The 59,525-nt window shown below is 57.0% G+C and overlaps 1 protein-coding gene across 1 annotated transcript; it reads left to right on the forward strand.

The window, feature by feature from the left end:
- The first annotated feature begins 564 nt into the window (after nucleotides 1–564).
- Nucleotides 565–47,738, forward strand: NCS1 (neuronal calcium sensor 1). The gene is made up of 8 exons (XM_058524292.1): nucleotides 565–1,111; nucleotides 24,204–24,228; nucleotides 35,678–35,816; nucleotides 37,112–37,190; nucleotides 38,375–38,463; nucleotides 38,817–38,894; nucleotides 40,907–41,024; nucleotides 47,085–47,738. The coding sequence occupies exons 1-7, from the start codon at nucleotides 1,048–1,050 to the stop codon at nucleotides 41,003–41,005; spliced, it is 573 nt and encodes a 190-aa protein (XP_058380275.1). The 5' UTR covers nucleotides 565–1,047; the 3' UTR covers nucleotides 41,006–41,024; nucleotides 47,085–47,738.
- Nucleotides 47,739–59,525: the final 11,787 nt, after the last annotated feature.

Genomic DNA, 59,525 nt, shown 5'->3' on the forward strand with positions numbered 1-59,525 from the left:
TCTCTGGCCTCGGATCACAGAGGCCCTGCGCCTGGAGCCCTGTGCAAGGAAAGGAGCCGTCCCTCCGGGTTCAGGCCTCCTTGCCTCCTCCGGGTTTTCTGGGCCTTGAACACGTTCCCACCCCCATCCCTTCCTCTCCCTGGGCTTGGAGGTCACTTTCCCCCGGGCGGCGGTAGGTGACCCCCACCAAACATGTGACACCGTGCGGAACAGTGCCCCCCGCCCCCGCCCCGTGAGGGCTGGGGCCCCGCCTGTCCTGTGCAGCGGCGCGTCCCCAGCGCCCGACAAATCCGTGTCGAATGAATGAATTTCGCCGGGCAGAGACTTGGCCTCGTTCACGTCAGATCTCCAGGGCCCGCCCCCGCCGTGGGGGTGCTGGGGCGCCGGGGATCGACTCCAGGGCGGGTGGCGGGGTGACCTCCCCCCTCCCCTCCCGCCCCGGACGCGGCGAGGCCGGGGGAGCCCCTCTGCGCCCGGGGGAGCCCCTCTGCGCCCGGCTCCCGGCTCGCGGGGCCGCCGTTCCGCGGGCGCAGGCCCGGCCGCGCGGGTGCGGGGCGGGAGGTGGCGCCGGGCGCTGAGTGGCGGCTCCGGGTCCACCCCTGGCGCGCCGGTGCGGGGGGAGCGGGAGGCGGGGAGCGCAGGGGCGGCGGCGCGAGGGAGCGCAGCAGCGAGCATGTGCCGCCGAGCCCAGTAACCAGGGACGACCGCGGCCACACGGCGGCCCGTCGGCGCCCAGCCCAGCGCAGCTCCGCGCCGCGGCGCCCGGAGAGGGCGGCGGCCGGACGGCCCGGGCCTGCCCAGCGGCTGCCCCGCGCCCCGGGCCCCGCGCCGCGCCCAGGGCGGCCGAGGCGCCGCCAGCCGTGCAGCGCAGCGCGCCGGAGCCCCGCGCCCGGGCCGCGCGGGCACGGCGCAGACAAAGGCGCGGCCCCGGCCCGCCGGCCCTCCGCGCGCCCCGCCCCGGCCCGCCCCGGCCCGCGCCGGCCGAGCCGCTCCCGCTGGGCGCCCCGCCGGGGTCCGGCCCGGGGGGCGGGGGCCGCGGCGACGAGGATGGGGAAGTCCAACAGCAAGTTGAAGCCCGAAGTTGTGGAGGAGCTGACCAGGAAAACCTACTGTGAGTGCGCGCGCCCGGACCCCTGCCCCGCGCTCCCCGGAGCTCCTTCCGCCCCCTCGCGCCCCTCCCCCAACGCGCGGTCACCCCCCCAAACCCCTCCTCCCCGCTCCGGGCCCGCTCGCCACCCCCCTCAACGCCGCCACCCTCCCTCGGTCGCTCACTGCCCCGCCCCCGCCCCGGGCCTCTCAGAAGCCCACGGCCGCGCCCCCAGCCCCACACCTGGCCCTATTGTTCTCAGGCACCCCCCACACCAGGGACGTGTGCCGCCCGTCAGCGTGCGCGGGGCCACCCCCAGGCCGGGAGGGAAGCCCCAGCCCACCCGCGGCCCCCTCTCTGCAGAGCTGTCGGGAAGGGCACGGGTGTGCAGGGGCGAGGGGCAGGGGTCCGGGGAGGGGGTGCCCGCTGGCGAGGTGGCTCCGGCTGCGCGGAGCCTACTGGCACGAGCGCAGCGGGGTGGGTGATTCATGCATCACGATGCCGCTTCTGCTGCCGCGAGGTTGGCCTGTCGCCCCCTCCCTGGCCCCGATCGTGTGTGGGGGGTGGCGAGACTTGTCAGAGAGCTCGTGGCAGCCGTGGTGGGTAAGGGTCCTGGGCGCCCTGTTGGCTGCAGGATTTACAGGCTGAGTTCTCCTCTGGCCCTGATCTCACCTCTGCCCTTCTGTCGCTATCTGCCAAACTGGGAAATGGGTTTATAGAGCCTGTGGGTGATCTGGCCGATCTCGTCGTTTAACTATCTGGGGCTCCCCTAGGGGGAGGATCTGTCCATTTTGGACTTCTCTAGATCCGTCCCAGTGTGTGTCCCTCCACTTGCCCAACTTCACAACTCTCCAGGCCCCTTGCATCCCCAATTTTTCCATGCCAGACTCCTCCCTTCCCTGCAGCCTCTGGGGAGATGCCCCAGCATGCCAGGGGTTAATGGCACTGGGTCCTGACCGCACAGTCTTTCTTTTGGGGGATGGGGTGAAGGATGGCATGGTGTGGAAGGTCTTCTGACTGGGTGTCTGACCTGGAAGGGGGCAGTGCCCCTGGGTTTGGGCTGGAATTCAGAACCCACACCTGGGCAGCTGCGTGGGTCCAGCCCCTCTGCACCCTCCCTGGAGGCAGCAGATTGACTGCCAGCCTCATGCGCTGATGGAGCCTGGGGAGGCAGCTTCTCGTGGTGCATTGCACAACCTCTGCTCCCCCTCCCCCCCAACTCCATCGGTCTTCTGGGCACGTTTGCAGGTCTGTCCAGGCCCACGCTTCAGCTCCGCGCCCCTCGCCCCCATGTGCTTGGAACAAAGAGGGCTTTCCTGAGTGGGTGCTAGTCTGCTGGGAGGTACTGGCCCTTCTCCAGTGGAATTCTGCAGCAAGGAGCTCATATCCCAGGAGCTGCTCCTGGAAGGGGTGAGGCTGCGAGAACCCGGGACTCTGTCCTTGCTGTTCTTACCCCGTTTCCGAGGTGGCTGGGTGGCCCTTCCCAGTCTGGCCGTCGTTTTGTGAGATTTGCTGGGCCTTCCTTCAGGCTCCGTCCAGAAGTGGCCCCTAGCTGTCTGCCAGCAGGCTGCAGGTGGGACTTCCCGGGCCCCTGTGCTCGGGGAGGCAGAGGGCGCCATGGGCGTCGGCGGGAGTGGTGGGCATGGGCTGCGCTGGGGTGTTTCCATCATGGTGGAGCAGGGGAGCCACCTGTGAGCCGAATGGAGCAGGTTTCCTGCTTGTCAAGCATGTCACACACCGAGCTCTTTGCATCATTAGCACATTGAATCCTCGCAACGGCCCTGCGCTTAGTGGGCGCTGTTACTCTCCCCATTTACAGATGAGGAAACTAAGGCTCAGAGGGGCCAAGCGGTGTGCCCAGCATCCAGGACTTGAACTCAGGTCTGTCTGTGTCCAAAGTGATGCCCCTTGACCTCAGAGCTCACGCCGAGAAGTCAGGAGGGGCTTTTCTTCTGTGCGTCCCTTTCTGGTTTCTGCTAGAAGCCCGTTATGGTGGCTTCTGGATGGGAAGGGGCCTGGAGTGGTCATTGTGTCCACTCCCCTCCCTCCAGGCAGATCTGTCAACTTTGGGAGAAGTGGAGTCCACAGGCTTTGTTGGGAATTGGCCCCGTGGTGCCGAGCTGGGCTGGGCTGTTTTTAAAGGCCTTTGGAGACCTGGAAGACCTTCCATCAGGGAGCTAGTTAGCCCGGTACGTTTCCTCTGTGGAGCCCTTATTAGGGGCGGGCTGGTGGAGGTGCTGCTGGGTTCATTTGCCTCCTGTCTGTCTCCCTGGCTGATGCCGGCTCCCTCAGTGCACGCCCTTGTCTGTTTGGTTGTGTGGGCACATAGGAGGTCCACAGGTATTTGTTGAATGGAAAGTCTCCCAGCAGGAAAAGCAGAGAAAGCCTCCAGCTTGTTCTGAGGCCCCGGATGGGCTTCCTTCTGACGAGGAGTGGAGCCATCTGCTCTTCGTTCCGGGGATCTGTGTCTGGGGTCAAGAGAAGAGCGCTTAGGGAGGACTCTCAAATGTCAGAATCTCCGGGAGAGCCTGTTACATGCCACGGCGCCGGGGTCCGGTCCCCCTCCCAGATTTCCGATTCTTAAGGTCTGGGCAGGCCCAGGAATGTGTGCCCTTGACAAGTGTTTGTCCTACAGATCTTGGCTCCGAGGAGCCCCAGCTGAAGACCCACAACTGGTTCTGGGGGTCCTGGCATATGTCAGCACCACCTGGTGTCCTCGGCCACCTCGGGCAGAGCACAGCTGGCTAAGGCGCCCAGAGGGGAGCCCCAGATGTGCATGCCCGGGTCAGTGCTGGCTGCCACCCTTGGTGGTGATTGCTGCTCCCTGGAAAAGACTGTCTTGGTGGTCTGCGTGTGTGTGAGGAGGAAGGAGAAAGTCTAAAAGCTCCAGCTATGTGGCCCTCGCTGGACGCACCTGCATTCAGCCTGGCTAAAACCTTCCGTCTTTCAGGCTTAACACCGCAGAGCAGACTTTCTTCCTCCTCTGCAGATAAGATTTTGTAAATCATCGGTGCCCCGTAACCCCATCCTCGCCCTTCCTGGCACAACTCTATCCAGGAGCAGCAGAGGCTCGAGAGAGGTGGAGGAGGCCCCCGCCTAGCCGGGACTCATAGGCAGTGGTCAGTGAGGCCATCAGCCCAGTCTCTTTGAGGTCTGCCCACTTTCTTCTAGCTTGTTGCGAGGCTGTTGTCATCCCTGTGTGCCCAGGCTGTGGGACAGGCCAGCCCCTCACCTAACGGAGCCTCAGTTTCTTTACCTGCAAAATGGGTGTGCTCATAGTACCTGAGCAGTCAGCAGGATGATTCACATACCCTAGTACGTGGTCTGTGGCGAGGGGCCATCCTTGATCTGCATGACAAACACTTGTCAAGGATGCAAGGATGCATGTTAGGGATTGTTATTAATATTGTTTTCACGACACAATTCAGCTTCATCTTGAACTGGTCTTAAATAAATCTTGTGGGCGAAGTTCATCTCTCCACAGAGGAACCTTCCTACGGCCCTGGTCTTTGTGCCTGGCACACAGGAGGCATAGAAAGGTGGGATCTCTGGTTTGCTCAAATCTTGGCTGGTTCTTCTTTTCCCTGCAGCCATCTCCCCGACCCTCACTTGTTAATTTTGAGGCTGCCCTGACCTGCTGTTTGGCGAATGCTCACCCTGTGCTGGGCACGGAGTTAGAGATGTGAACCAGAGAGAGAGATTCCTGGCCCCAGGTGGAAACCAGCCAGGTCGTCCAAAAAACGAGCCCTGTGTCGTGGTCTGAGCTGCATCAGTGTAAAGACTTCTGGGCCCAGGACAGCGGCCCCAGGAGGCAGGAACTCCCCCTCCCACCTTATCGTCTCCGCATGGTGCTCACGGCACTCCCCAGGCACCCTCCATCAGGACTCGGAGGAGGTCACCTCCTCCTTGTCGCTCTTGGTCAGCCCAGGCTCTGCCTTGACCTTGCTTGCCAACCTTGGGTCTCTTCGGCCTTTTTCCTGATGCCCAGAATGGTGCCCACTGCTCGGCAGCTTGTGGAGGGGAGGAGCTGCTGGGGGGTCTGGGGAGCCCCACTCGGGGTCAGGAGTCTGGGGTCGAGAGATGCTGAGTGTCACCAGTTGGGCTCTCGTGTCTTTCTAGCTTTGAGAAGGGTCCCTTCCTGCAGGATAAGGAATATTCTCTGAGCATCGCTCCCCTCACTCAGCGCTGTTTGACCAGAGTGGGCAAGACATTGCCTTGGGGGGAGGCACCCATCTTGGGACAAATGAGGGAATTGGGGTGTGGAGGGCCCCACAGCCAGGCAGGGGATAAGCCACCTGGGAGAGGGAAGGCCTGGAGGAAGGAGGTGGCTCCTGCGATCCCTATGCATTCTGTATGCATAGAGGTAAGACCAGGGAGGCCTGCTCCGTTTCCAATGAAGGCGAAACGGCAGCAGCAAGAAGAATCGAGGTTAGACTCAACACTAGGTGGGCATCTGGGCAAGAAACATCGAGTCTGTTGTTAGGAAAGAACTCAATATCCCGGAGAATGGGGCTGGGTGCTCACTTGGGCTCTGTGACCTTGGGCAAGTCGCTTACCCCCTCTGAGCAGCAGTGTGCTCGCCTGTGATACCTGCCCATGCGACTCCCTGGGTCCAAATGGGAGAGTGCTTTGAGGTCCAGAGCGTGGGCTAGAAGGGGAGTGGGGGCCGTTTGGCAGCAGAGTCTCAGGGAGGGAGGTAGGGCTGGGGCTGGCTGTGCCGGGGTTCCAGCCCTGTCCTGGGGCAAGCCCCATCTCACGGAGCTTCACTTTCCTCCTCTGGGAAATGGGCGTCACGGGGGCCCCAGAGCTGGTGAGGATTCGGGGCACGTGGAGAGGTGAGCCCGGTGCCTCGTCCTGAGGGATCCTCCATACCTCTCGTCCTCTGTTCTCCAGGGCAGGACGGGCCGGGTGGGTCTATGGCCTGCCCCCTTTGTTGGGCACAGAGAGAAGTAGAGGAGGCCGGAGAGGGGCGGGACTTGAGGGGTCACAGAGCCCAGGCCCCTTCCTCAAGCCTGTTCCGCCTCTTTCTGTCCCTCCCATCTCCATAGATATGACCCGCTCCTCCTGTGCCGCCCCTGCCCCCGAGGGCCCTGGCATCTTGCGTCTCGCAGTGTCAGGTGGAAGCCCTTTCTCCCGGCGGCGGCCGTGGGATTGGACCCAGCTCCCCCTGCTCCAGGGCCAGCCTGAGCCCCTCTGGGGCAGGCCGTGGGCAGTGGGTGACACAGGTGGCCAGTGGGCTGGGCTCACATCACCCCTCACCAAGGGCCCCGAAGGCCATGGGGAGGAATTTGGACATTTTCCAAAATGGGTGGGGAGCCAGGGAAGGAGGTGGTGGGGACATGTTAGATTTGGGTTTGGAGGTTGTTCTTGCCTGTAATCAGTCCAAAGAGTGAATTGGAGGAGGGGGCGGTGCTCAAAGCTAGGGGTGATCATGGTGATGGACGGGGAGCATCACTGGGGATGACGTGACAGGCAGATTCTAGATTTATTTAGGACTTGGTGCAGTAGGACTTGGTACAAATTACCTTGTAAATTTGGGATTATATGCTTTTCGTTTTCTAACTATAAAACCTGACAATTGTGAATGTTTGCCCACGTCATTAACTATTCTCCTAAAACATGATTTTTTAATGGTGCATCATATGAATGCAACACATTTTATTTAATCCCCTGCCACTGGACAGTTAGGTTGCTTTTTTTTTGCCGATATAAACAGTGCTATGACAAACATCTTTGTACTAAACCTTTGCACACATCTCTTCTTTAAGATGAATAAATTCCCCAAAATGAGGTTATAGAGTTAAAGGCTGAAGATATCTTAAAAAGCTTTTGATTGAAAAACTGTTAAATTGCTCTCCAGAAAATATACTCCCGTTTATATTTTCCACAGAAGTGGATGAGAGAATGCCTGTTTCCCTGCACTCTTCTCAGCACTGAGTGTTATTGTTTTTCTTAATAATTACCAACTTTATGGGAAAGAAAATAGCTCACTGTTTCAATATTCATTTCTTTGATTACTATGAAATAGCATCCTAGAATCTGTGAGCTAGAGGAGACTTTGGGGTCATATAGTCCAAGGCCCTCATTTTATAAATAGACAAAGTGAGCTCAGAGAGGTGAATTTCTCTCCCAAGTTCTCGTGGCAAATATTGGGCAGGAACCTAGGACTGCTGACTCCTGTTGGGACACATCCCACTGGGCCATGATGGGTTGGTCTTTGGGGTCGAGATGGGGATGTCTTGTTTTCTTCATGGAAGTTTCTTTTGATATGGTTCATCGTGTCCTGAATATCTCTTGCTCTCAGGTAAGGAAAAAACCAGTATAAATTAAAAAGAGCATTCTTCTGTCTTCTCATTACAAGATGAAACACTGCACGTCCCGGGTGTGGTCTCTTTACCAGGACAGAGAACATCATAAGTGAACGTGCCCAGTTTCCAGGTAACTTGAAATTGGGGTCAGAGTCCCGGCTGAGGGTAGGAGAGCAGAGTGGTGTGGGCTTGTAGGCCAGCTTGCTGTCTCTGGCTGTGGGACCCTGGCGAGCCCGTCCCTCTGGGTGTCTCATGTGTGAGATGGGACGATGATAGTGCTTTTCCTGCAGGTGGACACGGCCCCATGTGCACTAAGTGCACAGTAAACACTCCCACAGGAAGAAGGCTGCTTGGCCATCGGAGTCAGGGGACAGCGGTTCTCGGCCACGCCCCCAGGCAGTCACAGGGTGAGCCGTCACAGGCCTGCGGCTAAATTAGGAGTGAGTGGCAAATGTGGGCGGCCTCTGTGTTTGGCCTGGATGTGGGTGGCCAGATCGTTCTGCATTGGGCTCCCCGCTCAGTGAGTCGAGAGGGAGGGCCCGCCCTGGGATGCCAGGTCTTAGGATCCTATGCGGATGTAGCCTCGGAGAACCAGAGAGATGCCTGCCTGGGCTTCAGTCCAGAACACGGCAGCCTGGACAGTGACTTTGGAGTCACTCGTCCCCTCTAGGACTCAGTTTCCCTTTCTGTACAATGTTCAGGTTGCCAGATGGTGAGACTTCTGAGGGGAGGCTACCCCTGGGCCCCAGGGATGGAGCCTGCTTGGGCCCTGGTGTCTGAGGACCTGGGTCCCTGGGCTGTCTCAGCCACAGGCACAGTTCTTCGTCTCTTGATGCCTTGGTTTTCTCATCTGCGAGGTGGGGACAATAATACCTCCATAACACAGGACAGTGGTGTGTGAGGTTAGAAATAGTAGAGATCCTGAATTAGATGCTCCCTTTAGCTCATCAGTGGTGATGGAGAATCTGTAATCAACAACGCGTGAGCAGCAGAGGCTGTCGCAGTGGTGAGAGCCTGGCGGTAAGCACGTTTGCGTGATCCAGGCCCAGCTCAGTGCTCACATGCGTTCATCACCGACTCCTCCCAGGAGCCCTGCGTGGTCCCCCTTTCTCAGATGAAGAAACTGAGGCTCAGAGAGGACCAAAGCTGGCCCAAGGCCACACATCTGGTGAGTGGCGCAGCCGGAGTTTGACCCTGGGCGGTGGGGAGGGCCCCGTGCAGGTGGGGGGTGGAGGTGTGTGGGTGAGCGTGAGTGAGCGTGGGCGCCTGGTGTGGGTGTGCGGGTGGGGTGAGTGCTGCGGATCACATGTGTGAGCCCTGGTTCACGTGGGCATGCTCCGAGTGAGTGACGAGGTCGCGGCGTGTGTCAGGAGTGGGTGAGCTGGCACGTCTGTGCACATGCGTGCGCACGCTGGTGTGTGTGAGGGCAGGTCTGTGCGGGTTGTAAGTGTAGATATGCACGGGGGTGGGGGTGGGGCGCTCGGTGGGAGGCACACACGGGCCAGGAACCCAAGTCAGAAGCTGATTGCTCGGTGATGTGGCTACCACTTCTCTGTCCCCTTCTGCCCTGGCCACAGGAGCCCATCTGCCTTCGGGCAGTGGGGGAATGTCATGGTGAGGAGTGACAGTAATGATGATTGCTGTTTGCCAAGTGGGTACCCGGTGCCAGGAGTCCTGAGTACAGATCGTCCCCCTGCAGTCTCACTGCAACCCTGGGAGTAGGGACTGTGATGCCCATTTTGCAGATGAGGGAAGGGAGGCCCAGGCAGGTTCGGGGACACGCCCACGGCCTCCCAGCCAGTCAGTGGCCAAGCTGGGGCTCGGGCTCAGATCTTTGTCCTGCCAAAGACGTGCCCTTCCCACCTCTTGCCTGCGTCCCATGATCTCCATGAGCCGTGTAACCTTAGAGCTGCTGCATAGGGCAGCGAGCGCCCCGTCGCTGGAGGCGTTCAGGCAGCTGCTGGAGCGTCAGACACTGGCCAGGCATCCTGGATTCCTGGGCCGGAGGTGGGGTTGGACGGTGGGTAGGATCCTTCCAGTTGTGAGCACACAGCCTTGCTGGTTCCAGATGTTCTGATTTCCGCAGGGGTTTGGGGCAGCCTCAGCTTGGCTTCCTCTGGGGAGGAGGCAGAAGCGAGGCCTGTGGAAGGCGGCAGGAGAAGGGTTGCGAGAAGTTCAGGGGGCGTTGTTAGGAGTGTGCGGCGGACGGCTGCCCCATAACCAGGCCTCGGGGTCTTTCTCAGCCTCTGCCCCATCCTGGCAGAGACTTGACCGTGTGCCGCGCTGAGCTGACCTCACGGCATCCCCCCGACCTGTGAGCTCAGGAGCAGTGTGGCCCATCACAATGGTGCTGGCATGTCCCTGCTCTCGGGAGCCTGCAGGGGGCAGCCCCAGGGTGAGGCCGTGGGGACCGAGAGCGCCCTGGCCCTCCTGCCTTGCCCGTGTCTGGCGTGGCCCAGGTGCCTCAAGAAGTGTCTGTCGGATGAAGGAAGAGGCCAAGTCCTCACAGGTGCACTGTGGGGCTCAGGGGCACAGGGACAGAGGGGACCTCGGGCTTTGGTGGCAGCGCCCTGGGCGACTCTGAGCTCCTTGGGGGTTGGCACACGTCTGGTGGATTTTGGTTTCTGTGCAGTGCCTGGCCTGGGGCTGCGCACGGGGCAGCTGTGAACGCCTCTGTGGAAGGCTCTGGGCTTTCCATGGTGCCTGTGCACATGCCGCTTTATCTGGCTCCTCCGCTGACCAGCGAGGGACCCACCTGTGCCCCTGACCTGCAGTCTGATGGGGGTGGGGGACTGCCAGGGAGTCGGAATCTGGGTCCTGGTTCCAGCCCAGCTCGCTGTGACCTTTGGCTGCCCCTCTCAGGATCTTGGTTCTCCATCTGTCCCCCTCTCTGTGACAGGGGATGTCACCTTTTCTCAGCCCCAGGGAGCTCTGACGATGCCACCTAGGAGCCGCTGCTCCCCACCTAGTGAGCCTAGGTTGGGGTGCCCCGGATGGGGTGCAGGGCAGCTGCTGGCTCTGGCACGCCTGGTCTCACGAGGTGGCCCCAGGGAGCTGGCGGGGCGTCCAGGCCACCGCGCTCGGGATTCCCTGGTGGGGGAGAGGAGGAGCGCGGGAGGAATGTGGCTTTGAGGAATGTTTAACCCAAGGCAGAAATAGCCCTCTGCTTTTTATTTCGGGCTGGGGTTTTCAGCTGGGAGGTGGGCTCAGAGCGCATTCTCTCTCTCTCTCCAGCCTCCCCCGGCTCTCCCAGTGCTCTGGCCTTTTAGGGACAGAAAGTGACCCCTTTTTGTTTTGAAACTAAGCGGTTGCTGTGGGAGCCAGGAAGGGCCCTGGATTTGCAGGCAGACAGAGCTGGGTTCAAATCCCCCGTCCTCCACTTCCCAGCCTGTGACCACGTCCTACCCTGAACCTCTGCTCTCTATGGAATTGGGGGCGGGGGACATGAGCTGAGACCACTTGCCGGGCGGTGCAGTGTGAGGAGCTCAGGGGACCACGGGGCCTGAGTGCAAATCGCAGCTCCCCTCCTTAGCTCTGGGGCCTTGGGCCAAGTCTCCTCACCTCATCTGTAAAATGGGCGGATGATAATAATCCCGCCTCCCAGGATTGTGGATAGCCTGAGTGTGAAAATAACTGGCGAAGGGCCTGGCACCTCCCAGGCTCTCGAATCTTCCCCCCGGTCCTGGTGGCTTCACACATAAAGTGGGAAAAGCTCAGAGGCAGCTTTCCATCTGACCCTGGACGGCGCACCCTCGCCCACGCTCAGCTTGTGCCAATGCCCAGTGGTCCCTTCCGCGGGAGTTGCCCTGGGCCCAGCCGGACAGTGACCTCCCCAGGCCTGGTGGTGAGAACACGCTTAAGTGGCCGTCTCTGCGTGCGGCTGTGAGCGCTGTGAGGAGGGACCGCGTCTCGCTGCGTGCTTCACCGCCGTATCCGCTCCTAGAACAGAGCCTGCTGCACATTCTGTGGAATAAATGGAAAAGCAAATGCGTCAGCGAACAAGCTGACGGACGAGGGAAGTTGCTTCTCATCCATCCTGGGTCTTGGCTTTCTGTTCCTGTCTGGCCTCCCCTACCACCCCGGCCGCGTGCTGGAGGGTTTGCCGTGGCTGGGGGTCCTGAGAAGTCAGGCGCTGGGAGCCTGGGCCTCTGCGGGTCAGCCCCAGCCGGGACCCCAGGCCCCTCGCACCTTCGGGGGCTGGGGGACAGGAGGAGGCCAGCCCGCCAGCACGGCCCCTCCTTCCAGGCCCCGCCTGCTCCGTGTCTTTGTAGGAACCAAGATTCCTGTTCAAAGGCAGGAGATGGGGCTATTTTTGGCACCATGGGGGAAAAGCGAAAGCTTCCCTTCTGTTCAAAAATATATGGTGTATGTGCCGGGCAGACGGGAGCTCCGCAGAGCTCAGAGCCCGCGCTGGCTGCGCTCCTGCCCCTCGGCCCGGGGTGCCGCCTCCCCTCCGGGGCTCAGTAGCCCCCCGGCCTCACTGGGCCGTCCTTGTTTCCGACTGCCTGTGATGGGGCCCTTGCTGGGCCCGAGCGGAACATGGTCTTCATTAAAACGAATGGCAGCCGTCAAAATAAAGGAGCAGAGCCTGCCGGCCGCCCCGCCCTGATTCCTGTTCCTTCTGCTCCGGCTCTGTGGGCTGAGGGCGGCCGCGAGAAGTGTTCCAGGTGCCTCTCGGGAAGGAGGCCTGGCCAGCTGTGGGAGCACGGCTGGAGGCCCTGGGTGCCCGTGTGGGGTGAGTCTGGCCGAGGGCGTCCCTGGGCCACCTTGCCACCCCTCACTCCCTGATGCAGAAAGTGTTGGAGGAACAGCTGTCTCGTCCCAGGTCCTGTGGGCACCGGGACACAGGGCAGATTGAACAGGTGGACTTCTGGCCCTCCTGGCATTCACAGCTGGGTGTGGAAATAGATATTAGGCTCTATAAGCATCCAGACAGGGCATTGCACAATGCTGTGGAAGTTCACCAGGTCTGGGGTGCATCTGGGAGGACTTCCTGGAGGAGGCAGTGTTTCTGTTGAGACCCGAGTGTAGGATTGCCAGACATACTAAACAGTTATTCATTGCTTATCTGAAATTTGAATTTAACTGGGCATCCTGTATTTTTATTTGCTAAAGTTGGCGGCCCCCCCTGAGGGAGGAGTGGGAGTTGAGAAGGCACAAAGAGGTTTTGGGGGGCGGTTTATGGGGGCTGTTGAGAGTGTTTCATGCAGAAGGAAGAGCATGTTCCAGGTCTGGAGGCATCAAGGCGTGGCGTGTCTGAGGATCTGGATATGTGCAGGGGCCGGAGTGTCGAGGAGGTGCGTGGTGAGCTGAGGGTGCAGTGGATTAGCCCCTCAGAGGGGCCGGCTGACTGGCAAGGCAGGGCCCCACCTGGAGGGCAGCACTGCCAGGGGCCAGTCTTGGGAGACAGGAGAGCCATGGAGGGAGATGGGGCCCATCTTGGCTGAAGGAGGCACCAACAGCAGTCGTGGTCAAGGTCACAGTCTGGCCTCCAGTGGGTTCTGGCCAGGCTGTGCCTCTCTGTGCCCCATTACTGCTTGGAGTCCCCATGCCAGGGTCCTCCTGCTGCCCAGGACCAGGACCAGAACCTGGGATGAGTCACATCTGTCTGTGCCTCCCCAGGGAGGGCAGGTCAGGGCCAGCCTCCACCCTCGGCTCCTAAAGGGCCAGAGCTGGAGCCAGAGCCCGCAGTGCCGCTGGCCCAGGGCGCCTGGGGCTCCAGCCCCGTTCCGCCCTCCTGGGCCAGACGCCCTGGGATTCCTGCCCCGGAGCCCTCCTGCTGGGCTTGTTCCTCCCCAGTGCAGCTCGGTGTGGACCTCCGTGTCTGCAGCTGGCTGGTGGCTCTCAGGAGGGGTTTGCCGCACCCTGGGCTGGGAGAAGGAGCAGGGGAGCTGGTGGTGGGGGAAGGGCTGGGTCCCCGTGACCCCATGACTGCCCCTGCCTTGTCTCTGTGTCCCTGTCAGTGTTGTCGCCGTCTCTCCCAGTGGGGGGCTCTGCACCCTCCCCGTCTCTCAGCGCCCCTCCCCCGCTCCCATTCTGAGGTCTTCTCGCCCCAGTGGTTGTGACATTTAGGACCTGACTGATCTGGCTCATGCCTGGGCTGCAATGGAGACCAGCCAGAGTGTCCTACCCCTCCCAGAGCTGGGGACGAAGCAGGAGTGCGGGGGCCGTGGGGGGAAGCAGATGCCGCGCACCCCAGGACAGGGTGATGTGAGGGGGCGACTGTCCACGGCTTCTTGCAGCCCCTCCCCTCCGGGCGCCCAGCTCCTTGGCCCTGGTCATCTGCCTTGTCTTTGGGTGTCGTGACACTTTTATTAATAGTAGTGATTGTTGACATCGTGGGCCCCCCGTGCTCCGTCTGCCTGGACCTCACCGCGCTTCCTCTGGCTAATGCTCTGTTCCAGCGAGTTGTGACTCCTTGTGGTCCCCTGGCCTCACCGCGCTCTGTGTCTCGTCCTTTGTACACCAGCCTAAGCGCCCTTTCCCCAGGGAGCACGCCCTGACCCCTGGCTTTACGCTTCCATCACCCCCTGCACTTGCCTCTGTTATCACAACAGATAGTCAGACAGCTGCAGGCTTGTGTGCCTCAGGCCCCTCTCCTGTTGTGTCAGGGACTCGGAGGACAAGAGCTTATGTCTGCCCAGGTCAGGGCCTGGCCCATGTGAGTGCTCAGTAATCAACTATTGGAAGAATGAAGGGGTGAAAATTCCTTTTTGTTCCTTCTGACCGCCTTGTAAGGAAGGTATTGTCAACACCACCCCCATTTTACAGACGAGGAAACTGAGGTTCTGGGGTGAATTCAGTTCCCTAGCTCACACAGGGGCTAAAGAATGACTCAGTTCAGAAAAGGACCCTGTTGACCAGGTGCCTTCATGCCTCCCACGGCCTCTGACCTTGGCAGGTGCTTGGAGAACGTTCGTGATGTTGGGCTGAGCTGATTCGCCAAGCACGTGGCATGGCTCGGCTCTGAAATGTTTGCAGGGTCTCTGCCAGGAGAAAACCCTGCATGCCAGCCTTCCCTGAGGTCTCAAAGGAAGGGCACCTCCTTCAGGACCCACTCTTCTGGAAGGTTCAGAGTTTGGCAGGAGAGAGGGCTTGAACCAGGCAGTCGTTCTTGGGGTCTTACCTCAGGGGTGTGTGTGTGTGTGTGTGTGTGTGTGTGTGTCTGTGAGAAAGAGAGAGAGAGAGCCCGTGAGTGTAGCCATTGGGCAAAGCCATTTATTAGCAGGAATAACTTTGAGTTTTAGAGGCATCTCTACTTTCCAACTTATTCACCTAAAAGAAGCACAACGCATGCGTTCTGCGAGAACAAACCCACACTGAGCGCCTGCTGTGTACCAGACGCTGTTATACAGCTGTGACTTAGGCAGACGCAGATCCTGCCCTGTGGAGCCCCCAGCCATGGAGAAGGACAAAATTGGAAAATACGGACGGTCACAATGACAAGGACAAAACCATTCTGGGAGGTCACTGTTGTTAGCATTTTCTGCTAGTTCCCTCCAGTCTTTTCTGCATGTATGTAGCTATCGTAGGTTTTATCAGTCTCAGTTTTCTGATGAGGAAACCGAGGCTCAGAGAGGCTAACTGACTTGTCCAACGTCATACAGCTGGAAAGTGAAATAGCCAGGATTTGAACCTACGTCAGCGTGCCACGGTCTGGGTCACTCAGTCAAAGCCAGTCGTTAGTAGATCAGCAGATATTGAGGATCTTCGCTTCCCAGCCCCAGCAGCCCTTTGGTGGGGAGTCAGAAAAGCCAAAGATTCGGCGCCTCTTTGAGGGGACCAGGTGATGTGGTTCAGGAGTCAGGCAGGACGTGAAGAAGCTAACTCCCAGAATGCATCTGTGTGATGTTTTAAACACCAAAGTTCTCCAGCAGGTTCTGGAGTCACACAGACCCTAGTTCTGGTCCCGGCTCCTCTGCAGACTGACTTTGGTCCTCGGGCAAGTGGCTGACCTCTAGGAGCCTCAGTTGCCTGATCTGTGTCATGGGGATAATCAAAGTCCTTGCTTCCTAGCACCATTCGGGCACTGAATGAGATATTGTGTGCAGAGTACTTAGCCCAGGATGGGCACACAGTGAATGCCTGGTACATCGCAGCTTTTTTCATCTTACTCTTCCCGGAAGCCACAAGACAAAGTACATCTTCCTGCAGCTTTACTTGAAAATTTTGGGGGAAAGGTTACTTAACTTATGGAGAAATTAAAATCAATATATTTTATAACTTTATTTTTAGAGTACAATAAACACCTATAAATGATGGGGCAGAATGCAAATTTGGGGAAATATTTGAGCTAGAACACAAGATTTTAATGACACCTGGTTTTCGGTGGGCCTGGGACTCTGCCCTCCACCCCCGGGGGCCCAGCCCTCTCCCTTCAGGGGCTCTGGGGCGGGCACCTTTGGGGAGCCCATGGAGTCCTCCCCCACATGGCCCTGCTCCAGGGGTGGAGCACTTTCACCTGCCTGTGAGCTGGTGGAGTGGACATTCTTGCCCCATTTGTCAGATGAGAAAACTGAGGCTGGGGTGGGAAAGGAATCACAAGTCGAGCTTTGCTTGGTAAATGTGAAAGTGAGAAGAATCACAGCGTCCAGGAGAAAGATGGAGCCCGGGGCCTGGCTCTCCAGGGGAGGCACTGCTGAGGGGCACTGCGATGGGCAGGAGCCGGCTGCTGCCTGCTGGACCAAGCACCCGAGTCTCGTGCACCCCAATTCCTGGCGCACAGAAGGTGCTTGGCGAGTGCCTGCCTGGGGGTGGCCTGGGGGTGCTCGGTGGACGGCCCCTTCTTGGGGATGACCACCTCCGGGCTAAAGCCTCCTTGAGCCTGGCTCCCACCTCTGTGCCTCCACCACTGACCGTGTGACCTTGGACGATTGCCTTTGTTTCTCTGTGAAGCCTCAGTTTCTTCATCAGTGAAGTGGGCTGTCAGGGACCCCCACCTCCCGGCACAGGGCCTGGTACAGCACAAGAGCTCAGCCAGTGGAGCCATCTGGGGTTCGTGGAGAATTCTGAGGGGCCAAGGAGGGTACAGGGGGATTTGAATTGGGATCTGAGCAGCTCCGAGCATCCTCTCACACCTGTGTTCCCTCGAGGGCTTGTCTCCTCTCTGCGTCCCAGGAAGTTTCCCATCTTAGCATCAGCCACACCAGCCGCGTCTGCTGCTGCCCCAATGGCAGTGAGACCCTGTCATTTTATTCTCATACCACGACTGGCATCATGATGGCCCATGTCTCCATGTCGATCACTTGTCACGCTGGACTCAGTGCTTTCGATCTGCGTCCTCTTCTTGGCTCTGACCACAGCTCCGTGATGGAGGCGGAAACAAGGCTCAGAGAGGGGAGTGTGTTGACCGAGGCCACACAGTGACCAGATTGGGGGTGGACCCGTCTGCGCGAAGGCCTGCTGTGGGAGAGAGCCCAGGTTCTGCGGGCCACGGTCAGGTCGGCCAGGCCTGAGCTCAGGGTGGTGAAGAGCAGGTCCCAGGAATCGGGCTCAGCTGGCCCAGCCCTGGCCCGGGCCTGCCCTGTGTGGTCAGGGAGCCACCATCCGCTCTGAGCTCCTGAAGTCAGGCCTCGTGGGCCCTTCTGCAGATGAAGTGGCCCAGGACTGCCCGGCCATCCTCCTGCAGCCCTGGTGCTCTGGCCCCTCTTAGTGTGGAGAGGGGGCCACCGTGAGGATGTAAGGGGAGGAGGGTCAGAAGTAGGGCCTGGGAGGTGGTCAGAGCCTGGTCAGCTGGGTGACCCGGGCCTGGCTCCCCCTGAACCCTGGTGCCTCATCATGACCTTGACCCCCAGAGCTTCGTGAGGTCTCCGACATCCTGTGCATGAAGTACTGATGCAGGGCCAGCAGCAGTAGCGGTGGCTCACGGGTCTCGCTGTGACCTTGCTGTGGATGGCAGTCTGATGTCCTCGGGTCCCCACGGGCAAGCCTGCACAGAGGGTGCCAAGTGAGCAGAGCAGGCTGGGCCCTGCCAGTGCTCCTGTGGGCTGCTCTGGGCCCTGGCCGGCGCTCAGCCAATGTGGGTGGACACAGCAAGCTCCAGGGAGGCTGGGCTGCCACCCCCATGGTGGGGAGGAGAATCTGGAGCCCAGAGGGGAGAGCTGAGGGGACGGTGGGGGCTGGGGCTCCTTCTGGGCCAGGGCGAGGGGCTCCCACAGCGCCTGGCTCAGCCTAGAGTGCCCGAGAATTCTGGGCGGGAGGCCAGGCCTCCTTTCTGATGAAACCCAGGCCGGCCTGGGGCCCAGCTCCCTTCCAGCTGGGCATTTCTGGGAAACAGGAATGGGGCGGGGTGGAGGGGCAGCCTCTCTTCCCACCCTGGCAGAGACATCGAATAAGAACCACAGCAGCAACGACAGCCAGACTCTCAGCTCCTGTGCGTGTCCTCCTGTTAGATCTGATCTTCGAGCCTGCTCTACTGGACGAGCCTGCCACCCCCATCCAAGGTCACCGGGTGCGTTAGTGCATCTGGGACCAGCTGGGGCGTCTGGCCCAGAGCGAGTGCCCACCCTCCTGTTTCCACACTGCCCCTCGTGGGTGTCCCCGGGCTGTCCCTGGAGCACTGGGCCTGTGGGGCTCTGGCCTTGCTGACTTGCTGCCTGCAGGTCTATTCCTGAAGTGTGAGAGCTGGGGGCCTGGAGACCTCAGGACTCCACAGAGGGGGGAAGCAGCGAGGCCAATGGGGGGCAGCCAGGAGTCCCCTGCCCCTCCCAGGAACCCTGGTAGGTTCCCACGGGGCCTGCTGGAAACTGCTCCCACGGGGCTGTCTGACCTCAGGGGCTGTGACACAGGGGTCTGTTGCAGCTGGGGGGTGGGAGTGATTTGCGGCTGGGGGAGCTCGTGGCACCTGGAGGATTAGAGGGTGCAGGTGTCTGCTCACCCAGCCCTTGGGTGTGGCGGGACGTGTGGGTGGGAAACCCGGGAGGCATTGAACTCTCTTGCTTCTCCTCCCCCCGCCTCCTGTGTGCAGCACCTCACAGTTGGCACAGCCGGGTAATGTCTGCGATGAGCAGGAGGAAGAGCCCTGCCCCATTCACAGACAGGGAAACTGAGGCCCAGACAGGGGCAGTGACAGGTCATGCAGCAAGGGAGGGACAGACCCCTGGAATCCAGGTCCCACAAGACCACCACACTAGCCGCCTTCCCTACAGGGAACGGCCCCTCCTGGGGGGCCGGGGTCACTGTCTCTAGGGTGGAGGCAGTGTCAGACAGCTGCGGGGCAGGGGGGTGCCGCCTGGTGAGCTGAACCCACTAGCAGGTTCCCTCCCTTCTCTGAAGAAGCTTTGCTAAGGGGAGGGACAGGACCAAATTAGGGATGTTGGCCCCTGCTGGGTGGGGAGTAGATGGGAGGAGGGGTGGAGGTGGGAGGCTGAGAGGAGGCTGGCACAGCGCTGGGGGGGCGGGGGCGGGACTCCAGGCCGGCCCTGGACAGTGGGGGTGTTCTTGTGTTTTCCAGGTAGCCAGGACGGGTGGGACTCCTGGTAGGGCAGGATAAGGGGTGTTCATGGTATGGGGACCCAGGAGGGGGAGGTCCGGTCTGGGGGTGTCCCTTTGGGCCATGCGGAGCGTGAGGGGCCCCTCGGCCATCCAAGAGCAGCTAGAAGGGGGCCCGACAGGAGAGGAGCTGGGAGTGAGGGGTGCAGGGTGCACGTGCCACCCCCCAGAGGCATGTGAGGAGGATGCTGATGAGGGGACTCAGAGAACCCCCATATTTGGAGGTTGAGCAAAGCAGAGGCCGGGGGCCTTGGGGGAAGCTGTCTGAGGGAAGCTGCCCTTCTGGAAGCCGGGACAGTCAGTGGTCAGAGGTTTCGGGGCCAACAGGAGGGAGTGTTGGATTTAGTGACAGGGGTGGTGGCCAGGCCCCCACTTTGTGCTCATCAAACCGAGGCCCCCCCCCCCCGACTGATGGTTTTCCTTCAGCTGCGATGGGGCTGGGGCGGCGTAGGCGACACTCATGCAGCCTTGTCCCTGGAGATGGAAACAGGGCCTGGGTTAGCCGCAGCGGGGTGGCTCAGGAGGCCACAAGAGCTCGCAGTCTGCCCTCGCTCCCTCCTGCTGCGTCCAGCGCCTCTGTGGGGCCGCCAGCCCTGCTCTCCATCCGCACCGTGTCTGAGCTGAGCTGCAATCAGGAGAGAGGAATTCTGCTTTAGGGAAATCAGCCTCAGCCTCAGCATTTATCCTGGGCTCCAGGGATGGGCAGACGAGAGCTGCGTGGAAGGGAGGGGAGCGGGGAGCAGCCTCGAGTGCTGCTCAAAGGGGAGGGTGGCAGGGACAGTGTGGGCACCCCCACTGTGGGCAGCCCGCCACGGCTGGGGGCGGGCCTGGCGCTCAGGAACCAGCTGGGGCTCAGGCTGGGCAGCGGCAGGGGCTGGGCCCCTCTCTCCGCTCTGAGCCACCAGCAGGCCTCTTCCCCCTGCTGCCCCCACTCTCAGGGAGGTCAGCTGGAGGCAGAGGTGGACGCCCAGCCCCACTCTCTCCTCCTGGCTCTGTGCCTGCTCTCAGCTGGGAATTTTCTCTCCACCTCAAGAACCCCTCCCATGACTGCCTGGTAGGAGTTTATGCCCCATCCTTCAGATGAGGACTCTGAGGCCCGCCTGACCCTCTGTTGTGCAGCCGATGGGAAGACAGACTCCATGTAAAGCAGTGATTCCCACATATGAGGGGCTTCAGAGGGGGTTGTCGCAGGGTCAGGAGGGCTTCCTAGAAATGGGACATTCTAGCCGGGATTGAAAGGTGTGGAGGGTTTCCCAGGTGAAAGGTGAGGGCGAGTGTCCTGGGCAGAGGGAGCAGAAGGTACAAAGGCCTGGAGGCAGACCCGGTTAGAGGAGCTTGAGGGGGTCATGAGGTGGGGGTGTTGGGTGTGGGCAGGGGACGGGGGTCTTGTAGCGCTGAGGACGGCCTGCCTTCCTGCTGAGCCCTGAGCCGAGACCCACCAAGTGCAAGTGTGCGGAGTGGGTGGACGCTTGTTAATTTCACGCCTGGATGGCGGCTCCAGGAGAAGGGAGGATGGGGCCGAGCCTGCGACTGTCACTCTGGTGTCCGGGCGGCGGGTGGAGGCAGAGGGACCCCAAAATTGTCCTCCACCACCCTCCTCCCTCCCAGTGCTTGAGGTGGTCGGAGCTGCTGGGGCAGGACCCTGGCAGGACCCCCGCCCCTTCTGGAGCTGTGGGGGACGGCACACAGGGATGGGCTGATGAGGACAGACATTTCCTCCCATCTTTTTGTTTTGAGAAATCAAGAGTAACGCTGAGAAATGAGTGCAGTGAGCACCTGTGTAGCCGTCATCCAGATCCGCCCACCGGCAGTGTTCTGCCACATTTGCTTCCTCTCTTTCCAAATATGTGTGTGTATATTTCTGACCCTCTCCCCTAATACTTCAGGGCACCTCTCCGAGGAAAAAGGACATTCACCCACAACGTCCGTGTTGTTAGCACCCCTAAGAAACCAGCAGTGAGTCCCTCAATGTCCCTGATAGCCGGTTTTTGACTCTGATCCGGGACCCAATCCAGGCATTGCCAGTTGCATTTGGTGGCCCTGTCTCTTTAGTCCTTTTTTCTGGAACAATCCCTGCCTTATTTTACCTTTCATGGCCCTGACTTGTTGACGTGCTGGCCAGTTGTCTTGTATATTGTCCCTTGTAGAATGTCTGATTACGTCCTCGGGATTAGACGCAGGTTAAAGATCTTTGGCCGCAGAACGCCGTGGGTACCACGTCTTCCTGCTGCATCACCTCAGGGGCACGTGATGTTGGGGTGTTTCACGGCTGGGGAGGCCAGGTTTGATCAAGGACACTCATCTTTTAACAGTTATATTTTTATTGTGTGTTAGGAAAGATATGACTAGCGCACGTCACTGGTAATTGTGTGGATGTTAACTGCTTAGACTGAAGCTAGATTAGGCAGGAAAGGAAAAAGAGAGTGAGCTGATTTAAAGAAACATCCAGAGTGAATCATCAGACAGGTGGAGAGGGGAGCATCGCGAAGGTGGTGTGGGAATGGCTGAGCTTCTGGAAACCCAGACAGAATGGTAAGAACGCAGGTCTTGGTGTCAGGCAGACCCGGGCAGAGGTCCTGCCATGCCTCCTGGCCGTGGCCTTGGGTTCCTTCCTCTGGTCGCCTCCCCTGGCTCAGCATCCTCACCTACACAGAGGTTGACACTGGTCACCTCCAGGTTGGGTGGTAGCACAGGTTTGCCTGACCCTGGTGGAGGGGCTGGGGGCAGGTGGCCAGGTCCCCAGAGGGCTGCCTGCCGCCCGCCCCCCTCCAAGACCCTCCAAGGCTCCAGGTAGGGAGGCAGTGACCAGCTGCTGGCCCTGGCACGGTGCCTGGGACACCCGATGCCCTCGTCTGTGTCCTAAAGGTTAATCAGCTGCTTAAAGCATTGGGTAGGGCTTGTCTCCCCCACCCCAGCTCACATCCCCTGGGGCTTGGCCGCCTGCTGGCCACCCAGTGTTCTGTGTTGGGGATCATTCTAATGGGGGAGGAGGCAGCCAACCATGTCCCCTCCCCCCAGCTCCCATGGCAGCGGCATCCTGGGGGCTTGTTGGGGGTTGGGGGTGGTGAGGGGGCATAGGGGAGGCTGGAGGCTGGAGCCCTGGGGAAGGCTGCTGGGGGACTGTGAGGGGTGAGGGGAGGGTTTGGGCTTCTGAGCTAGGGGATTCTGAGGAAGACTTCTCTGGCCCTGCGAGGCACCCCCGGAGGTCAGCAGTGGACCTGCCACCAAGCCCTTGCCACCCAGCTCCTGCTGTTTATGTCACATGATGCCAAGGTCACACAAGGTCATGCAGCTCATGGGCTGACTCGAGGTGGGTGGGGGCAGCCAACTGGGCGTCCATCCTGGGCTCTGGAGGCACAGTCCCGGCCCTGCCATTTCCTGGCAGGGCGACTTCGGGCGGGTAAGCAGACCTATCTGAACCTCGGTCTCCTCATTGGACAAACGAGATCACACCTGCCTATGGGATTCTTATACAGGTGAAGAGCACCAAGCACTTTAGTCTTCTCGACAAGCCTATTTTACAGATGAGGAAACTGAGGCTCAAAGAGGGGCAGGACTTTGCCCAAGGACACACAGCTAGTAAGCTGTGGAGCTGGGTTTGATCCTAGGTGGTGTAGTCTGGCTCCACAGTCCACACCCCTAAGCTCCAGGCTGTGCTCTGATGGGTCTCCTGTGCTCCAGGTTCCGGCTTTAACATCAGCCTGTCGGCCCGTGCTGCCCTTCACTCCCAGCTGCAGGTGGCAGGCCCAGGGCAGCCCAGCCTGGGTTAGACCTGCCTGACCCCCTTCTCACCCCCTACCCTCTCCTGAAACTCTCTTGGAAGATCGCATCCTTTTACTCCAGCTCTGGCCTTTCTGGGTCACTCATGTCACCCACTGTGGCCTCACCGTCTTTCTATCAGCGGCCTGCCTGGGGATAGGTCTCTGCCTCAGTCTCCGATTTGGGCTTGTGGGAGGAGAGTGCTGATGAGGAGGGGCCTGGCGGAGGCTTCCAGCCTGCCCAGGAGTCTGACCACCGTGCTCGGCCATGCGTCTCGTGGCTGAGTTCAGACCCTCGTCTTGCCGCTTCACATCCTTGTCCCTTCGTGCCTCAGTTTCCCCATTTGGAGCCAGGGCAGAGGAAAGCTGTCTTCCCTTGGAGCTGCTGTCGGTGCTGCTCAGCCAGAGCATAGAGGCCCACGCTGGCGCAGATCTGGGCACGCTGGACTTGGCAGCTGCTACAAGCTGGCTTTGAGCTGTGTGTGAAAAGTGGCCTCTCCACGTCTGATCAGGCACAGACATGTCAGGGACAGCCCTTGGGCCTCCCTTCCCAGTTCCCTGGGAGGGGATTCCAGTTCTGTTACTTGCCAGACCCCCACCTAACACCCGCCTTCCTGTCCCTTTGTGCATTCATTCATTCATTCATTCCACAAGCCTGTGTTGAGCACATTCCAGTGCCAGACCCCATGCCGGGGACTCAGGAGCTTTCACACCTGTTAACGACTGAATTCCCAGCACAGTTCGTGTGGCGGGTACTATAACTATTATTCCCTCTTTACAAATGAGGAAACTGAGGCACAGGGCGCTGAGGCGCTCTCCCGAGGCACCCCCACAGAGGGTGAGTGTGCCCTTGGACGTGCTGCAGTGTTCTCCTTCAGTGACTTCAGAGAGAACATTGATTCGACTTGACCTGATTCAGTACTTTGCAGAGAAAACATTTAGTTTCATGGTTCAGTAAAGAATGACTATTTGGCCTTGGCGGGAGGTTCAGCCACTTGATGCGGCGGGTTCCAGCTTTTGGCTTACGGCTCCGTTCTCGTCTCGCCTGTGAAAGAACCTGAGACTGACCACCGCGAGGGGCCGGGGGGCTGGGCGGAGGGGGGGCTCAGCCTTTCTGCCGGCCCCCACTGCCGTGGGGCGGCTGCGTGCCTCGAAACCAGCGCCCCCTCTGACCTGCTGTCCCCGGATCTGAGAGATGGGAGAATGTACCTGAAATGTTGGCCTGGGCGCGGCCGTCCTGCCTGCCCACCCCCAGACAGCAGGGAGAGGTCCACTCCTGCGTGCGAGAGGCTGTTCCTGGCCATCCCCCCAGCAGCACAGTGGCTTTGGGAGGGGACGGGCCAGTGCTGTCCCCTGCTGGGGTGGCCGGGCACGGAGCTCCTGACGGGGGCTGTTCACCTGGTGGGATGGTCTTGTTCAGAGCTGGCTGGTGCCCTGACGTCGGCAGGCAGGCCGTGGGGCTGGGGGGTGGGGAGGGCAGGTGGGAGTCCCCCCAGTGTCTGCCTGACCCCCAGGATGCCGCCCGGAGCTAAAAGGCTACTTTCCTGTTTTCTCTTGCAGTTACCGAGAAGGAGGTGCAGCAGTGGTGAGTGGCTGCTTTTCCCCAAACTCGGGGTGGGGGTTGGGCTGGGGGTGGGGCTGTTGGGTTTGTGCTGAGCGGACAGCAGGCCAGCTGCCCAGGACAGGGGCACGTGGAGGGGCCTCTGAGGGTGGGTCAGCCACAGACCAGTCCAGGCCGCCTTTACTCGGATTCCTCGGCTCACGAGGGAGTGACGTAGATCCAGCTGAACTGGGGCAGGTGCGGGGCGGGGTCTTGGTGACTCCTTGCCTTGTGTGGCATCTCTAAGGACCCCCAGGCCCTGAAGTGTTAATTCCAGGCCCTGCCCACCAAAGGGAAGGGATTGGACCAGAAACAAGTCGGGAGACTGGGTCCCAGGCCCGGCTTTGTCAGGAAAGCATCCCCTCTCTGGGGTTCAGCCACCCCTTCTATAAAGTGATCGATTAGACTGGATCAGGGATGGTAAATAGGTTTCCTCTTGGATGGCAGCTCTAATCAATCCTTAGTGGCTGCCTGGAGTGCCGTGTTAAGAAGGATTCTGAGGCTGTATGTTGTGGAACAAATGGAACGTACAGCAGTGAGGGATTAATGAGGTCTCTAATGGATTAGTGATGCCTGCCCTGGGCTGGGGAGGGGAGAGGGGCACATTGTCTGTCACTGTGGAATGTGGAGCAGACGGGAGAGGCCCACACTCTAAGGTGAACCTGAGTTGGGGGGTTAGGGGAGCGAGGAGGTGAGCTTAGAGACCTCCAGTAAGGTTTGGTGGTTTAGAAATAGACTCTTGAGTCTTGGCTTTGCCTTTCCAGTCCAAGTGACCTCAAGTGATCCAGCCCCTCTGAGCCTCAGTTTCCCCATGTGTAGGACAGGAATGATGACGCACTGGGGAGACATCCCTGTAAAGGTCGTGGCACAGTTCACAGGAGATGACAGCCACTGCCAGTGTCTTCTGTCCACTGCTCCGATGGGGCCCTGGGGCCTAGAGACGTGCTGTCAGTCACACAGCTGGGCCATGGGGGGCCAGGCAAGGACCCAGGCCGTGAGACTCCTGGGGGAGCTCTGCTGGGGGCAGGGCCAGACTCCCCTAGGGGCCACTCCCTATCCCTCCGTGTCCCTGAGTACAGGCGGCAGAGGGTGCCCTGCCCGGCTCTGCTGGCCCCTTGCAGGACACCCGGCCAGGTGGGCAGACCCTGGGTGATGAGCTGGCTGTGCCCAGCAGGGCGAGTGGATGTGGAGGGAGCAGCCGCTGCCCCTTCTTCCTCCCCCACATCCTAGGGCCCCTGCGTGTGGGCCTGACCTGCCTACGACCTCATTTCCACTTCTCCACGTCCCCAGGCGAGCATTCCAGAAACATTCCTGCTTCTAGGTCTTTATCCCCAGGCTCTCTCTCCCTCACGGAACGCCCCACCCTTTCTTCCTGGGCTGTCTGAGCCCTACTCTCCCAAAGCTCACCTGAGTCGCCTCCTCCATGAAGCCTTCCTGGATTCCCCGTCTGTACAGAATCTCCCTCCTTCCCACGCGGCAGCCAGAGGAGTCTTTGTCAAACATAAACCTGATGATGCCAGGCTTCTGCCTAAACCCTGCCTGGACCTTGGGTGAAGTCCGTGCCCCCGTCATGGTGACATGGTTATGAGGCCTGGCTCGGCCCTGCTGACCCCTCCAGTCTCACCGCCAACTCCCTCTGCCCTCTGCCCGCCTTCCCGAACTCACCTTACTCTCTGGGGCTTCCTGCTCTTGGCCGGGCTGCTCCCCCTGCTGGGAGCACCCCTCCTCCTCTTGGCGTGGCTGCCACCGTCTCACCCTCAGGCCTCCTTTCCTGAGCCCCTGTCCCCCCCGGGCTCCCAGGTTGGGTGAGGGGCCCCCATCGCAGCGTGGGACACACCAGGCAGCAATTCCACGTCTCTCTCCCTCCTGCCTCCTGTCGTGGCCTTGAGGGCCAGCGCTGCCCTGTCCACTGCTGTGACCCCAGGGCCTGGCAGAGCGGCTGCTCAGCGCCCAACAGGCGCGGCCCAGGTGCCTCAGCTACGTGCCGTTGATGCCTGGAGCTGTCCTGGGGTCCACACGTTTGTCATCTCCATGCAGACGAGGCCCAGAGAAGGGCAGGGCCTAGAGAAGGGCAGGGCGAGGAGGGCGCTGTCAGTCCCTGGGGGACAGCGGATGCTTCCGCGGCGCCGCTGTGGGCCGCGCTCCCTCTAGACGTGGCCTCGTTCCCCTGTCCTCAGTCACCCAGAGGAGGGTCCCTTCAGGGCGTTTCCCAGACGAGGCCTCCGAGCGCCCGTCTTCCCTGCTCACACCTGGGCCTCCTCTTGGAGAGGCGGGAGGCCCCCAGAGCCCGGGCACTGGCCTTGAGTCCCCACTTCCATGTCCTGGTTGAGTGGCCTTCAACAAGTTACTGGACTGCTCGGTGCCTCGGTTTCCCCTTCTGGAAAGAGAGGGTAAAAGTAGTGCAATTATGGGAGTATTGTGAAGAATAAATGAGCTCATTCATATAAGATATTTGGAACAGAGCCTAGTAATGTCTCTGTTGGCGTGTTAATAATAATAATAAATAATAATGCTGATACCCTCATCAGAACAACCCATGGAGCAGTCTTGAGGTTGAGGGTCCCCTCCGCCTTATGTAGATGGGGAAACTGAGGCCTGGACAGGTGGTGTGACTCTCGTTCATTCATTAAGCTGACATTTGAGCTGAAACCTGGACGACAAGGACTCAGCCATGGAAGAGTGTTCCGGGCACAGGGAACAGCAAGGACAGCGGCTTGGCTGTGGGAATGGACCTGGCGTGTTTGAGGAGCAGCAGGGACGCCAAAGAGGCAGGCCAGTAGAGAGCAGTTGCTGATCCTTCCACCACAGAACCGGGACCCTGGGCCCTGTGTCGCCCAGTCCTTGCTGTAGGGGAACGCTCTCTAACGAGCTCATAAAGTTCTGTGGACCTCAAGTGAACGTCCTCTGGTTCATTTTGGTGGTGCCTTCAAGGCTAGGAGATAGTTGACCCATACCTTTTTCTGGCCCTCCTGGGTCAGCCCACCACCCACGTCACTGTTGTATTCTAGAAGGGCTACATCCCACATCCCACAGGGCGAAGCTAGATCAAGGATGATTAAACAGTGACACTCACACCTCCGCTCTCCCCGCCTGTGCCCACAGCAGACATTGGTAATGGATCACAGATTATGGCACTCTGGATCAGTCTCCTCCAGTGCTCCAGGCAGCCAGTGCAGTGGTTTCTAACACACAAAATGAACCCATTTGTTCTCCCTCGATTGGCCTGAACCTCATTGGTTCACTGGGACTGTATGAGGCCCACGATCCCCTCTGTCCTTTGCACAGGAGACAATAGGATGAACACCTGTGTCCCAGATGCTCTGGCCCGTTTTCAGAGGACCTTTCTCACCACAGCCTCCAGCAGGTGCCCCTTCATGTTCTCAACAGCTCTCAGGGCGCCTGGCAGCTGGGGAAGGCGCCGATGCCCGCCCTCCCCTGGGAACACTTGGGGTCCTGAGCCCAGCCCACCGGGGCAGCAAACAATTTAGGGCGAAACCATCTGGGGTGGGAGTGGGGAACAGGAGGGAAGGTCACATGGAGAGCAGCGGGCGCAGGGGACAGCTCTCCTCTCCCTCCTGCTGGTGCCCAGGTAGCTTCAGCCAGGGATGCGGCTGCAGCTTCCTCCTGTGTTTCTCTCTCTCCCTCATTTAAAGCCCCTTTGCAGCTTCCCACTGCACTAAAATAAAGCCCTAACCCCTTGCCTGGCCCTCAGGGCTCCCCGAGGTCCCTGACCTCACCCTCTCCCCGGCTCTCCGGGCACCAGCCACACTTGCTGTCCCTACCCATCCCGAGGTCATTCATTCCTCAGAGCCGCCGTCCCTGCTGTTCCCTCCGCTCCCAGATCTTGGCATCTCCACTCCAGTGTCCCCTCCTCGGAGAGGTCTGCACTGATCCTCCAGCCCTGTTTCTCCAGCTCGATGATACAGGATTGTCTTGTTTTGTGCTGACTTTTAGTAGCCACCACACAGCAGGGGAACCAGGGCCCTGGGCTCTTACGTGACTCTGTGATTTGTCCCGGGCCACCCAGGGAGCAGAAGCAGAGCTGGGACTAGAACTCAGGCCTCGGTGCTGGTGGCATCCCAGGTCCTCCAGGAGAGCCTAGGCCCCAGGTTGTGAGGGGTACAGGCCAGGTCACAGCAGTGTGACGCCCGGGCCAGCGCCAACGGGACAGGCTCCACGCTCGGTGCCCCACGGCGTCATCTCAGCCGCTCCCAGCCGGGAGCTGCTGGTGCAGCTGTCTATTTTTGGCAGAGGAAGGAGGCTGGAGGCTTAGAGAAGTGAGGCCCATGTCAGAGTCTGCAGCCAGCCTGGCACCTTCCCTGCCCTGTCCCACCCGTCTCAGTTCCCACTCTGAGCCCGATTTGTCGCAGTGGAAGATCAGGAACCCTAGTGGGGGCTGATTAAGAAACTGCAGTAGGGCCGGCCCCGTGGCTTAGCGGTTAAGTGCGCATGCTCCGCTGCTGGCGGCCCGGGTTCGGATCCCGGGCGCGCACCGACGCACCGCTTCTCTGGCCATGCTGAGGCCACGTCCCACGTACAGCAACTAGAAGGATGTGCAGCTATGACATACAACTATCTACTGGGGCTTTGGGGGAAAAAAAAATAAATAAAATTATAGAAACTGCAGCAGGCCCTTAAAGATGAGTGTGAACATCATGATCACTTGGAGCATGAAGAGGCCACGATCCTGAGTGGAGACAGCATGTCACAAACAGGACCCCTGACACCATTCCACGATGAGAAACAGGGGGAAAAGAGGATGGGAGACCGGCCAGAGGCTGGCAGCGGGTGTGTGGGGTGGTGGCAACATGGGTTATGGGTCCTTTCTTTCTCTTATATTTTCTATTTTCCAAATATTCTGAAGAAACTGAGGCTTGGAGGGGGCAGAGATACTTGTCCAGGGTACGCAGCTCCGTGTGTGTGTGTGTGTGTGTGTGTGTGTGTGTGTGTGTGAAGGCGGCGGGGGTGGGAGGACAGGGCGGGGGGGAGGAAGAGGCGCCCTCCGCAGGGCTGTGTTTGGGACCCTCCTCCAGGGTGGTGTGAAGTCAGGTCTCCAGGGAGCCCGGGAGGGGCTGGCAGGAAGGGAGCTGTTTGGGAAGACGCTGGGAGAGCAGTGGGCGAGGCCGCCGCGGCGCTGCCGGCGCGTTTGGCTGATTGCAGCTGGGTTCTGCTCTGTTATCGGCTCGTCTCTCTCTTCGTGCCCCGCCGTTCACACTGCAGCAGGCGGCCCTGCATCCTTACCCCTTGGCGTGGAGGGAGATGGGCATAGAGGGCGACGCGGGCCTTGCTCCCAGCTGTGTCCCAGAGGACAAGGTTCCATGGGAACTGAGCGATGAATTCCGGAAAGTTCTAGCAGGCTGAGGCCTTCGGGGAACCGAGGCCCTGGCAGCGCTGGGGCTTTGCTCCGGGCCCTCGGAGAACGAGCAGCTGAACGGGAATTGGACTCGTGTCATGGGGAGCGTTCGTTCACTCATTCACTCATTTGTTGGTTGGTTCATTGAGTAAATGTCTCCTGAGCAGCTGCTGTGTGCCAGGCCAGTGCCGGGCGCTGGGGGCAGCAGGGACCGAAGGAGGCGAGGTGGCTGGAGCCTCCGGGGGCCGCAGGTGGCGCGGCCGGGGCGGAGGAGGGGCGGAGGCGTGCGCAGAGGAAGCCCAGCGTGAGCTGGGACTGCTTTGTCAGTGGCATTCGGCCTTCAGTGTTTTTATGAAATGAGATTTCTTTTCTCCCTTCCCTTTTAAAGAAGTGTAAGATTGCAGTTGTCGAATCCAGGCTTTTCTCTTCTCGTCTCCACTCTGTCTCCAAGAGCCGGCTTCTGGACACAGTCAACCAACACGGGTTTATCAAAAACCTGTGTGCGTGGGGCTGGACCCTGTGTGCATAGCCCTCTCCGGCTGTGCCCGTCCCCGGGGCTCAGTTTCACAGCTTCTCCGGTTCCCAAAGGGCTCTCTGGCCCCCAAAGAGTTAAGACCCCTGCTCTTGAAGAAGTTATGTAGGCGGGTGGCCTCCAGATAAACGCCACGCAGACAAGGAAACAGGCTCAGAGAGGGAAAGTCTGCCGCCAGGGTTGCACACGGGTCAGGGGTGGTGCTGATTCGGAAGCCTTTCCAGTTCTTTAAACTTAAAAAGATTCAACTCCTTTTTCATGTTACAGAATTCCTGCATGCTCAGTGCAGCCAGTGAAACAATAAGCATGGAGATTAATAATAATAATAATAGCTCTCTCCCTCACTCCTTCCTACCGCACACTGGAAGCACTCTCTGAAGTGAGTGCCCTCCTGGGTGACGTGTCACCGTGGGGCCCGCGTGGTGGACCCCAGGCCGTCAGTCCTCTGTGGTGCCTGGAGACTCAGGGGCTGGTCCTCGAGATCCTGCCCTGACCTGACAGTGCTGGTCCCCCAAAGTTGCCAGTTTTCGGTGAGAACTGTGATAACAGGATGCTTTTTTGTGTCTCTCCTCTGCTCTCTGGCCTGACCGGTGCCAGCGACGATGGTAGGACCACTGTTGCTTCCACTTTGGGTCCGGAATGAAGGGGGAGGGGTTGAGGAAAGCAGGGCCACTGAGGGCTTCGGGCCTCGGCCGGCGACTCTGGGCTGCTGGAGAGCCGGGCGGGATGTTGGAGCTCGGCCGTCTCCCTGTCCGGCACAAGCACAGAGGCGGTAGCAGAGGGCTCCGGTTCTGGCCACCCTGTCTGCTAGCCGTGGGACTCTGTTTGACATTTCTGGAGCACCTACTGTGTGCCAGGCGCTGTGGTGGGCCCCGCAGACTCGGGTGAACTGGAAGACTCGGTCCTGCCTCGGCGGACCATGCGGTGCACCCGCTGGGCCATCATCACATGGATACACAGGTCATTCGCCTCGTGCACAGCTGCGCAAGGCGCCACCGAGGCCCAGTCCGGGGACAGGGTGCTGTGAGTGTGTGTACTGGAGCATGACTGGGTCTGGGGTGGCCAGAGGGGGCTTCTCGAAGGGAGGTGCACTGGAGCCAGGAACGAAAGGGTGAGCAGGAGTCGGCCGGGTAAGGAGGAGGGAAAGAGTGGGGCCGAGCAGAAGAAATAGCCAGGTGAAAGCCCTGAGCCAGAAGGGGACTTAACCTGCCCCACACTCAGTTTCCCCATCTGTGAAATGGACGTAACAGTCCTCATCTCCCAGGCTTGTTGGGACGATTCGGTGAAATCTTGCCTGGAAAGTGCGCAGCCCGGTGCCCGGCTTTCAGTAGGTCCCTAATGGTAGCTGATGTTCACAAGCAGAGACTGCTGGAAAGGCAGACACTATGGTAGACCCCTCCCAAACTTCTGGGGGTCCCCAGAGGCCATCTAGTCCAGTGGTTCTCACCAGGAGTGATTCTGCCCCTGTCTGGAGACAGCTTTGGATGTCATAACTTGGGGGAGGGGTGCTACTGGGATCCCGTGGGTGGAGGCCAGGAATGCTGCTCAACACCCTCCAGTGCACGGGACGGCCCCATCGCCAAGAGCCATCCAGCCCCACGTGTCCGTGGTGCTGGGTGAAGAAACCTTGATCTGGTCTAGGCTGCTTTTTCCGGCAGGGAAACTGAGGGGCGTTGCAGGGAAGGGGCCTGCTGGGGGTCCCTCTCACAGCGAGGCAGGCCGGGGCCAGGACTGGAGCACAGGGCCCGCGTCTCCAGGCAGGCACCAGCGCAGGTTTCCTGGTGGCAGCCTGTCTGAAGGAGGGGGGCCGCCCGGGAGGAGAGGGAGGAGCCCGGGCCTGTGGGAACCTGAGGCCTGGGCCCGGGTGGGGGACGGAGTCACGCTCTCCGTCATCCTGGGGCCGGAATTCCTGGGCATGAACTTCATCATGAGGCGGCAGCTCCCTGGGGTGCTTGCAGTGGGGAGGGGGTGTGTGCCTGGTGGGGGGTGTCCTGACTCAGCCGACCAGTGGGGGCCACACCTCAGGACTGGACCATGGTATGAAGTCCTGGCCTCGGAGCTGTGATGACTCACAGGGCGAATTAGAGCCCTGGGGGCAACTGGGGTGTCTGGGACAGCTCAGACCGCCCCTTCTCTCTGCTCCAGCCAGGCAGGGTGCCCCCCCGAGGATGAACAATGGGGTTATGTAATGTTTGGGTAGCAGGCACTTGCCCGTGCCTTTACGTGGAGGTGGTGCAGCCTGGCTTGCCGGAAGGGCAGGCGGAGTGGGAGCCTGGGAGGCAGGAGCCCTGGGTCTAAGGCTTGTTTCTGCTGCTGACTTGCTGTGTGACCTTGGGCCAGTCTGTCTCCCTCTCTGGGCCCCCAGGTCCCCACCAGTCCACGGAGGGGTGGGAGCACATCAGTGGTTCTCTTAACCATCCCCGCGGAGCTCTCGGGTTCTGGTCCTCAGGGCTCAGGAGGAAGTCACCGGACACCTGGGCTGCCGCTTTCTCTGTCCCTGCCTGGCAGTTTGTGTGCTCATTCATTGAGCTCACTGGACAAACATTTACTGAGCCCCCATATGGGCCAGGCATCGGGGCGCCGTGGTGTGAGGGAGCTCACAGTCGGGTGGGGGACACAGCCTGGAGGCAGATATGATACAGTGTGGTCCGTGCTGTGCTGGGGACCCCCAAGGGGTGCAGGAGCAGAGGAGCAGGGCAGCCTTTGGGGGCCTGGGGGGACTTCCTGGAAGAAGTGACACCTAAGCTGGGACCTGGTAGGTGAGTGGATTAGCCAGGTAAAGAAGAGGAGGCCGTGTTTTGCAGGTGAGGGACCTGCAGGTACAAAGGCCTGAGGCTGGAGATGGCATGGCAAGCTCTAGAAAGTGTGGCTGGGTGTGGAATAAGGTGGGGGAGAGGGGGCTGGGCCATTGAGCTGGGGCCCCCCTTAATCGATCGGGCATTGCCCTGTGGGGGGTTCTTCCTGGGGCCCTGCTAATTGATGACGTGACAGCCTCTGCAGGGGTAACCAGACAGGCCCCCGGAAGGCTCCCCGCTGAGGCCGGCCTCCCTGCACACACCTGCCCCGCACTGATGCTGCGGGGCCCCCATGCCGGCCCACCGCAGCTGCTCCCAGCGCTGACAGCCCCCTCTGCTGCTCCTCGGAGCACGCCTTCCCCTCTGGGGAGCCGGCCCTGTGAGCCACCCACAGGGACCCGTCCAGGAGAGGCCTTTGGGCGCCTTTTGTGTTCTCTTTATTGTTTTTAATAATCTTTTAGAATTACTCAAGTGACACAAGTCCATCGTGGAGAAATGGGAAGCTCAGAGGGAGCCCGAGGGGAAGGAATGGCCCCTTTCCCGGCACCCAGAGCCGTCTGGTGACAGTGGGAAGTGCCCAGACATGGATCATCAAGTCCCGGTGCCAGGCCTGTCCCCTTCTCTTGCCCAGGGACCCGTCCTGGCCAGGGAGTTGGGGTCGCAGACCAGGTCTTGTCTCCAAAACGCTCCTTCTCCCTGGCTCTGCGTCCTGGCCCAGGTGTGAAGATTTGAGCCCGGAGCCACTGGGAAGGAGGCTCTAAGGGGAGAGAGCTGGAGGGGCGGAGTCCCTTCCTGGTACCTGCTGTGGGAGGACACCCAAGCCCTGTGCCTCAGTGCCTCCGTCCACGAAATGGGCTCCCTGAACCCACCACCAAGGACTGAGGTGGCGACCACGTGAGGCACCGTCCGTGAGGCTGAGCTCAGTGCCCAGCAGGGGCTGTTGTCACAGGTCCAGGAGGAGGGCGAGACGGGGCAGTGACCCCGGTTACGGAGCTGGGACCCGCCTCCCTGGGCCTCTGGCCCCTCGAGGTGCCCTGTGGGGTTGGGGAGGGGTGCGGAGGCCTAGCCTCTTTTATGACCTCACACTTGCTGTAGGCACTGTCATGACAGTGGGTGCCCCCTCCAGCCCGACCCCAGGAGGGAAGCTCCACCCCACTCCATCGTCTCTGCTCTCCTCCCAGCCTCTCCCTCACCCCTAGGGAACAGCTGATGTGTTAGCAAGAGTCTTGTTTTCTTGTTGACTTCTGACTTCCATCTTTTGGGGCGCAGAATTCCCAAGCTTCCCTCCTTCGGGGGCCTTTCAGGTCCTCGTGCATCCAGCGCCCATCCCAGGCCCTAGATTGTTCTCCGGTGGGTAGGGGGACAGTGGCTTCTCCACATGCTCCCTCCAGGTATGGACCCCAGTGATGGCGCCACCAGCAGCCTCAAGTGCGATGCTCCCAGAATCCTCTCCTTGGCTGTGAGAGGAGAGCGGGATCTTCACGCGGGTCTCGTTAGGACCCAGCACAGCAGGGCAGGTGTGAAGTCTTCAGTGACCCCGTGTCTCTGAGCATCTGGCCCCTGTGGCGTTGACCTTGGAGCCCCACCTCAGCTCCGGTCTGGGCTGCGAGGACTCGCAGATCTTCCCCTCTCTGAGCCTCCGTTTCTGCGTCGTTAAAGGGAGCTTTCTCACAGTCCCTTGCTCATCGGGCTGTTACGGGCTTTCCAGGAGAATGAGGTTTGCAGAGTCCCCTGCAGAGAGTGGCCCAGCGGGGGTCATAGCTGCAGCTGGTAACAGCCCATCGCTCTCTCTAGCTTCCCTCTGCTGGGACTCCTCAGGGATGTACGTCCCAGTTGGAGTTGCTAAGCTACACACAGGAGCCAACTCGTGAATTGGTTTAAAACAGCGCATTTGAGTTCATAATACTAAAGATCATGCTAGTGATTATTTTTTAAGTCCAGCCCTGTGCCAAGTATGCTACATCATCCTCCCACCCAATCCTGACAAGATGGGTGATAACCGTCCCTTTTTATAAATGAGGAGACTGAGGCTCAGAGAGGTGAAAGATCTCGCCTGAGCTTGCACAGCTAGCAAATGGCAGAACCACAGTGTGGACTGCAAAGCCATGCTGCTATCAGCTGGCTGGGTGTCTGGAGGGTGCTGTGTGGGCACTGGGGTGGAGGGTGGACAAGGCCCGTTGGAACAAACCAGGGTGCCCTCCAAGCTTGCTGCGCTGTTCCTGCGTCTGTTTACACAGTATCCTGGAACAGAGGCCGGGAGAGGGGGTGTGTGCATAGTGGGGGGTGCAGGCGTGTGGGAGGAGCCAGCTGCCGGCCCCATATGGTGGCTCTGCCCACCAGCACCACCAGCCTGCCCGGCTCTGTGGTGCCAGGAGGGGCTCAGGGGAGAAGGTGGTGGAGGTGGGAGTGCCTTGTGCTAGAGCGCGGCTTGGGGGGTTGTCGGTGTGAGTTTTGTTTTAGCCCCCCCTGTGCAGAGCACGGGGCTGAGTGGCCAAGTGCTCTGTGCACAGTGTCTGGGTTCATTCTCATGGCAACTCTCATCCGCCTTGTACAGATGAGGCTCAGAGAGGTGCGGTCACCTGTCCTGGGCCACACAGCTAGCGAGAGGCAGAAGTGGGATGAGCCCACGACCCCTGTGTGGCCCTGTCTCTCTGGACGGGGATTCACCGCCTTCCGGGGCGCTGGGCAGGATCCCGGCAGGTGGGTGATGTTGGCGTCTCTTTCCTGCTCTCTCGCCTGGTCTGCTACCTCCAGGTACAAGGGCTTCATCAAGGACTGCCCCAGCGGGCAGCTGGATGCGGCCGGCTTCCAGAAGATCTATAAGCAGTTCTTCCCATTTGGAGACCCCACCAAGTTTGCCACGTTTGTTTTCAACGTCTTTGATGAAAACAAGGTGAGCTGGGGATGGACGGGGCCTGCGCCAGCCCAGTCCCCTCCCTCCTGCAGCAGCCTGCTCGGCTCCCGCGGAACCGCAGTGTCTCCACACCCACTCTCTCCTGCTGACGTTCCCTGTTGGAGAAGGAACACACGCACGTGTGCACGCTCATGCACACATACAGACAGAAATGCACGCACATGTGCACAAGCACGAACACGCACACAACCCACACGTGCAAAAATGCATGCATACACACATACATGCACAAAAGTGCACGCACTCGCACGTGCACACACATGTACTGCACCGATATGTGCGCACACATATATGCACACATGCACACGTGTGTATAGCTTGACATTTTTCTTACAAGCACAAAATGCAGATGCCTCCGGGGATAACAGCAGGATTTATAGTCATAACCGTCATTTACTGAACATTTACTGTGTGCTGAGCCCTTTATGGGGATTCTCTTTAGTGAAGCTTTACACCAGCCACCTGTGGGGTATGTCCTTTTAATACCCCCGTTTTGCAGACGAGGAAACTGAGGCTCTGAGCACCGTATAGTAGGGGATCTTTTGTGCCCCGCTTCTTTCACTGAGCGTCATGTTTTCAAGGCTCATCTGTGTTGTAGCCTGTGTCCCCTCCTGGCGATGGCCGTGCTGACAGTTGGCACATCCACTGTTGCGGCGTCCACAGTCCTCTGGACTCTGTCCCACGCCCGCATTGTTCCTGGCTCCCCGTATTCATGGTGCACTTACTGTGGCTTGTTTCCACACTTCGTGCTGTTGGGCCCTCGGGTGGTTTCTGTTCTGTCATGCCCTGGCTTTCTCCCCGGGGGTCCCCAGGCTGAAGTCACACTGCCTGGCCCTGGGAAAAGCTCTGCCTTCTCCTGACCTCAGTTTCCTTGTTTGCAAAACAAGTAGGTAGGATGGAACCATCTAGAGCCCTGCCCTCTTGCAAGGCCGCTGAGCCTGTGGTTCGAGGCCAAGGGGAAGGGGATTCCGGGCGGCTCTGGCCCAGAGAGGGGGTGTGTGTGTCGGTGGTGCCTTCTGGCTCTTTCTCCCATCAGATCTGGAGTCAGGCTCTCCCTTAGCCTCACCCCTTCTTCCTGTCTCTCCTGCCCAGCCTGTCCCCTTTCCCACCCTACTTCCTCCCCTCCCTCTTCCTTCTCCTGTCCCTCGTCCACTTGGGTGGCCTTGGCCGTGGAGACCTGGTGCCTCCCGCTGCCCATCACCACCCACCCAAGGTCCGGCCTGACCAGGTGGCCTGGCGCTGACCGAGGCCACCCTGCCCCTCTCTCCTGTCAGGACGGGCGGATTGAGTTCTCCGAGTTCATCCAGGCGCTGTCGGTGACCTCGCGGGGAACCCTGGATGAGAAGCTGCGGTGTAAGTCCTGCCCCAGGGCTCTGTCAGGCGGCTGCTGGGTGGTCCCAGGCCGGAGGGGGGCCAGATGACGGGGCCAGGTCGACCGTCCAGGGCTGAGAGAGCGGCACCGGCGTCCTGCCTTTCCAGGTCGGAGGAGGTTTCCTGGAGGTGGCTGTGCAGGAGGAACGTGGCTTAATTAGGCGGGGTGGACAGATGGCGTGGAAGCCGGGGGGCATTCCGGCAGGTGCAGACAAGGGACCGCGGGCAGTGCAGTGTGCAGTTAAAGGACTGGCTCCCATGCTGCATCCACCACTTAGGTGGCCGCTGTTTTGATGACTGGTATCATTCATTCAGTCATTCACTCGTTCACCCAACAGATATTGACCGAACACGGCCACATATCAGTGCTGGACAGTAGACCAGGAGTCCAGGGGTGAATCAGACAGACAGGCACCTGCTCTCATGACCATCAGTCTAGCACTGGGACAGTATTTTAAAAAACCCCATAAAACCACAACCGAGGCAGGAGGAGGGAGGTGTGAGCCGAGAGGAGAGGAGCTGACCCTGTTAGGAGTCAGGAGTGAGCGGGGCAGGGTGAGAGCTGTGAGAGCTGGAGGGGGAGGAGGAGGGGAGAGGGTCCCGGGCAGGGGAACAGCAGGGAATCTGGAGAGAAGAGCTGGGAGGCAAACAGCTGGGCCAGGACTCTACTCGCTAAGAGGTTCACACTGCCTCGCGTCGGCAACGAGAAAACCCGGCAGTTTCTTTTTCTTTTCTTTCTTTCTTTTTTTTTAAGAATAAAAGAGAAGATTTTATTCATGCAAAAGCTCCCTCCTCCCCGCCAGGCATATTGTGTTATTTTCTAGGTTGTCCACAGCGGGGAAGGGGAGCGGGGCGTGGGGAAGGAGGCTCCTCCTGGGCCAGAATCCTCCCTCCCTCAGCGCCAGCCTCTGAGGCCTCTGCGCTCTCAGACGCACTGCCCCCTCTTTTTACTTTTAGTTTCTTTTCTTGAAACCCTAGTTGATATGGTGCGTGTGTCCGTGTGGTGTGTGTGTCTCTCCATGTCTGTCCCTGTATAAATATTCATTGACTGGACTAGTAATGGGGCTGTGGGTCCCCACCGCGTGTTGCGGTGCAGAGGGAGAAGGGAGTGTGGCAGAGCCTCCCTGCCTTGGGCCGGGGTGACAGCCCTGGCTGGTTGATTGCAGGGGCCTTCAAGCTCTATGACTTGGATAACGACGGCTATATCACCAGGAACGAGATGCTGGATATCGTGGATGCCATTTACCAGATGGTGGTGAGAGGCCCGGGTCCTGTGGGCTGGGGGGTGGCAGGAGGGGCATCAAATTGAGTGACCGGGTCTGGCCCAGAGGAACCACCCCCGTGTGACTGCTCTCTTGCCTGGGGGAAGAGTTGGCCAGGTGGGGTCACTGCCTGCGGTCACTCTGCACATCTGCACCTTGGGGGGCAGGTGGGGGCTGGGGTGGGTGGGATGTTCCAGAGCAGAATGGCAGAGATGGTGAGGGCATTGTGGGGAGTCGGCAGTCCTCATCTGGAACCAGCCCAGGTCCAGGGGACGAATTTTTGGGCAAAGCACCCAAAGCCTGGCTGGCCAGGACCCTAGCCCCTACCTTGTCATTTTGCTGGCAGGGGAACACCGTGGAGCTCCCCGAAGAGGAGAACACCCCCGAGAAGAGGGTGGACAGGATCTTCGCCATGATGGACAAGGTGAGACAGGGTGAGGCTGGACCTTGACCAGGGAGGTGAGGTGTAGGGGCCCGGCTTCAGACCCCAGTGGGCGGGGAGTAGACACACCTCCCATAGGTGCCACCGACCACCTGTTGGCCTGGCTCTAGGCAGACGGCACAGCCTGGTGTCGTGTCCACTGGTCCGGTCAGCAGCCATCCCCATCAAGCATCCAGAGTGTTAAGTAAGTCTGCCCAACACTTTTTATTTTATCAGCTAAGATTCTTAACCGTTTAAATTTTTTGCCATGGGCCCCTTTGGCATTCTGGAGAAGTTGTCTGTGGACTTCTCAGAATCATAGCTTTAGCTGTATCAAATAAAATCCCTAAGGTCAAAAAGGAAGCTCGTTATTTTGGAATACAGCTTTCAAAATATTTTTCGAAAAGAACTTGTGATGTAGGATAAATGAGCTTCTTCATTAACATGTGAAATAATCAGAAGCCGCGGTGGGTCTGACCACCCCGTACCTTCCAAGTGGTGACCCGCACACGCCATGCCTGCAGCGGCCGTGATGTTACCAGCACGCCCGCGATCCCCACGGTTGACAGAGTCACCAGTACTGCTGGTTCTGTTGGGGATCGTCACTTAGATTCATCATGGAAGGAAGAGCTAAATTCCAGGTAGAAGTTAGCGAAGAGAAAGACCTCGTTATTTTCCCATCTAAGTTTACAGACCTGCTGAATTCTCTCCATAGACCCCAGGATAAGAAACTCTTCTTGAAATCAAACCTTTTTATTTTTAACCTGAAGTAACTTTGTTTTAAATGGGAATTTGATATCAGGATGGTAAGGAAACCCATTGCTTGCCTTAAATAAAGCAATACAAATTATAGTGACGTCAGGCTTATTACATTCTGGCTGGATACCCGGGCTTGTCCTGAAAGCATTGAGCCTGAGGCCTGAACTTTCTTACTTAAAACAGGGAGATTAGCACATGTCAGAGACAGGGAAGACATGTGGGCTCAGACTGCACTGGTGTCTTGGTAACAATCTAAAGACGTGTTGACAGAGTGTGCAGCAAGGAGACTAACTTTCTCGCAGCCTGGTTCAGTGTTATTCAATGCCAAGGCCACACACTCCTTCAGTGCCCCGCTTCATACCTTCCTTATTTAGGGAAACAAAGCCCACCCTGGAGTCAGACTGGGTGTAAATTCTGGCTTCCCCAGTTACCAGCCATGGGCCCCTGGGTGTGTGACGAGCCTCAGTTTCCCCCCTGAGCAGCGCCTCTTCTTAAGGCGGCTGTGAGCATCCCAGGAGATAAGCGTGTGTGTGGGGGACACAGTGGGCAGTCCTCGGGGACGGCCTGCTGTGCTTGTTGGAACCCTCGTCATGCCTTCCCTCTCTGGGTGCAGGAGGTGGGGTGGTGGTCTCCAAGGCCTTTTTCTTTTGCTCTCATAGGTTTCCTTGAGAGATGCTCCAGGGGAAGGGATTCTGGCCCAAACCATCCCCTCTTCCAAGAGACCCACTAAAGTCCCTTTGTGTGAGCTCCTTCCAGGGTCCTCCCAGGGTCCAGTGTAGACTGTTCTGGGAATGGTTTAAATGCCCTTCCAAGAGTGACCCCAGAGAAATGCAGTAGGCTCTCAGCTGCTTGGGACTAACCACCATTTATGGAAATTAATAGCAGTGATAATGGTAACTGCGGAGTTATGGGGGGCTTCTGGGTGGCTGAGCACTTTATGCAGCTTGAGCTCATGGAGCGTACACCCCAGTGCCCCAAGGAAGCCATGCACTCATCTCTAGTCCCCAGGTGAGGAAATGAGCCCAGAGATGTGAGTCACGTGCCCAAAGTCACCCAGCCAGGAGGTGCCCAGGTCTGGCTAGTGCCTGACTTCTCTTACCCAGTGAGCTGCATTGCCTCCCTCCTGACCTCACTTGGGGAGCTCTCTTGGGACCAGCCCTGGTTCCAAGGGAGGGGTGTCCAGGGTCCGGGTCAGAGGCCCCTGTCCTAGGAGGCTGGTTATCCCTCTGCCTTCAGCTGCCTCTCTCTGCTTACAGAATGCCGACGGGAAGCTGACGCTGCAGGAGTTCCAGGAGGGGTCCAAGGCAGACCCCTCCATCGTGCAGGCACTATCCCTCTACGACGGGCTGGTATAGTCCAGGGCCCAGAGCTGGGGTGAGTGGAGGGGACTTGGGGCCTGGAGTGGCGGCGGGGGAAGCCCCGCCACAGGACACGTGGGGTTGGCAGATAAGTACCTGGGTTTCCTGGGGGCACTTAGGGTCTGCCCAGTGGGGGCATAGCTGGTATGGGGAGGCCCGGGAGGCAGGGCTTTCAAATCAGCCAGAGCCCCTCTCTTTTTGTCATTTTTATACACCCAGATTCATCCTGAGGGTTTGGTTGAATAGAAGTTTCCCTGGATTGAAAACACCTAAAACATTGAGAACACTTAGTTCTCAGCCTGGACCAGGAGCTGGGGAGAACGGGGGCTTCTCATCCCTTCTCTGGGTGGCCAGTTGAAGACCTAAGCTCCTGGCTCTCTTGATCAGCTCAAATGCAGTTTCTTTTTTCATCCTAGGATTTGCTGTAAGAGCAGACTGGTAGCATGCCCACAGGGGCCTCTGTTGCTGGTAGAGAACTGTCATCCTTTTTCCTTTCTCATCCTCTTCTCCCTCTGCCCTTCCTCTTCTCTGTTCTGTCCTCTGTGTTGGCTGGGAGGAAGGGAGTGAATGACCCCCAAGGTCCTGTCCAGCTATGCACACTCTTGTGCGTGACTTCTGGTGGACAGATGATCATTCTGTTGGAATTTGTCTAAGAGTAGAATTGCCATGACACAGGATATGTGTATATTCAGCTTTAGTAGATACCACCAAACAGTCTTCCAACACGGTTGTACCGTTCCGTACTTCCTCTAGTATTGTATGAGAGTTCCACTTGCTCCACATTCTTGCCAACCTTGGATAGTCTCTCTTTTTAATTTTAGCTGTTTTGGTGGGTGTGTAGTGATAGCTGGTTGTAATTTTAATTTGCGTTTCTCTGATGAGCACTGAAGTTGGCATCTTGGCATGTTTGTCCCATCCATTTTAATATCTCCTTTTGTGAAGTGCTGTCTTAGTTTCTGTTGCTGTGTCCTACATTACCACGAAACAGCAGCTGAAAAGAACAAGCTTGAGGAATTCCGGCACAACTTAGCTGAGTGCCTTTGGCTCAAGGTCTCTTGTGAGGATGCAGTCAAGCTGTCAGTAGGGTGACCAGCCATCCCAGTGTGCCCAGGACTGTCCCACATTTAGTACTGAAAGTCCCACGTCCTGGGAAACCCCTCCATCTCAGGTAAACTGGGATAATCACCAGCTGTTGGTCAGGGCTGCAGTCTCATCTGAAGGCTTGGCTGGGGGTGATCTGCTTCTAAGCTCACTTGTTTGGTTTGGTAGCCTCGATCCCTCGCCATGTGGACCACTGCACAGGGCTGCCTAACAATGTGGCTCCCCTGAGAGTGAGCTTTCCAGGAGGGAGGAGTGTGAGAACTCAAGATGAAAGCCACAGCCTTTTTATAACCTAACCTTGAAATGACGTCCCATTGCTTCTTTTTCCAGAAGGCCTTGGTTACTTTGGCATTTCTATATAAATTTTAGAATCAACTTATAAATGTCTACACATACACAAGCTGGGGTTTTGATTGAATTGAGCTGAATCTACAGTTCAATTTGGGGGAGAATTGGCATCTTTAAATGTTGAGTGTTCCAATCCATGAAAATAGTATATTTCTGTATATTTAAGTCTTTTATTTTATCGTTTTCAGATAAAAGGTCTTTCACATCTTTTGATAGATTTAGTCCTAGAAACTTGATATTTTTGATGGTATTATAAATGGTAATTTTAAAATCATAGTTTCCATTTATTTCTGGTTTATTGAAATTCAATTGGTTTTTGTTTATTGATCGCATATCCATGATCCTGCTACATTCATTTGTTAAATCTAAGAGTCTGCCTTAGATCTTTTTGGATTGTCTACATTTTATTCCTCCTTTTCCTATCCTTCTGCCATTTGTGTCTTTTTCCTACTTCCTTGCACTGGTTGGGCCCTCTAGTGTAATATCCCGTAGAAGTAGTGAAGGTGAGCATTCTTGTCTCTCTCTCGGTCTTGGGGGAAAGCTTTCAATAATTTACCATTAATTAGGATGTTTGTTGTAAATGTTTCGTAGATAGATTTTATCAGATTTAGGAGTTTCCTTTTTTTCTAGTTTGCTAGGAGTTATTTGTTTAAAAAACTGTGAATGGTGTTGAATTTTATTAAATTGTTTTTCTGCATCTATCAAGATGCTCATAAACTTTTATCCCTTTTTTGTTGTTAGTATGGTGAATTACACTGATTTTTGAATATTAAGCCACCCTTGCATTCTTAGAATAAACTCCACTTAGCCATAATGTGTTGTGCTTTTTATGTATCATCAGATTTGACTTGCTGATATTTTGTTTAGGAGGCCTACACTGTTTTGAAGCTTCTATTATTATTATTATTTTACACAAGAAATCTTTTTTCATTGAAGAGACATTAGAATACATTTAAAAAGAAAACCTCAATAAAAAATCTTATTTTTTAAAAACCTTCATATATAACCCAGATATAACCACTGTGAACATTTTGTGCCCAGAGCAATTCAAAAAGAATTGAATACTTACAAGAACTTAATACTCAGTAACTAGGTCACATAGAAACATATAATCAAATCAATTTGTAAGGAACCATCACAATTATTTCTATAGTCGTAGAAACACTCGGTATGCAGCTCTGGGTCCCATGGTGCATACTGATCATTGTCGAATTTTTCTGAGTCTCCTTTTGTGAATTACCGCCAGTGGCCTCAGGGGCAGCCGTCACATGACATGCTGTTTTGTTTCCTCCAGGCCGTGGAAAAAGCAGTACAAACACAGGTTCTTGATGTATCTCCTCAACAAAAAGTCGGACAGTGTAATTAATTTCTTTAAAGCATGCAATTATTTTTGAATCACCCTATTTGTTTTTGTCTCACAGTTTCCTATGAATATATATGTCTCTATATTTCCTTGGCAACAATGAGTTCCTAACCATATGCTGTTGGCTGTTGTTTTTTTTTAAATGAACAACTTACAGGAAACATTTACTGTTTCTTTTGGAGACGTGACACTAAGAAAAGATTTTTGTGTTTTACCCAACGTGGCCTAAAGTTCATATCCTGTTGTGTCCGCGCTGGCTTTCCTTAACACAATTTGTGTAGATATATACCTTACCCTCACCAGCGGTATGTCAGCCAGGAAGGTGTAACTTTATTTTTACAACAAGCTTTTCAGAGTGAGAAGATCCACCTGTCTATAGCTCTTCCTGAAGATCGCCCTCCTCTTTTCCTCAGACTGGTCCCAGAACCTACTCGATAGTAATTATATCCAACCTGTGTTCATCATTTTTGTGATTTATTTGCCTTCTCAGATTCCTGCAGTATCACAATTCTTAGATAAATTACCATTATATAATCACTGCATTATTCAGGAACTGAGATCGTGCATGTTTTCTACATTGGTCAATGTTGTCTGAGACTATCATTTTTAATAGCTGCATAGTATTCCAGTCTATAGCTGGGTCATAATTTAACCAGTCTGACAGCGTGCGACACTTAGATTGTTGGAAATTTGGGGGCAGATTAAAAAAAATGTTTACTATTCACAGGCAACGGTAGAGAGAATGGTGTAACTCCATGTTCCATCACCCAGCTTCAGAATCACCAATTCATGGCCAGTCTTGGACCATCTAGACCCTCCCCCACGAGGTTATTGTGAAGCAAATTCAAGATGTCATATCATTTCACACATAAACATTTCAAAACGTATTTCTAAAAGGTAATGATTCTTTAAATAATCCATAATGCCAAAAAATCAATAATAATTCCTTACTACCCTCCAATCTGCAGTTGGTATTCCAGTGTCCTTTTTCTCACAGCTTTTTTTCACCATTTTTTATTTATTGGAATCAGAATCGGAATAAAGGCCACATGTTGGAACCGGTTGATAGGTCTCTCCCTCTCTCTCTTTTGTGTTTTTGATGCATCTCTTAAGTTTGCTTTAATCTATAAGTTTCCCCCCTTCCCTTTTTTTCTTGCTATTTGTCGAGGAAGACACTCTGTGGTTGCCCGCAGTCCGGGGTTTGCTGAGTGCGCCCGTGGTGGTGTTAACGTGCTCTGTTCCCTGCTCTTCCTGGAAGTGGGCAGTTCGGGCTACAGGCAGGCTTGGCGTGCGGTATGATCCACTTTTGCAAGGACGCCTCGTGAGTGGGGCTGCGTGTCCACCAGGTGGCCCCTTGATGATCACCGCTTCGATTCATTCATTCATTCACTCGTTCATTCATTTATTAGGTGGTGCAAGATGGTGCCATTCTAAAGCTGTCTTTCCGTCTTCATTGTTGACTGGATTGCTTCTACAAAGGGACACTTCCCCTCATCAGCTGTTTGGTTACCCCGAGGCCTAGGTTTTAATAGGAAAGGCAAGATGGATCCTTAATTCTTTCTCTTTATTTATCAGTTTTCAAAATGAATTGGATTTCTAACATCCTTTAGAGGTGACCAGTGAAATTTTTAAAATATGTGTATAATTATGAATTGATGGATTTAGATGCATTTGATGAGTTTCATCTCGTTGGTGGTTTTAACCAGCAGATACAATACTGCACATCATGAGCGTTCACAGATCACTGCGGAAGGCGAAGAATGTGGTTGGACACTCAGCCCAGCCTCGCGGGGTTGGCACGGGGGATGGGAAGCCTGAGAGAACGCAGGCCTCTCCCTTGGGGCATTCTGCCTCTCTCCGGGCGACTGCTCCAGGCCCCTCTCTCCCTTCACACCTGCACCACAATGGCCACCCCAGCTGTGGTCCTGCGGGGCCTGCCTCCTCCTCCAGGGCCACCTCCACATCGCTTCTGATTGGCCCAGAGAATGTTTTCAAGTCATCTCATGCAGATCAGGGAAATGGCCCCCCTGGATCAGAACTTACACCTGTCCAATGCGGGGAGCAGGGCCATGCGATTTAAACAGGGGGAGGAGCAGGTTACGGGAAAGATCTGTGCATGACACAGACAGTAACAGACGTGACTGCTCCCCATGCTTCTGCTTTTCAAAAAACATTTATTGAAGTGAAATTCCCGTAACATAAAATTAACCACTTGAAAGTGAACAATTAAGTGGCATTTGGTACATTCACAATGTTGTGCAACCACCACCTCCAGCTAGTTCTGAAGCATTTGCATTTGCATCACTCCAGAACAGAGCTCCATACCCAGACCCCACACCCCTGCCAACCACAGTCTACTTTCTGTCTCTACAAATTTGTCTATTCTGGATGTTTCATATAAATGGAATCATAAATATGCGACCTTTTGCGACTGGCTCCTGTCACTTAGCATGTTTTCAAGGTTCATCCATGTTGTAGCACGTGTCAGGACTTCACCCCTGTTTATGGCTGAATAGTATTCCGTTGTATGGATGTACCGCATCTTGTCTGTCCATTCATCCATCGACGGACACTTGGCTTGTTTCCACCTTTTGGTTATTGTGAGTGGGTGCTATGAGCATGGGTGTTCGTGGATTTCTTTGAGTACCTATTTTCAGTTCTTCTGGATACATACCTAGGAGTGGAATTGCTGGGTCACTGGTAATTCTATGACTTTTTGAGGAACCACCAAACTGTGCACAGCAGCTGCACCATTTTACATTCCCACCAGCAATGAACGAGGGTTCCAATTTCTCCACACTCTCCCCAACACTCATTATTTTCTGGTTTTTTGATGACAGCCATCCTAGTGGGTGTGAAGTAGTATCTTGCTGTGGTTTTGATTTGCGTTTCTCTGATGACTGATTCTGTTGAGGATCTTCTCGTGTGCTTATTGGCCATTTCCTGCATTGTTCTTAAAGGTTGCAAACTATTTTATGTTATGCCTGTGTCCTCATTTTTCCAACCAGTCCCCTGAGAGTGGACACTGGGGTTGCACCCTCCCTTTTAATTTTGCTGTTACAGATACTGTAGGAAACATCGCATTTATTTCTTAAGGATAAATACTCATCACTGAATGGGTGGATCAGAGGGTGAGCACATTTTTAGGACTTCTGTATAACGCCATCTTGGCCTCTCTTTGCTCCCCCCCCCCTGCGCCACCTTTGTGTGCGTGTGTCCCTGGCAGCCAGCTCTGACCCCGCCTCACCTCCTCGTGTCTTCCAGATGCCTGAGAACCACTCACCTCCTCCCGTGCCGTGAGGCCACCTCAGCCCCACCGCCACCCTCTGTGTCCACCCAGCCTTTCTCCTCGTCCACACCCGGCCGGGCTGCCCTGGAACCCTGAGGCCTGGCCCTCCTCCCCCGGCCCCGCACCCACCCGCCGCCTAAGCCAGTGGCTCCAATTGTCAACAACCTCTGCTTGTCCGGAAAACAGCAGCGCGGATCGGAAAAGGCTGCAGCCCCAGCGAAACCAAGGACTCGGCTGCTTTGCCGGCGGCCTCTGGATTCCTCCTGCTCTCTTGTGCGTGTGCTTTCGTTTTTTATTTCAAACAGACATTGAAAAAGAAAAAAAAACTACCTTCTGTTGTAGAAGATACGGACTGACAGATGGGGAGGAGGCCTCGGGGACTCAGAGGACTCTGCCTCGTCCTTGGGCAGCTGGAGAGGCCATGGAAGTCACGGCCTGGCCACGGCGGGGCTCGGGGTGTCGGGGGGCCCGATGAACGTTATTGGTCCCCCATCCTCTAGCAGCAAAACCACCTGCGTGGCTAGGATGAGTAACTATGATGATGATGATTTTTTTGTGATAACAGTATTGTGCTTTTTGTGGGGAAAGTGAGGTATTTTTTTTTATACATATATAATCGATATCTTTTATTTATTGGTGTTAACTGTTGCTGCTGCCTCTCGTGTCCACAGCTCCCAGGGATGCGGGGCCCACCGTTTACATGTGCACGCCCTTGCCCACCTGCCCAGTGCTTGGGAGGATGGTGGCCTGCAGCGGCCAAGAAGCCAAAAAACCTTTTTTTCCCCCCAGATACTGTGCTCGATGTTTGGAGAGGGGAAAGGTGGGTTTCTTAAATGGCTAATGCACTGTTCCCTCCAGCCCGAATGCCTCCTCCTTGAACCCTTCTTCTCTGCTCCCTGTCCACACCTCCCAGTCCTGTGTCCTCCCCTGGGTCCATAACATCTTTTCTGAGGACAACAGGGGGCATCTTCCGGTTTCTCAGCTTTTGCGTTGGTGTTTGCAGCCACATGGAGAATGGAGAGGCTTGTCCTGAGACTGGGAGCCAGGAAGGGGGATTGGGTACATAAGGAAAGAGGGAAGAGGGGGTCTTTGCAAGCAAGTGAGCAGAAGTGAAGGCTCCTTCTCCCTCCTTGGTGGCGGTGGAAAATAGTCTCTCATTCTCTCCCACTCTGCTTTTCTGCCTGTCTGTCTGCCTTGTCCAGTAGACTGCACAGCATCCTTCTTCCCTTCCTTCTCTTAGCTCAAATGCTGGGAGGGAGGGGAGGAGAGAAGGGCTACAGGCAGTCCCCTCTGGGTCGTGGCCCCTTCTCGGGGCTCTGGCCCACATGTGGTCACAGGAAGCTTCTAGCTCTGCCTGCCACTGAGATGGGGCAGCAGGGCAGTGCCATCAGAAAAGTCAGACAACCTTGGCCCCGAGGCCGGGAGCCTGAGGCTGGCCCTGTTCTGTGACTGTGGGCCACCCCCTGCCCTCTCTGGGCCCCAGCTACCCCAGCTGCAGAGCCAGAGGCTTGGGCTGGTTGATCTGAAGGCTCTTCCCTGCCGACACTGTATATCCTAAGCCTGGGTTTCCTGCAGTTTGCAACTCTGCGGTCTGTGGCTGTGTTTGCCAGACCCCGGCAGACACGGGGACTGTCTGAGTCACTATTTTGTCTCTTGGCACAAGTCTTCTTGGAGACGGCTGCCACTGGTCGTGGCGTGTGGGTCAGAGGTCACACCTCGTCCCTCCCTGCAGTGCTTCCTGGTCCCTTCTGGACTCGTGAGCCATCTTTTGGCCCAGAACTAGTCCTCACCCAGGAAAGGCTTCGGGGCTGAGAAGCAGCCTCCAAGACTGTTTAGGGCCAGGCCTGAGTCCAGAATTCCTGCTGCTGCTTGGCAAGGTCAGCAGCCTGTCACCCCCCGCTCATCCACCCTAGGGGAGGAGAGTGGCCCTCGTTCCCGCTTTGACTTGCCCTTGGTCTCCGCTTCGCGCTTTCCCGGGAGGCCTGAGCTTCTGCTCGGTACCCTCCGCCAGAGAGCCGCTCTGCCAGTGTGGGGCTTGCATTTCCATTGCTGTCGGCTGGAGCCCTCAGCCAACCCCAGACTCTCCCTGCCTGCATGTAGCACACCGTGTGGCTGCACTCTGGCTCCACGATAAGCCCCCCAGGTCCTAAGGGGACAGGGAGCAGTAGTTCCATTTTCACAGGCGACTTTGAAGGCTGGGCTCCTTGAGGCCCCTGCGGTCACCTTCCTGCTCAGGCCACTGGCCCACGAGGCCCAGGACTCACCGTCAAATCCTGCAGTTCCTCTGCCCGGCTCTGACCTAGGTTCCTAGGGCAGGAGATGAACTTGGACATGGGGGTGGAGGGGAGGAGAGTGGGGCCTTTCCCGGGTCAGAGTGCTTCTGGCCTCTGCCTGAGCCTCGACTGGCCTCTCTGGTCCAGTGGGAAGGAGCTGTTGGGCAGCCCGACCTGGAGGCACCGTGAGAAGGGGACTGTGGCTGAGAGTTACCCGGGGTTAAGCACGTGGACCCCTCCAGCTTGGACATCTTGGACCGTCTGTGTACGAGGCTTTCCTCCCACCTTCGTGCCCTTTGGCCTTTGGTTTGGAGCCACGGGTGTGGCTTTTGGCCTCAGCTGGCGGTCCCGTGGACCCACGCCTCAGGCACAGCTCGGGTCCGTGCCCCGAGAGCCAGAGCTGCCTGAAGGGCCTCCCTTCTTCCTGGCAGGGTGCTGGACACTGGCCACTTGTGCCCGAGGTTGCTGGACAGGGACAGCTCTGTCCCCTCCTCTCCCTGGGCCTCCAGCTGCAGCACCCTGGGAACCCTGAGCAGCCCGTGGCCTCTCTCCCCAGCACCGTTTTCCCCCCGAGGCACAGCCCCATCAAATGCTGCTCCCTGGGGATCCCAGACCAGCCGGAAGCCAGGCCCAGTCCCTCTGCCCATCCCGGCTCCCTGGGCCCAGGAGCAGGGTCCAGCCTCAGGCAGCACGTCCGCAGCGGCCCTGGCCTCATCCTCACGGCATCTGCTCCCCACTCTGTGTCGATGGCACTTAGGAGAATGTCACGAGTTTCCAGTATTTAACCAGGCAACGTTTAGAGTACGCACCCCCCTCTTCCTCTGAAATGCTTTTCAGCTCGACAGCCAACTTCCTAGACAACAGGTGCACCTGTGCTTTTGGGGACATTGTCTCTTCTTTATGTGGCATAGAGAGGTTGGGGTGCCTGGGTCCCTCGGGGAGAGGCAGCCTCTCCCTGGAGAAAGCCCCACTGCCCGCCTAGCAGAAAGCTACCCGGTTCCCAGCTCAGCTGCCGCTTCTAAGGGATCCAACGGAACGTGGCAGCGCCCCCTGGTGGCGACAAGCTGCAAAGGCTTGGGGGCCCCAACTGGCCAAACAGGTGATTCCAGAGGGAGGCTGCAGGTGGGGAGGCGAGAAGGAGACTCTGACCTCCCCCAGGCCCTGGGCCTCCAGCCCCACGTTACTGGCAGCGTGTCTTCCAGACACCCCTCCTCTAGATCTCTCCCAGCGATAGTAAGTAAGTGAATTAGCAGAAGGGCACTGCGATGGGAAGCCTTGCCCCCCTTTTTTAATATCTGCAGAATAAACCCAATGGTTGATTTTTGAATGAATAAAAGGCTTTTGTTGAATAAACAGCTGGTCCCATCTTCTGTCTTGGCATCTAAGCTCAGGCTCTGTGTGCTCTCCAGGACTGGGACAAATGCCGACACCCCCCCCGCCCCCCCCCCCCGCCTGTACATTTCCGTTTTCCCTGTGTCTTTGCAGTGGCCCCTGGCCCCAGGGAGGGCCACACACTCCCAGTCTGACTCAGTGACCAGCTTTCTCTGGGCCTCTGGGCAAATCAGTTCTGCTCACTGGGACTCAGTTTCTCCATCTCTCAGATGGGAGCGAGAGTCTTGCTCAGCCCACCTCAAAGGGTGTTGTGGGGAGCGGAGAGGAACGTTGTCATCAACACAGCCTTCAGAGGTGAAAGGCTGGTGCGGGGCCTGAAATGTCTGGTGCCCCCACCCGGAGCCTGCAACTTTGGAAAGGAATTGGGGCAACTCTTACAAAAAAAAAAGGCAATGCTTCCTGGCTGTGGTTGTTTTCTTTCTGTTTGCCTTCCCAGCCCCCTCAGAGCCTCTTTTTGGGGTGCCGTCCTGTCTGAATCTGCTGGTGTGTGTCTCTGGGGGAGGGGCAGCCCCTGGCCCTGGTGGTGCGGGTAGGGGCGGGGCGAGGCCCGGGGGTGGACAGGGGACACGTGGCATGCCCAGGCCTCCTCTCATGCTCCTCTTGTATGTCGTCCATGTCACGCCAATTAAACACGCTTCCTGACTTGTCCTCGCCTCCCTTGTGTGGACCTGTTGCTTTGTCTGTTTCTGTTCTTTTTCGTTTCATTTTAGGTTTTTTCTTCCTCCCGTGACACCCTTTCTCTTGCTTTGGGTGTCATCTGCCCAGTTTCCCCAAGGGCATGTGCAAAGTGAGATTAATGACTCTGAGATTAATGAGATTAATGCAGGCATAATGATTAAGCCAGAACGTTTCAAGGAGTGTTTCTGGGAGGCTGAGAGTTCAGCGGAGTGAGCCCCCACCCCATGTATCACACCTGGCATCTCCATTCCTGCCTGTTTCGTCTACGGGAGTTCTCTAAAGGGTTTGCCTAAAGGTTTAAAAATGTTTGAAAACAATTGGCCTAGACTAGTGGTTCTCAGAGTCAAGTGTTTGTTAGAATCACGTGGAGGCTTAATGCCCAGATTGCCAGCCTCACCTCCCGAGTTGCTGATTAGTTAGGTCTGGGTGGGGCCTAAGAATTTACATTTCTAACAAGTTCCCAGGCCAGGCTGATGCTGCTAGGCTGGAGACCCCACTTTGAGGACCCCTGGGAAGCTGTTTGCACTGCAGCACAGCCAGTTGGGTCCTAAGGAGGGGTCCCGCCACCATTCCCGGGCTTCGGGCTAATCATTCACCTGGACGTGACTCTTGTACCTGGGATGTGCCAGGCACTGGGGATCCAGAGATCTGTGGCTTGCACCGTGGAGGGGTGCATGGGGAGGGGAGGCGGGTACATGAGTAGCTCCTCGGGGAGCTCTCAGAGTGGCACCCCGTGATTCGGCAGTTGGTGTGGCTGCCCTCTGCCGTCGTCCCCCTCAGCCTGGAACCTGGGATCTTGGAGGGGCCTCCTCTTTCCCCTCCAATGTTTGCTCAATATGCACGGCCCTGCCATATGCCGGGTGTGGGCGGAGGGGGGGGTCAGAGGAGGTGTCAGTCCTTGCTTTCTGGAGCTTGCTGAGGAAATGTTAATTCTGAGAACAATAAAAGGCGATGTCGCATCAAGAGCGTAACTGCCCGTTAGAAATATATTATTGCTCTTGGCCAAAGGCTCTTGAAAGACACGTGAGCGTGTAGGTTGTTGAGATCAAGCAGCCAACATTAGAATGAGCCACCACCCGCAAAACAGTTCACATTTCAGAGTTGGTTTTGTGAAAGGAGTCATCAGACCAACACCACCAGAGAGACAAAGCTGGCGGGCCCAACAACCTCCACTTGGGGCTCAAGCAGCCACTGAAAAGGGGGGGTGCAAAGATGGCGCCCTCCGTGGCCACGCTGGGCACCCAGCATCGTGCCTCCCTCTGGCAGCATCTGGAGTGGAGATGCCAGAACTCCTCCAGACACACAGGAGCGAATCAAAGGCAATGTGGGAAGGCAGTGTGGGACAGTGGTTAGGGGCGCAGCTTCCAGAATCAGACCTGGTTCCTACCCAGCTTCTGCCACTGGACGTGGGGCATGTGTTCTAACTGACGGGACTTTCTGGTAAAAACATGGACCCCCAGGCAGGCGATGGCTCCACAGCCCTCCCCAACAAACTTGCCACCAGATGGAACGTTAACCACAAAAGCAGGTCTTATCGTGCCAAATGTCCTAATATTTACTAGCAAGCAGGTACAAAAGCAGTCATACCCCTGTACTGTCCGTCCAAGGAGTGAGGGGACCAAGGACCCCAGGGGCCCTGCCCCACAGCACTGAAGGCTTCAGGCCGATGAGCTCTCTCCCTTGTTGCTGCAAAGACCTGAGCTCAGGGGAGCTTTCTAGCCAACCAATTGTCTGAGTCACCTCACACTTCTAGGAAAAGTGACTTCTAACATCCTTTCGCTAATAAACAAACGGTGTGGTGTAGATTTTTAAAATGCTAACGTGATGCCTTCTTGAGAGCGGGTTCCCGACTGGGGTATTTCAGTCCTAAGGGACGGTCTCTGAGATGGAGACTGAGGTAATTTACATGCACACACACTCCGATTCCACCGAAGCGTTGAAGGTAAAGGAGGGCGCGGGCACCTCTCTCTGGAAAGACCTGGATCTGGCTCAAAGGGCCCATGCGAGGGTAGCGGGGGCAATGTGTCCAGCGTACGGTGAGCTCGCAGTGGGTGTTAGCTGTTTCTGGAGGTCGCTTCGGTCTTTTCCAGGCAGCCCTGGGAGGCGTCTACAGGGACAAGGTTCAGAGCCCCTGCTGCTGTGGGGACATGATGGCTCATCGTCCCTTGCTCTGGGTCAGGCTGAGGTCTGCACTGACCTGCCCCTGGCCCAGCCTACCCTGGGCAGCCTCCTGTGGGGTGAGGCCCAGTGGAGGCACAGATCTGGCCTCTTCCTCCCCATCTGGGCCGCCTGCTTTGCCAGAGTGGCTCAGACTGGCTGCGGTTCCCTGGGTGTAATAGCATGGGTGAACCCCCAGGATGGCCCTGCTTCTCCTCACTGAGAGCCTTCCCCTGCCCCCGAAACTCCAAACTCACATCTGCATCTTAGAAAGTATCTCCCTAAATTTTACTCCCCAGAGCCCGGCTAAGGGCATCACCAAGCATCAAGAGGAGAAGAGAAAGAGAAGAGTGGGTGCTGGGGATGGGAGGTTGGGAATGCGATACGGACCCCCGCCCTACTGTGGCTGCCTCCTCCCCGTAACCTTCCTGGGGTGCGCCCTCTGCAGCCTGTCCCTTGGGCACGTCCTATGATGACAGTGTCCAGCTCACACCCAGGGACAGAAACTTTATATCCTCCAGGTTCCCCAGTCTGGAGGATCCTGGTCAGGGAAGTGGTGTGGAAAGGGGCTTTGAAGGCTGCCTGCATTTAGGAAAAGTGAGCTCACATAGGTCTGGTAGAGCCTTCCACTTGTTCCCATATCTCTTGACCCCTCTTTAGCTGTGCACAGGTCTGCACAGAATAAAGGACTACATTTCCCAGCCTCCCTTGCAGCTGAGCATGGCCACATGACTCAGTTCTGACCAATGGGATGAGAGTGACAAGCACAACTTCCCGTCCTCCCTCCCCTTCCCGAGGGCTGGACCGAGAACTCGGAAACAGGCCTTCCTAGAACCTGGGTCCCTGGCCCCATGGAGCTGTCACACCAGCCCTGGATGATTTATACTGGACCGTTAGGAGGGAGACAAACACACCTCCATCTTGATTAAGCCATCTTGGGTCTCTGTGTCCACAGCCAAATTTATATTCTACCTAATGTACTGAGTGATCCGCTGGGTCGTTTTAAATGATCGATGCCACCTACAAATGTTTGCATCGAAACTCTCAGTGTTTCCCAAGTGATTTAATAAAAACTGTACAGCGCGATGTGCTCCTGCGTGGCCTCTTCTCACTCACGCCTGCCCATCTCCTCTTCCTTTCCTGTGTGTCCTCCTCCGCGGGCTCAGGTGACTGTGGAAGCCACAGTGAGGGGGCTGGGCAGGCTGGCCTCACATTGGGCTCAGGAAGGACTTTGCCAGGGGCCTCAAGACGGGGGGACCAGAACTCCTCAGGGTCTCTTTAAACTCCCGCCTCAGAAATTGTGCCCTTTCCCCAGAGACCTGAAATAAAGCCATCGCATAAGCGGATCTTAGAGGTAACAAACGTGATGAAGAGTAACACAGCGTTGCTCAGAGAGTGGGGAGGAAGGGCAGGGAACTGTCATCTGACCAGGGCGTGGGTCCTATTTTAATCACTGGACAGTTGGTTGCCCCAGCGGCGAGGGGAAGTCTTTGTGATATTGTAGAGGCCTCTAATTTTGGAGGATTCTGAAGACCCAATTAATATGCTATATGTTAGAAGGCCTTCTCGCTTGAGAAGGAGCAGATCTGTGCAACGTGAGAGGCCAGAGCTGGGACCTGGGGGTGAAGGTGCAATGGGCCGGCCTGGGAGGAGAAGGGAGCGAGCTCCCCGTCACTGGGAGGGAATCATCATCGTCAGGGAAAATCTCCAGCCCACTCTGAGTTCAGATTCTACACCAAAGCTCATGCATCGAATCAACTAACCCAATGCTGGATGTTTTCTGAGTAATTTCTAGGCAGCAGCCTAAAGCTAACCGGAAACCTTCACCAGCTGCCGCAGGGATGAGCAGGGGTCTGGTACGTGTAGGCTGGGTGGTCACAATGTCAGGCTCGGGCCACAGCCTTTGATGAATGTGCTGGTGGCTCAGGAGGCAGGACACACCCTGGAAGGTCAGGGCCACTGCCACAGCTGGGCAATGCCAACCCAGTGGCCCAATATGAGGCAGGGTTGAGCTGTTCTCCCCACCTGCAGTCACCAGGGGGCCTCCTGGACCAGGAGGGCCCCAGGCTGGCCTTAAAGAATGGCAGGATCTAGACCGGTGAGGAGGAGAGGGAAGGGCATCCTAGGCAGGGAACAGCAGGTGCAAAGGTGCAGAGGGAGGATTATAGGAGACAGCCAAACCGGGGGAAGAGAGAAGGCAAATGGAGCTCACGGCAGGTGCCTCGATGCCAACAAAACATCAGAGTTTTCTAGGATCTGAATCCACACAGAAAGAAGAGACGCAGGCCACCTTCGGGAGTTGGCACCAGCACAGCCTGGACACTCTGAGCTTATCGCCCTGGGGCCCTCTTTACGTGCTTCTCGGGGAGCCTGGCCTAAAGGCTCTTCTCTGTAACTTGCCCATTTTAACTATTAGCAAAGGGACCATAACAATATTGAGCATGGTAATGATAACAGCTAACACCGAATGCTTACTGTGTGCTAGGTTCCTGTGCACCATCTCATTTAATCCTTATGGCAGCGCCCCCTTGAGGCCAGTCCCAGTATTACCATCCCACATTTTACAGACAAGGCTACAGAAGCCCGGAGGGGAAGTGATTGTCCAGTCTTACAGTCTGTAAGGGGCTTCCAGGCACCCATCAAACTGTCTTTGGCCAGAGGCAGGGGGTTGGGAGAGGTAGCTTTCTTAAGTCCAGATCTGGGAAGTGGCCAGCGGTCCTTCCCACATGCCTGGTGCCCTGGGAGGTGAGGTCGGGGGGAGGAGGTCTGCCCAGCTGGGCCCCATCAGCAGGGGTCCTGAGTCTGGAGGGAGAAGTAGCTCAGAGGCAGGTTAGGGGAGGCAAGGGGTTGGGGGCAGGAGGCAGGGGCTTGGCCCAGGGAGGAGGGTCCCACTCGGGAGGTGGGGGTGAGAGGGGGTTGCCCGAGAGAGGGGACCGCAGGGTGCAGGAATGGAGGCGGCAAGCCTGGGCAGGCCTGGAGCTGTAAAATCAGGTTGATGGTGGGACTCACCTTGCAGAGTGCGGTCCTTAGCATCACGTGACAGAACAGGGAGCACTTGGCTGGCGCCGAGCTCTCAGGCAGTGCCCACATGCGGCTGCTGCTGCTGTGGTGGTGATGGCTAGTCTCACACTGGCTCTCAGCCCCTCCTCGCCCATGGCTCTGCCACCTCTGCACCTGTGTGCTGTCCTCTTACACCCAACGAGGTAGCTGCTGTCCTTATCCACATCTTCAGATGAGGAACCCGAGACCCAGAGAGGTTCAGTGACTTGCCTGGAGTCACACAGCTAATAAATGGGGTAGTGGGGATTTGAGGCCAGGCCTACTGGACACAAAGCCATAACCACCACTGTGATCCATCACCTGGTGTCATCTCTCTCAGGTCACCTAGAACTGGCACTTCCAGAGTCTGGAACTTTCCACCAGGAATGTCACCTTCTTGGTGCAAAGACAAGTCAGACCCTTGGCTCCCTGGCACCACTGGCCCGCAGCTGGGTGTCCTTGGCTGGCTTCTGGCCTCTCTCTACTCTAGACTGTCAGGAAGCAACAGAGGCAATGAGCCAGCCACTCCCGTGACCCCAGTCCTCACCCTCCTGGCCAGTCTTGGGACAAGGGAGAAGGGGTTTCTCCCAGAAGGAAGGATAGTGGCCTGGGAGGCCTGGAATTCCAGGGCAGGGTGGGGCCTGGGAAAGCCTGTTCTCTTCGGCATTTTTGGCTGGTTTCAAGACTTCTCCATCATTCCACTCACTGTACCATCTGGCTGCAAATTAAATAATGCAGGGGAGGGGGGATGATTTCCCTCTTCTCCCAACATTCCCGTCTCACCAGCAGAGCATGGTTATGTTCTTTCCCTGGGTTCCAGTCCTGGCTGTACCCCTACCCGCTGTGGGATCTGGGGTGACAATGAGTATGAACCTCTCTGAGCCTCAGTTTCCTCATCTGTAAAGTGGGGATAATAGAAGCCCATTTCTCATAGAGTTGTCGGTGAGAATCAATGCAATGATGTGTCTGAAGGCCTTTCATAAGTGGAAGCAGTTCACGTTATTGTTATTATCCATCTTCCCTGCCCCGAAGTTGCTGCCCCTTCATTTGGTCCAGTTTGGGTCTGGCCATGTGGCTTTCAGCTTTTATTTCTCACCACTTCAGCCACTGGCGAGACTGCAGGCCAGATCCTGGTCTAAATCCAGATTTCTGGAGAGGAGAACACCTTGAGTCAGCTCAGCTGAACCATCCAGGAGCCGAGGGAGGCTCCCTCTGTGCTGACATGACTTCTGCTCTGCCTCCAGGTGCCCCCCACACCAGCTGTCTCTGGAGCACCCCAAACCCCCGAAATCCTCAAGGTGCATAAAGGACACTTGGTGCAAACAACGGGGTGGGGGGGGGAAGCCCCCACCCCCTGCTGGGCAGGGTGCAGGTGTTCCTGGTCTCTGCCCTCAAGGCAAAGCTGGTAAGTGCATCCAAGGAGGGGTTTAGACTTGCCCTTGCTGCCCCGCTCCCCGCCATCCTGGAACCACGAGGACTCACGTGGTGAGATGAGCAGGGAAGCTGGCCCCCCAGGGCCTGTGTTGAGTTTGCATCAAATTCAGCCCTGGTCTTGGCAGTTTCTGTTACTAGAATCCATCCTTGGAAATTCCCCAGATCAATACCCAGCACTAAGTGGGGCTGAGGTTTGCTCAGTGCCAGAGGAAAGCGAGAGCTTAGAAAGAGGCAAGGGCCCGGGAAGGATGATAAAATGATGTTTCCCATAAAGTGAGATGAAATGATTGGAAATGTGTCTTTATTTCCTTGCAAGCGGAAGGAGCTTCTCCAGGGAGCACCAGCTGGGAGGACGTGCAGCTGCTTCTGGAGTCCCCGTCCCTGCCATCCATCCTACGTCACCATACACACGCCCTGGCCTTGGGTCAACCAGACCAGGTTCAAATCCAGCGGAAGCACCAGCTGGGGACTCTGAGCAGCTTCTGTTCCCCAATCTTTGTGTGTGTGTGTTTGTGTGTTTTACAACTGAAAAAATAATATATTTAACACCTTAGTGTTATGAAAGCTCTACAAAAATGAAAGACCAAACTAAATTATATCAATGGAATGGGCTTCAAATATTTAACAGACCCATACCAAAAACACAGAAAAAAAGATCTTATTCCCATGCAGTTTGTGTTACTCTCTGGGGGTGTGTATTACCGACTACACAGCAGGTGGTCATTATCTGAGGGTGTAAACCCTGCCATGTTGAGTTAGACATTAGGCAACAAAGTTGTTCCTCTCGTGATTCATTTTTTTTTATTGAGGTAAAATTCACTAACAACGTTGACTGTTACCCATTTTATCACGTACGGGTCAGTGGTGTTTATCATCCTCACAGCGTTGTGCGACCACAACCTCCGTCTAGTTCCAAGATGCTTCGCCACCCTAAAAAGCAGCCCTGTTCCCATTAAGCAGTCACCCCCATTCTCCCTTTCTGTCTAGTCTGCTTTCTGTCTCTGTGGATTTGCCTTTTCTGGACATTTCGTATAAACGGAATCATAAAATATTTGTCCCTTTGTGTCTGGCTTCTTTCACTTCGCATGATGTCTTTGAGGTTCCTCCGCGTTGTAGCGTGCATCAGGACTCCTTTTTATGTGCTCCCTAGTCTTTAAGATGAGGGTGACCAAGCCCATATGGATCCGTGGGAGGGAAGGAAGCTCCTCTCCACAGCGGGTTTGACTCAGGACAGACTCTCCAAGTGGCTCCTGTCCGCGCCCAGAGCGCCAGGAGGGTGCGGGCGAGACTGAGGTTTCCGTTGCACCACCACGCTGCGCACTCGTGGTGAGGAACAACCATCATACACAGAATCTTTGTATCAGCATGGACAGCGCACTCTTTCTCTGTTTACGCATCTGCAAAGTGGGGACCACAGCAGGATCTGCCCCCAGGTCAGGGTGA

Source organism: Diceros bicornis, chromosome 28 (genome assembly GCF_020826845.1).
Source record: "Diceros bicornis minor isolate mBicDic1 chromosome 28, mDicBic1.mat.cur, whole genome shotgun sequence".
NCBI classification, from domain to species: Eukaryota; Metazoa; Chordata; class Mammalia; order Perissodactyla; family Rhinocerotidae; genus Diceros; species Diceros bicornis.

Coding starts and splice junctions, on each gene's coding strand:
- NCS1 (XM_058524292.1), top strand. CDS start 1,048: ATGGGGAAGTCCAACAGCAAGTTGAAGCCCGAAGTTGTGGAGGAGCTG. Junction 1,112..24,203: donor GCTGACCAGGAAAACCTACT/GTGAGTGCGCGC, acceptor TTTCTCTTGCAG/TTACCGAGAAGGAGGTGCAG. Junction 24,229..35,677: donor GAGAAGGAGGTGCAGCAGTG/GTGAGTGGCTGC, acceptor TGCTACCTCCAG/GTACAAGGGCTTCATCAAGG.